The 65,008-nt window shown below is 38.4% G+C and overlaps 2 protein-coding genes across 2 annotated transcripts; both read right to left on the reverse strand.

The window, feature by feature from the left end:
* Window positions 1-19,330: 19,330 nt before the first annotated feature.
* On the reverse strand, window positions 19,331-20,158 carry LOC142182171 (uncharacterized). The gene has a single exon (XM_075256183.1). The coding sequence runs from the start codon at window positions 20,156-20,158 to the stop codon at window positions 19,331-19,333; it is 828 nt and encodes a 275-aa protein (XP_075112284.1).
* A 53-nt stretch (window positions 20,159-20,211) lies between these two features.
* On the reverse strand, window positions 20,212-22,608 carry LOC142182172 (uncharacterized). The gene is made up of 5 exons (XM_075256184.1): window positions 22,336-22,608; window positions 21,940-22,284; window positions 21,450-21,659; window positions 20,790-21,096; window positions 20,212-20,372 (listed from the first exon to the last, which is right to left on the reverse strand). Exons 1-5 carry the CDS (start codon window positions 22,606-22,608, stop codon window positions 20,212-20,214), a joined length of 1,296 nt encoding a protein of 431 aa, XP_075112285.1.
* Between the last annotated feature and the right edge of the window lie 42,400 nt (window positions 22,609-65,008).

Genomic DNA, 65,008 nt, shown 5'->3' on the forward strand with positions numbered 1-65,008 from the left:
TGCGGACCCGCTTAAACTTTGACCGAAATAAGCAATCAGCAACTCATCCTTTCCACCTGCCCCTCTCATCTTACTACAGAAACCTCGTAGATGCGCCATGGGATCACCATGCCCCTCATATAGATCAAACTTTGGCATCTTAAAACCTGCCAGAAATTGAACATCGGGGAAGGGACAGAGATCTTTATAAGACACACTGACTTGGCTTCCTAATCCATGCATATTCCTGAAGGATTGCTCCAGGCTTTTCACTTTACGGAGCACTTCGTCTTGCTCCGGATTCTTAGCTGGCCTCTCAGTTTCTGTTGGGAGTTGAAGGTGAGGGGTGTAACTGTATGGCTCGGGTGCTTTGAAGGTGAGTTTAGGAGGATAGTATTGACTGTCATGAACCTGAAACATTGGTTCGTCGGATGATTTTTGCAATGTGGCGGGTGGAGGTGCCACGAAAACAAGAACAACTGGTGGAGGAGGGTTTTGTTTGGGTGGTGGGTCTTGGGGATTATAGGAAGTTTCCCCTTGATAGTATTGGTCAATGGGGAAGCTCGTTGATGGACCAGTAGAAGGGTGTTCCGGAGTCCGAGCTGGTGAAAGGGTAGGAGTAGGGGGAAGTATTGGTGGTGTTTGTCCCTTAGCCCAGGCTAGGTGCGTCCCAGCTATCTCTTATCTCAACCTGTCTACTTCCTCCTTCATCATTTGCATCTCCGACTTTTCCTCCTCAACACTTTTGTCCGAACCAGACATACTTTCCGAAATGGGCCCTTTTGATCTTGTGTGGTAATGGTAATCTGCCAGAACATTCTAACGAGCTAACTGTTTTGAAATCCCTTTCTCTGGTAATAACAACAAACTTATTAGCGTTAGAGTTTAACACATATTGCAATTTCACATTGGGGAATGCAATGTTCCTTGGCAGTTTAACCGTTTCTAACATGTTTTTGCTTCGACTGCATGCGTCACTCCGGCTTATGTCCTTTCTTTATTCACTTTGCCTTTTCTTTTTATCTTTTAGTGGTGGTCGAATCTTATGTAGATTGCCTACGTATCATGTCCCCGCATGAATCAGACCGGGCGTAGTTCTGCCATAAGTAAAAGTAAAGACGCAATTTTGCATTTTATTACCAAAATATGCTATTACAAGCTATATATAAAAAACAGACTCCACACTATTAACATTGTTTGATATAAAAAGAGAACAGAGGGGTAGATAACAGACTCTTAAAAACAAACAAGTGCAGACTTGAACTAGGGATACATTAAAGCCTTGAATTTTGGTGCCCGCGAGGCATCGTTCGGCCTTTCCGCGGGCTTTGGGGCCAGACCTCTTTGCAAGCTTTTTAATTCTTCCATAATCCGGTGGACATAACCCATGACTGAGGCAAAAAGGGTGTCGCGGGGCATTTTCTCACATGTTAAGCACTTCGTGGTGATATAGTGCCCAATCTCATCGATCCTACCCCTGATTCTATCCCTTTCCATACACAGCTGTTCTATTCGTTGATTCTTTAGTCCCAATACTTGAGTGTTGTCAACGAGCTGATCTTGGAACCTCTTTATTTGTTCTTCCATTCGGTCTATTGAATCATAGTAGCACTCTCTGTCCGTTCTAGCATCTCGGGCTTGTTTAAAGACCCGATCTCTGAGAGTGGAATTTGTTTCTCTCAATATTGCAATGCTCCCCCCATAATCCCTTCTCACTTGCCATAGGTGCTTTTTTCGTGATGCTGTACCTTTTGCCCATCTGGCCCGCATTCTTGCTATGCTACCCTCGGATCTTTTCAAGTCTTTTCGGCTTTCAATGACCAAATTCCTTAACCCTGTTATCAACCTTTTATCGGACTGGCTCCTCCGTTGTTTGTCGGCATCCATTATGACTTGTCGGTTTTGAGCTCTAAGGGAGTCATTCTCTTGGGCTGATTTTTTTCTGTCCCCTTCATTGGCTGCGTTCTAAACTTCTTTTTCAAACTGAAGATCTATGACCTGCTGTTTTAGCTTGCCTATTGTGGCCCTGTATTCTTTTTCCTTTGCCAACCAGTCCCAATTCTCTTGTGAGGACTGGGAAAATTCTTGAAGGTGAGGTCTTTTAGCCGGCCTTCCAGACGACACTTACACTTTGTACCAAGCCTGATATCCGGGTGAAACTTCCCCTCTTGCCTGATTCAGTACACAAGTATTTGCCTCTAAGTATTGACATTGGCTCCAAATCTGGCGGACCCTTGCTTCAGGAAACTGGCCATCGGAACTGATCTCAATCACTTGGGTGCTTAGATCCTCATCTTTCGGCACTATCTGACACCTCCCAAGTTGCCTCAAAACCCGATACGGCGCATAAGGTTGAATGCTCTTAAGTCCCATCAAGAGAAAATGGGGCCTAGCTGCTGGCATGTATATGACTTCGTCGATCGGTAACCATCCCAGTGTCCACTGTATTTGACTGGCGTTGAGGGTCCGGAAATATCAGGTCCATGCCGAGACTCCTTCAGGTAGGCGGACCTCATTAATTCTGGTGTAGAACTCCTCTATGCAGGTTTTCTCAGAAGATCCATGGCTCAGGAACTGGGCTCAGTGACATAGGTGTTCGGTCATCCACATTTGCAATAACAAGTTACACCCTTCAAAAAAGTTCCCTCCGACTTTGCAGGCCGTGAGAGCTCGGAACATATCAGATACAATCATGGGCGCAAGCGTGCTATCATTTTGAGTGAGCAAAGTACTGACGACCCCAGCTATCTTTATGTCAATATTCCCGTCTTTTCTTGGGAACACTAAAAGCCCTAAGAAGGTTATCATGAAAGCAACATGTCTATGATCATCCCACTTTCGACGGTTACTTTTACTGCACAACTTGTTTTCTGGCTTGTCGAATCCTCCTATGTGGCCGTATCTTTGGTATATGAAGCTCAGAGTGCAAAAACCTTTTCCCAAGTCAGGGTTATGGATCGTTCTGACTATCTTTAACGAGTCCAAAAATCGGTGCACCGCTACGGCTCTTGGAGCAACCAGGTATTTATGCCTCAACGGAACCTCAGCACTGCCGATGTACCCTGCTATTTCCTCTAAAGTCGGGGTGAGTTCAAAGTCCGAGAAGTGGAAGACATTGTGCGCAGGGTCCCAGTAAGGGACCAGTGCCCTTATAATATCCCCTCGAGGCCTGATACCCAACAAACTCGTGAGACCTTTCAGATGTTTCTTGACTTCGTCACGCACTTCTTTGCCTAAATCATTCCACCATAGCCGCAACTGGAGGGGGATTTTATTCATGATTGAAAAAGGTTCATTTTGAGTCGTGCTCATTCTTCACATTTATTAATATGATTAAACAAAAGAAAATTTATTTGACTCAAAATGATTTGATTATTTTTCCTAAAAAAACCAAATTTTCTGAACACGACCTTTCAGCACTTCAGGGACGAAGATTTTAAGGTTGTGCGAGTTAATCAATAATAAAAATAAAAAAATGACAGAAGTGGCCGTTTATACAAAGTCAGCCTTTCGGCGTCCCTTTTGGAACATTCGGCTATTTTTGATAAAAAACGGCATCACCCGACTCTATAACGAAAAATTAAAATTTTTGACATTTTTTGGGCTATTTTTTGCAAAATGGGAGGTTGGACCCGACGAGGGTTGCCTACGTATCTCACGCCCTGTGAGAATCAAACCGGCGTAGTTCGCCCCATATAAACTAAACTTTGTAAACAATACTCCTTTCTTTTCCAATAAATCAAACTAAAAAAAATCAAAATTTCGACAGGGTTTTGACACTACTTGGACATTGATTTTATTTTTCTAAAAAAGAAGTAGTTATCTCCCTACACTGCTATATACTTTTTTTTTTCTTTTTTTTCTCAATAATTCCTGATTTCAGAAGCCGGTCAGCACGCAGATTTGAAGCAAATAAATGTGCAAAACAAACAAGATGCAACAGGATGGTCATTTTCATTTCAGGTTGTTTGTCCTAGACGGACCCAACCCCTGTGTTGAGTCCCCTAAGCCAAATGCAACATGATGCAAATAAACGTTCCTACTAGGGATCCGGCATGAAGTCAAGTTATTCTAGAATCAACCTGGGTATATGTTCTAGACAGTGTGCCCGAGCAGACAACTCGAGTTGAGGAAGGAGCTCCTTTCCGGGAACCAAAAGGCCAGCCGGCTTAGAAACTTTCCGAGCCTCTTTTATTTAGGGTATGACACTAACAGAATAGGGAGTCTCAACCAGTAAGCACATCCCCGGAGGTGAGAAAAGAAGGTTTCGGCACAGTTTATATGTACAGTTCAAATAATATCAAAGCGGTAAAAAAACATCATTTTGCACGTTTAGGCCAAAACATGTAATAAGATCAAATAATAAATAAAGCCAAATATAACAATTCATCTAAGCTCGAATTCTGAACCCTAAACCAGAGATTCTGGGTTCGTTCCCCAGTAGAGTCGCCAGAGCTGTCACATCTCCTTTTTCGCTCGCGCCACCCGCAAAAGGGACGCGGAAGGGAGTTTATTCCAATTAAAGGACAACCGAAACGGGATTTATTTCTTTATTTCAGAGTCGCCACTTGGGAGATTTATGGTGTCCCAAGTCACCGGTTGAATCCCGAATCGAGGAAAAGAATGACTCTGTTTAACAGTCTGCGCACCAGAAATTCGGATAAGGAATTCTGTTAACCCGGGAGAAGGTGTTAGGCATTCCTGAGTTCCGCGGTTCTAACACGGTCGCTCAACTGTCATATTCGGCTTGATTATCTGATATAATACATGTTGAACATATGTGCGAATTTTAACTTTTAACCGCTTTTATCATTATTATTTTATTTTTATTTTTATTTTTTATCGAGAATTGCAACCCCGTGAAAATATATCTCGAACCACGTCACAATTAATGTACCCGTGGTAGTCGACACACTTCAACTCCGTTGAGATTTGGATTTGGGTCACATAAATGTGCACCCTAGTATAGGAAATAACATTATTAAATACGCGCCTAAAGATTAACGCGTTGTTATTATTTTGGGTAGGGCCGTGAAATTTGCTAAACGGCCCGTCCCAGAATCTAAGTATTTTAAAATAAATAATTATTGAGGGCCCCGCAATTTTTGTATTTTTTTTTTTGGCGAAGGCCTCCTTTATTTTATGGATATCCTAAAATGACTACATTTCTATTAAATTCGTCTCTAAATAAAAGAGAAAAAAACCTAATTAATTACATGCTTAAAAAACATAACATATTAAATGCTAGGTTAAGACAAATGTTAACGAAAAGGAATATTACTAAAATTGAAATTATAAATACAATACGGAATCGTCAAATAATATTTTCAAAAGAAACTAATTATTCCATAACTAGATTAAACTCGCATTGTTAGATGAATTGAACCGTTGGAATTAATTATTTACAACTATTGGAAATTAGAATCAATCTTAATTACTAATGCGTATTCGAAAATTTATTAAATTTAAACATTAACTCGTCTTGTTTGAACTCAAATCATGTCATAATACCTAATTCGCGAAATTTATTTAAATTCATACTTTAACTAAATTTAGCTACATGTTCACGATTAACTTAATGTTGACAATATTTAAATCTTCATAATTAGTGAACTTAATAAGTTTTGCCAAGCCGATTCACTAAAGACCAACTTATGTTATTTTTCTCTTATTCCAATTATTAAACAGTTTGACAGTAATGATCATGCTTAAATTTATACTACCTAATAATCAAGTTAAAGCAAAGAATTATTTAATACATCACTACAAGATGCCTAGTTATGCAAAGCGACAGGAATTTACAGAATAATAATACATGAAATAGCCTAAATATAATTAGTAAAAGAAACAAAGAAAAAGCCAAATTAGAACTTCAAAGTTCCATTCTTCATATGTATTCATGCTTTCACATTTCAGCTTACAATATGCCAAATTTACAGTTGTGTACCTGGTATTGCCAATACAAGAAGAAGAAGGTCAGCAAAGTAGTATGTAACACAGCAGCAGCAACAATAACCAGCAACAACCAACAAACGGAACACCCAGTGATAGATTTGAAAACCAAAAATAAAAATCCAGCAATAACCAGTGAAGTAGTAGCAAATAACCAACCAAACTCAAGGAACAAACCACATAAAAATCCAGAAACACCAACAATAATCAACGGGCAAAAACAAAGTGAACCCTTTTTTTTATTTGTGAAAGATCAGTTAATGTTTAACCCTTAATTCTCTCTTAATGTTCAGAAAATTATTTCTTTTAAACTCTCTTCAAATTCGAATCCTCAAAAATCTTTCAATATTTCCGAATTCTTCTCCTAATTTTCAGCTAATTCCCCTTTTTCAATTATGTCCAAGTCTGCTCTATTTATGCCTCATAACAGACCCCTTAATCAATTAAACAAATAATAAAACCATCCACTTTCTCTTACCAAACCCACTACCACATAAAAAATGCAATTATTATTTTATTTAATTAACTTTTCTTGAGCCCCGTAATCCTACTATGTCTTGTTTCCCATTATTGATTAAACAAATGCATTATTCCCCACAACCAAATGTCTTGTCCCCCACTATATTATTTTAATACCTTATTTTAATATTATTAGCTTAGTGTACAAAGCACTCAAAATAAATAATTGTTCAGATTTTTAATTCCAAAAATACCCCTATGAAATTACTGAAATTACCATTCTACCTTTGAAAATACTGCAATTTACCATTCTACCCCCATCAGTAATAACCAATTCACCTAATCAATTCTAACCAAAATACAGCAGCTATAACCAGTTCCTAATCAAATTTAATCAACAAATTCAAACTAAATGATGAACAACAAAGAAACAACTGGAATTATTTTGACTGAACAATATTTTTTAACAACAAACCTACTTTCCGATTCAACAACAATAACAAACAAGTATATTCAAATCACTGAGCTCAAATTCAAATTAAACTTAAACAGAACAAATAAACAGATTCAAATTACTAAACTTAATAACCAATTGAACCTCGAATTAAATCCAACAACATTACAACAAAGATGAATGATTCAAACTAAATCAAAAAAAAATTAAAAACCAAAACATAAACTCACATTAAATCACTGGATTAAAAATGAACTTCAAACAAAAAATGAACACGAATTAAATCTAAATTAAACAACAAAGATGAATGATTCAAGTGATTAAACTAACACACTTCTATATTAAAACTAAACAAAAACAAATCGAAGAAATAATCAAGAAATGAAAAACAACGAACAAGAAAAGAATCAAATATATACTGATTTCAAATCTAAGAATATCAAACAAAATACGGACAGAAATGAAACTTAAACCAACTAACCGGAAATGAACAACGATGAACTCGAACGGAAATGGCAAATCTACCCGGAAATTTTTTTTGTATGTTTTCCGGTTGATTTTAGGTGATGAAGTTGGGCGACGAAGACGAACAAGAACTCGACCACGAAGACGGCGATGAAGCAGCGTAAGGCTGGTCGATGCAGCAGCGCTGCTGCTCATTAATGGCGGACCACGACAGTGTGGTCGACGAACTGGTGTGCGTCGTTTAACGATGGTTAACGACGTGAGGCTCAACTGCTGGTCGACGAGCTGTTGGTCGTCATGGTGGTTCATCGACAGATGAAGCAGCAGCAGCCATGGTTGCTTGGTTGCTGATGGACGTCGAAGCAGCAACGTGAGAGAGGGTCGAAGACGATGCAGAAGGGCAGCCATGTGAGGGCAGGTCGTTTATGGTTGCGTCGTGAACTGGTCGAGATGCTGGTCGTTTGGGACGAGGAGAAGGAGCACCAGCAATGAAGAAGCAGCAGGTGAAGCTGCTGGAGCTCGACGATGGTTAATGCTGCTGCTGGTGGACGACCTCGACGATGAACCTGAAGAACGACGAGACAACGGCTATGGTCGTTTGGGACGAGGGGTGAAGGGGATGACGGGGAGGGCAACCATGGGAGGGTAGCCATGGGAGGGCAACCATGGGATCTTGGGGTCGTTGGAGCAGGAGGAGAAAGAAGATGGGGGGGGGGGGCAGTGGTTTTTAGGGTTTTTTTTTAGTTTTGTGGGTTAGGGTTTTTTTAGAAAGATGAAAAAAATGAAAAATGGAAGAAGAAGGGGGGTTTGGGTTAGGGGAGGACCGGGTCGGGTCGACCCGGTAGGAGCTTATTTGGTTTGGGTCTGGTCGATTTAAATTAAAAGGTGGCCCAATCCGATTTTCTTCTTATTTCCCATGCTTCTTTTTTCTTCTTTTATTTTTTTTTTCTTAAACTAAAACTAATTTCTAAAAATCCTAAATTATCCTATAGAACTTAATTAATTTATAAAAGTGCAAATTAATTCTTAATAATAATTAACACACAATTAAATACTAATTACGAAAAAATCACACAATTTGGACATTAAATGTTAAAAATGCAAACATACATTATTTCTTTGTGATTTTTCATTTTTGTAAAACAAACTTAATTGCTCCTAATTGTAGAATTAAATCCTAAATGCAAATGCGATATATTTTTGTATTTTTTTTATTAATTTAACAAATAAACATGCACAGACAAATACAAATAATTATCCAAAAATGCCACGAAATTCTCAAAATTGCACACAAAAGGAAAATTGTTTTATTTTGAATTTTTTGGGAGTAATTCTCATATAGGGCAAAAATCACGTGCTTACAAGTGTCTCGTTTCTTACCAAATCCTTTCTGAACTCGAACTAATCAACTCGATCACATAAAACACGGATAACGAAGCGTAAAGTAGCTGAAATGGGGGAAGCGGAGAGGTAACTCATGAGACGACTGGTCGGGTCGTCACAGTTTCAGGCTTCAAGTTCAAGTTCAAGAATCAAGTGCAAGTTTAAGAACGAAGAACAAATCAAGGGCAAGTTCAAGCAATCAAGCTCAAGCTCAAGAACAAGATCATCGTTCGAGGCAACAAATACATATTCAAGATCAAGCTCAAAGGCCCTTGAATTTATTTACTATTAAAAAGTAGAATTAGAGGATTCATAGAGATTGTACACTCATATTATTTGAAATCAAATACTACGATTGTTGCGATATTTTTCGGTCTTGATTTTATTTTCTCGACATATATATATATATATATATATATATATATATATATATATATATATATATATATATATATATAGAGAGAGAGAGAGAGAGAGAGAGAGAGAGCTTATATACTATATACTATATTATACTATATATATCGAATATACCTTGATGTATAATAAACTATACTATAATAGTATAGTGTATTATATAATACACTTAGTATATATAATATACTTAGTATATATATATACTGTACTATACTATAATAGTATAGTGTATTATATAATACACTTAGTATATATAATATACTTAGTATATATATATTATACTATACTATGCACTAAGTATTAGTGCATTAGCTAATATTATATCGAATATAGCTTATATATATATATATATATATATATATATATATATATATATATATATATATATATATATATATATATATATATACAAAAGTGATTTTTAATTTTGACCATTGTTGACCTGAAAAGAGACCAACTTTGGTCGCTAAATATACATAAATTTAAATTAGCGACCAAAGTTGGTCGCTAAATTTAAATCAGATTTATTTATATTTTATATAATATTTAAAATAATAATATAATTGTTAAACATTAGAACTGGGTCCCAGATTAGCGACCAAAGTTGGTCTCTATTTTTTTAAACGACCAACTTTGGTCGCTAAATTTGAATTATATTTTTTTATATTTTATAGTCTTTTTAAATAAAAATATAATTATTAAAATTTTATAACTGGGTCCCATTTTTGGCGACCAAAGTTGGTCGCTATCTTCTTACCCCTTAATTAGCGACCAACTTTGGTCGCTAATTTTAAATTATATTTATTTATATTTTATAATTTTTTTAAATAATATTATAATTATTATAATTTTATAAGTGGGTCTCCCTCTAGCGACCAACGTTGGTCGCTAATCTCAGTATATCTTTGACCAAGCAAGTCTGACCAGTCCGGTCAATATTTTGACGAAATTTGCGACCAAGTAGCGACCAACCTTGGTCGCTAATCTATATCAAATAATTATTTTATTATTTTTTCCAATTTAGCGACTAACTTTGGTCGCTTTTCTTGACAGACCAACTTTGGTCGCTAAAATTTGGTCGCTTTTTTCCGAAATTCTAGTAGTGTTTTTTAGGTATTTGAAGTAGTAAAGAACCATTGATGGAGGAAGAAAATGAAAACAAGCAGAGGAATTAGAAGCGTATACCAGGGAAGATTCATGGTTTTGCTGTAGCGAGGAATACTGAGATATAATGAAATCAAGATTTGGGTACAATAATATGTTGGAGACAGATATATTAGTATTGGTGATTCTGATTGTGTACGTGTTACAGTTTGGATATCATATAATATCATATTGAGAAGTTTATTCACCACACTAGTTATAGGGGACAATGATAATCGCATTGACAATCATGCAGTAAGAGCAAATAGAGGTGTCTTCATTTGCTTTCTATATAACAAATATTTGTAAAGATTATTAGTTTTCTTGTAATATATAGAAAAATCGAATCTTTTACGTGTAGCATTGGGTGATGAAAATGATAGGGTTCATCTCGTTCAAAAGCCAAAGTAATAAGCATGTGCCTAAATAAAATATTTGGCTTTTGCCTAACTAGTTTGGCAGCCAATATTGTTAAATTATTGACATTGAAGAAAAAGAAAAAAGCTTCACTTAATTAAATGGGATATAATTACTAGAACTAGAGCTTAGGGACCTGGTCTAGGTATCTAAAAGTCCAAGTCAAAAAATCTAGCTCTTCTAACGAGCCTTTCTTGGAGAATTCTCAACAACCCTTCGTCCATTTGGGCAAAAGTACTACTTAGTAGTTACGGAAAGAGTAAAAATACAAAAAGTGGGTCACATACTTGGATTAGTCTCCTAAAAGGTTGGTCCATTTGTAACAAAGGCATCAGGTGGGCAGTACACCAAAACTCTTGCAAATATTTGGGATACTAATTGGATTCCAAATATTACACACCTTAGGAGCAGTGTTATTGGCCCTCTAACAACATCAGAGAGCAATTTAAAAATCAAAGATATTTGTGACAATAACTCTTGGGATTTGGAAAAAATCTCCTTCCAACTCCCTCAACATATTATCAGTAACATTAATGCCTTAACTCCCAACAAGCAAGTTAGATCTCCTAATAACCTCCTATGGAGCATAAATTTTAGTGGTGTATTTTCAACCAATTCTTGCTAGAAGTTAATTGACGAACGAACCATTTCTAACAAAAACTTTGAATGGATATGGGACTTAAAATGTCCAAACAAACTTAAGTTCTTCATGTGGAAATGCTACCACAATATGCTTCCAAGTAGGGCATACCTCAGTAAAATTGGTATGAACATTGACCCTAAATGCCCGATATGCAAGAACACTAATGAAACTATAACACATATCTTCTGGAAATGCCACATTGCGAAATCGTTTTGGGACTTAATGGATTGCAATATTATTCCTCTAACAAGTACACCACATTGGGTCGACAGGATCAAGAATGCTAATATCAATTTAATAAACAAGTACGTCACGTGGGAAGATTTTTTTCCGTTCACATTATGGGCTCTATGGAACAATAGAAACCACAATAACCAAAACAATACCAATAACCATATTAATATTAATAAGGTAATTAACCAAGCGGTTGAATACAAATTATTGACTGCCCAATCTTACCACTAAGAATTTACAAAGGACTATTAGTATCAAATGGCAGGCTCCTCCTAAAGGCTGGTACAAAATAAACATTGATGGTGCTTTTAAGAGCAATAGTCTGCAGGGAGGAATCAGCGGCGCCATTCGAGACAGCAAAGGACAGTGGAAAATAGGGTACCACAATGAAATGTATGCAGTGGCTCCAACTTAAGTAGAATTACAAGCATTGCAGCAGGCACTTAAACTCATAGTCAAGGAAAAAATAATCCCAATTGAAGTGGACACGGACGCCACTGAAATTATAAGATTTATGCATGAATATTATCCCACTTACAATGACTTAATCTATGAATGGAGGTGGTTAATGGAGAAGACAATGGAGATAGGGGAGATCGTGGTGAAGCATAGCTTTAGTGAAGGAAACATTGTCGCACATCTTTTGGAAAAAGAATCTTTTAAGCAGCCTAGTTTAATAAATTGTGTACCTTTGTTTTACTTCCTGAACCTGTGATCGATGCGTATCACAAAGATCAGGAAGGTCATGTTCGTGTTAGGAAAATATCCACTTTTGCGTGTTGTAATTTGGCTGCTTTAGGTAATGACAATACCCTAAGAGGCATATCTAGAGCCCATCAGGGCACTTGTAATGATGGTAGTTCGCTACACCCGTACTCTAGTTTATTATAAATAAATATCTTTATGTTCAAGAAAAAGAGATATTGAAGAAAAAGAAGGAAAAATATGTGCAAATTGTCAAATATAGTAGGCTCAGAGGGTGAGGCTTCAGCTATAAAAGGAGAGCTCCGGTTCTCATTTCTACACACCAACAAAGATCGAAAGAAAGAGTGAGGCATCACAGACAGGGTATAAGAAAATAGTCTGTGAGAAAAATAGAAAGTGAGCAATATTGTAGTGAGTAGGAATATCAAAAAAGGGTTATTTTTTTGGAATACTGTAATGGTCATTGGATTGTTTTATTCGGACCTACAATGTGTAAAATTCCTAGCTATAGTGCTAAGAGTTGCTCGTCTCGAGGCCGTAATTTTTTCTTTTATTCAAAAGGGTTTTTCACATAAAAATCTTGGTATATCAAAAAAGGTTATTTTTTTGGAATACTGTAATGGTCATTGGATTGTTTTATTCGGACCTACAATGTGTAAAATTCCTAGCTATAGTGATATCAGTTGCTCGTCTCGAGGCCGTAATAATTTCTTTTATTCAAAAGGGTTTTTCACATACAAATCTTGGTGTCGTTGTCACACTTTTATTGTTGTTAATTACTGTATCTCTTTGTTATAGTATTTTAGTAGTCGTATATCGTGAATATTATTTCGTTGGGGGTTTATTCCCAACAAGTGGTATCAAAGTGGTTATGCCCATTCACAAAAATATTATTTACGGTAAAATTTACTTTGTGACAAAAACAAATGTGAGGAGTAAAATATGAAGTAACAAGATTCAATGGTAATGACGGTTTCTCCATATGGCAAAGAAGGATGAAAGACCTACTCATCCAACAAGGATTAGATATTGCACTAGATGGAAAAGAGGCAAAGCCCGAAACTATGAAAGCCGAGGATTGGGCAGACATGGATAATAAGGCGGATAGTGCAATCAGACTGCACTTGTCCGATGAAGTACTCAATAATGTCGGGGATGAAAATAGTGCATGTGGTATTTGGAAAAGACTAGAAAGTCTATACATGTCCAAATCCTTGACAAATAAGTTATTTTTGAGAAAGCAACTTTATGCCATTCATATGAGTGAAGGTACAAATTTCTTTTCCCATTTAAATATGTTTAATGGATTAATCACGCAACTAGAAAACTTCAGAGAAACAATCACTGAAGTAGATAAGGCTATCATGCTTCAAAACTCGTTGCATTGTTCATATGATAATTTGGCAACAACCATCCTGCATGGTAGAGATACCATAGATTTAAAGAAGGTCACATCAACCATCCTACTCAATGATAAAATGAGGAAATAGCCCAAAAATCAGAAGCAAGCTTTTACCATGGAAAATAGAGGAAGAAGTTTTTATAGAGCATCGAGTAGCTGTGATAAATACCGAGCTCATGGAAGTCCAGGAACCGATCAAAGAGTAGGAATTGCTATAGTTGTGGTCAACCCGTTCACTTCAAAAGAGAGTTCCCAAAGAAAGGTCGAAGTGAGAGCAGTGGCCAGAAGAATGATGACAACACAACTACTGTAGTGTACAAAGATGATTCAGTGGTTCTCTTCGTTCACGGGGAGGAAAAATGCATGCACTTAGCAAGCCAAGAGTCAAAATGGATGATTGACATAACAGTATCCTACTATGTCACACCGGTAAGAGAATTCTTCTGTAGGTACAAAGTAGGAGACTTTGAGATGGTCAAGATGGAAAATACCATTCACTCAAAGATTGTGGGGATTGGCGACATTTGTATCAAGACAAATTTCGGGTGCACATTTGTTTAAAAAGATGTGCGACACGTACCATATTTTGCGAATGAATTTGATTTTAGGGATCGCTCAAGATCGAGACGGGTACGAGAATCACTTCACCATTAGGAAGTGTAGACTCACCAAGGGATCATTAGTGATCTCTAAAGGAGTTGCTCCCTACACGTTTTACAAGACAACCACCGAGACAAATGAAGGTGGATTACATACGGCTGTAGATGATACGCCTGCAGATTTATGGCACCAGAGACTGGGCCATATGAGTGAGAAGGGACTACAGATCCTAACCAAGAAATCAGTCATTTCATTTGCTAAAGGTACAACTGTGAATTTTTGTGATTATTGTTTATTTAGAAACAACATAGGGTATCATTTCAAGCAACTCATGGAAGAAAATCGAATATACTTGATTTAGTATACTCTGATATTTTTGGTCCAATGGATGTGGAATAAATGGGAGGTAACAAATATTTCACATTTGTTGATGATGCTTCACAGAAATTGTGGGTTTATTTATTGAGAACAAAAGTCCGGGTATTTCAAGTTTTTTTGAAATTCCATGCTCTGGTGGAAAGGGAGACAGGTCAAAAATTAAAGCATCTCAGGACAGACAATGGAGGAGAGTATACTTCAAAGAAGTTTGAAGACTATAACTCAAGCCATGGAATCAGACGTGAGAAAATCGTTCCTGGAACCCCACAACACAATGGTGTAGCTGAAAGGATAAATTGCACCATTATCGAAAAAGTGAGAATTATGCTCAAATTACCTAAGAGTATACTTCAAAGGAGTTTAAAGACTACCTCTCAAGCCATGGAATCAGACATGAGAAAACAGTTCCTCGAACACCATTGTCGAAAAAGTGAGAATTATGCTCAAAATTACCTAAGTCGTTTTGGGTGAAGTAGCTCGCACTACAGGTTACTTGATTAACAGAAGCCTATTAGTTCCATTGGAGTTTGACATTTTAGAGAAAGTCTGGACCAACAAAGAGGTGTCCTACTCCCATCTGAAAGTGTTTAGCTGTAAAGCTTTTGCACATGTGCCGGAGGAGCAGAGAACGAAGCTGATGACAAAGCTATTTCCTGCATCTTTATCGGTTATGGATATGAAAAGTTGAGATATAGATTGTGGTATACAGTAAGGAAAAATATCTTCAAAAGAAGAGATGTGATCTTCAGAAAAGATGTGGTCGGGATTGATGGTGATCAATCAACAGAGACAAAAAATAATAATGGTACAGTCACTAACTTTGTTAGTGCTCCTACTGTACTTGTACGCAATCCTTCCACAGGTGAAAAATTGCACACAGAAGGTGTAGATGAAGAGTTTGTTGAGCAGGGGGAGCACCCTAGTCAACAAGAGGATGAATAAGATAAACAATAACAACAAGAAGGACAATAACCATTGAGAAGATCTGAAAGAGAGAAGGTACAGTCTAAGAGGTATCCTTCTTCAGAATATGTCCTCGTCACTGATGAAGGGGATCCAGAGAACTTCAAGGAAGTGTTGTCTCATCCAGAACAAATCCAATGGATGGAATCCATGTAAGAAGATATGAATTCTCCACAGAAGAATGACACGTATGAACTAGTTGAACTTCCAAAAGGCAAAAGACCACTAAAGTGTAAGTGGGTCTTTAAGCTCAAGAAAGACCGAAAATGGCAAGCTGGTCAGATACAAAGCTCGATTGGTCGTAAAAGGCTTTGAACAGAATAAAGATATTGATTTTGATGAAATTTTTTTCACTTGTTGTCAAAATGACTTCTATTCGAACAATCTTGAGCTTGGAAGCTAGCCTAGATCTTGAAGTGGAGTAGTTGGACGTGAAAAATATATTTTTGCATGGAGATTTGGAAGAAGATATCTATATGGAGAAGCCAGAAGGTTTTGAAGTAAAGACGAAGAAACACATGGTGTGCAAGTTGAAAAAAAATCTTTATGGGCTGAAACAAGCGTCAAGGCAGTGGTACAACAAGTTTGACTCATTCATGAGAAGTCAAACGTACAAAAACCTTTTTCAGATCCACGTGTATACTATAAGAAATTCTCTAACAATAACTTTATCATCTTCTTGTTATATATGGATGACATGCTGTTTGTAGGACAAGATAAGAAGTTGATTGCCAAGTTGAAGGAAGATTTGTCCAAGTCATTTGACATGAAAGACTTGGGTCCAACACAACAAACTCTAGGAATGGAGATTGTCTTAGATAGGACAAATCAAAAGTTGTTGATGTCACAAACGAAGTACATTGAACCTATGCTTAAATGCTTCAATATGATGAGTGCTAAACCAGTTAGCACGCCTATTCCTGGTCATATGAAGTTGAGCAAGAAAATGTTTCTACAACAAAGGATGATAAAGAAAACATGAATAAAGTTCTATATTCCTCTACCGTCGGGAGCTTAATGTATACAATGATATGTACCAGACTTGATATTGCTCATGTTGTTGGTGTCATTAGTAGGTTTCTTGAAAATCCTGGGAAAGAACATTAGGAAGTTGTAAAGTGGACACTCAGGTATCTAAAAGGAACCTCGGATGAATGATTGTGTTTTGGAAGATCTGATCCAATATTGAAGGGCTATACAAATGCTGATATGGCAGGTGACATTGATAATAGAAAATCCACTACTAAATATTTGTTTACTTTTTCAGGGGGAGCTATATCATGGTAGTCGAAGTTGCAGATGAAAGCACAAGAGGGAGGGGGCGAGGGGGGTGAATTGCTTATTTTTAAAAACTTTTATAAGTAGTTGACTAGTTTACCAATTAGTCGACTAGAAATAAGAACAGGATAATAGTAAATGTATAAATAAAATGCAGGGATTAAAGACAGCAGAATTTTTACTCCAGTTCAGACTTAATGCAAGAATTAAAGACACCAAAGGCTTAGGTTCTATGTCTCTTTTCTTTTTTTTATACAATGCCTCACCAGTGTTTATCTCTTTTTCTTCTCTCACTAATTACACAACGGATCTAAAGGAACTACAATGCTTGTTTAGTGTAGAACAAAAAGAGGGTAGATGGTTCATTCAAAGTATTTCCTTTTCACGTCCGGAACATCTGTATATATACTTTCCTTGAGGCCTTTAAGAATCTTGAGAGATTGAAAACCCAAGGGAGTTGATCCTTGAAAGGAATCTTAGATTGATTCTTTCCAAGAATAATGTTAAGTTCCTGTTAATCTTCCTTGATTTATGGTCTTGACGAGCTTTCCATCAGATAGGCATATCTCTGTGGTACTTAAGTTATATCTGTTGGATCCCTTGATTTTCGGCTTCATTGATTTTCAATGATTGCATTTTCCTTTGATTTGGGATCTTCCAGTAATATGTTCCGTCAGTTATTGATTGATTATCCTTGCCAGATCTCCGATGTTTCTTCCTTTTTCATCGCGGATTCCTTTCCTTGTTAGCTTCGGTCAATCACTAATTAATTGTTCTTGCCAGATCTCCGCTACTTCTTCCTTTTACATTGTTGATCACTGATTTATTCCTTTGATCTACTCCTGACTAGTATTGCTTCTTCAATCCCTTTAATGTATTCCTTGAGACCCTACACCAAATGTAATTTATTATTTTTCATCATTGAAAAATTATAATTAGAAATCTCCCCCTTTTTATGATAACAAAAATAATATATAAACAATAGTTGACTTTCATGTTGTTCTTGTAGTCGACTCCCTCTCAATGAGTGCGATCGATTCCCCCTCAATGAGTGCGGATTATTCACTCGACTCCCCCTAAAAAAGTGCTGCATACTTTGGTCTTTCCTTTAGTCGACTCCTACAATGTGCTTCCTATGCCTACAATGTATAATTCTTTCTCCCCCCACTTTTGACATCAGACTTAGTAAAAATATCTGCTAATTGATTAGTAGTGTCAACACATAATAATTCTACATCTCTCTTGAAGACATGATCTATAATGAAATAATGTTTGATGTCTATATGCTTAGCCCTAGAGTGATGCACATGATTCTTTGAAAGACATATAACACTAGAGTTATCACAGAATATTTGAATAGGTTAAAAAAATAGTTCATAGTCACCTAGTTGATGAGACATCCATAATAAATGTGCACAACTTTGTCCAATTGTGATATATTCAGCCTCCGTTGTGGATAGTGCAACTGCTCCTTGTTTCTTACTATTCCATGATATCAGTGATTTTTTAAGTAATTGACATGTCCTGGTGGTGCTTTTTTTGTCTTCCTTATCACCTGCAAGATCAGCATCTGAAAAACCTTTTAGTTTAAAATTGTTAGAGCGTGGATACAATTGTCCGTAAGAAATAGTTCCAATAAGATAACAAATTATTCTCTTTACGGCAATCAGATATGACTCTTTAGGAGCTGATTAAAACCTGGTACATTTACATACACTAAACTTAATATCGGGTCGACTGGCAGTTAGGTAAAGTAAAGAGCCAATCATTCCTCGATATTTGGTTTTATCAAGTTGATTTCCCTTTTCATCTTTGTCAAGATTTGTTGACGGGCTCATTGGTGTGTCAATAGCTTTAGCACTGCTCATACCAAACTTTTGAATTAGCTACTTTGTATATTTCCTCTGGCATATAAAGGTTCCTTCTTTAGATTGCTGGATTTGCATTCCAACGAAAAATGTGAGATCTCCCATTATACTCATTTCAAACTCACTTTGCATAAAATTGGCAAATTCCTTGCACAAAAGAGGGTTAGCACTTCAAAAGATAATCATCAATTTAAACTTGAATAATAAGATTACCTTCTGATGATCTTTTGATGAATATTTTAGTGTCTACTTTACCTCTTATAAAGTCGTGATCAAGTAGAAATGAGCTAAGTCTTTCATACAGGGCTCGTGGAGCTTGTTTAAGTCCATACAATTCCTTGGTCAACTTATACACATGGTAAGGAAACTTTGAGTCTTCAAATCAAGGAGGTTGTTTTACATATACCTCCTCTTCAATGAAGCCATTTAAGAAGGCACTTTTGACATCCATATGGAAAATTCTAAATCTTTTGAAAGATGCATATGCAAGAAGAATTCGTATTGACTCCAGTCGAGCTACTAGAACAAAGGTTTCATCGTAGTCGATTCCTTCCTTTGTGAGTACCCTTGAGCTACTAATCTGGCTTTGTTTCTCATAGCCTTTCCATCCTCATTGTGTTATTTCTGAAAACCCATTTTGTTCCAATTATAGTAGTGTCTGCAGGCTTAGGCAGTAGTTTCCACACTTGGCTTTTAACAAATTGATCCAATTTTTCCTGTATTGCTTGTACGCAACTTGAGTCTTTTATAGCTTCCTCTATCTTCTTTGGTTCAATATGAGAGATCGGTGCTATATTTGCCTTTTTCTTGAGAGCTACCCTGGTTTTTATTCCTTCACTTGGGTCTTCTATGATGAACTTTTGAGGATATTCAGGTTCACTTCTCCATTCATTTGGAGATGTTATGCTCGTATGAGTAGTTGACTCCTTCTGTGATTCTTGTTGACTGTTTCTAATCTCATTAGTTAACTCTGTGGCACCATCTAGCTTGTTAGTCAACTGTTGTGGTTTGCTTGACTGAGGTGTTTCTTGACTTTGATCTTCATCACCTGCAATAATTCCTTTCTCGATCGTACTGTTATTTTCATCAAATATAACATGTACTGATTCTTCTACAGATCGGGTGCATTTTTTGTAGACTCTAAAAGATCTATTGTTTTTGGAATAACCTAGAAAAATACCTTCATCACTTCTTGGATCAAATTTTCCAAGATTGTCCTTACCATTGTTGTGGATGAAACACTTGCTCCCAAATGGATGGAAATAACTTATGTTGGGTCGTTTACCTTTCCATAGTACATATGGAGTTTTCTTCAAGATAGGTCTTATGAGACATCTATTGAGAATATGGCAAGTTGTGCTTACTGATTTTGCCCAAAAGTGATTTGGCAAGGAATATTCTAGTATCATAGTTCTCGCCATATCTTGTAGGGTTCTATTTTTCCACTCAACTACTCCGTTTTGTTGGGGTGATCTTAAAGCTGAGAAGTTATGGGTGTATCCTTGATCATTGCGGAAGTCTTCGAATGCTCTTCTTTAAAATCTCGTCCATGATCGCTATGAATGGTTGTAATAAGATACCTCTTTTCTCTTTCAACTCTTTTACTGATGATCTCAAAGTTTTTCAAAGCTTCATCTTTGTGAGATAGAAAAATCACTCATTTAAAATGTGAGTAGTCATCAATAATAATAAAAACATATTGTATTCCTCCTATACTAGTAGTTCTGGTGGGTCCAAACAAATCCATATGAAGCAATTGTAAAGGCTTTGATGTAGACACAATGTCTTTATTTTTTAAAGAGTTCCTGGTTTGCTTACCAATCTGACATGCATCACATTCATGATTTCTAGAAAATTTTTGTTTAGGGAGACCAATAACTAAATCATGCTTGAAGAGTTTATTTATAAGATGCATGCTTGCATGACCAAGTTTTTTATGCCATAATCATGGATCATCAGATATGGATGTTAAGCAAATGTGACCATCTAGATTTTCAAAACTATCAAGAATATAAACATTTCCTTACCTTTTTCTTGGGAGGATTATTTTACTTGTCTTATCTTCAACAGTACAACATGTTTTCTTGAACTTGACTTCATACCTTGAATCACATAGTTGTCTTAAACTCAGAAGAATGTAGTTGAGTCCATCTATAAGGTAAACTTCAGTAATATCACAGTTGTTATTGAATGGAACTGTGCAAGTGCCGACTATCTTCCTTTTTGAGTCATCTCCAAATTTAACACTTCTTCGATTTATCCTCGTAACTTCTTTGAACAAGTTTTTGTCAACTGTCATGTTCCTAGAACACACACTATTTAAATACCATTTTTCTTTGCGACTCTTCCTGTGGTGTTCCTGCAAAACATAATTATCACTTTCTTGGGTCCTTGTTGGTTAGTATTACTAATATCAGGTTTGTTTTTGGATTTCCAAATCCACCCCGAAACATTAGATTTACGAATTCGACAAAAGGAATACTTACGTCCACTTTTATTACAGTAGTGATACACAGGGGCTGGCCCATTCTTGGATCTTACACTTGTGTTAGTACTAGTGGACTTTGTTCTAGCTGATCCTTTTCTAGTTGACTTGTAAGTTGCCTAGTTTAACTTGACATAACTATGCCTTGTGGATTTGCGTATGCCATTGAGTTGCATTTGCAATTCCTGAAATTCATCTTGAAGTAACTCTTTTTCAATTTCACATACTTCAAGTTTCTTTTCCCTGTTGAGTCTCTTTAGTTCATTCATCATTTTTTGAGATTCTTTTAAAGTAAGGTAAAGAATATCCTGCAATTCATTACATCTTTCACGATTGTAAGATCTTACCTCGCTTGTTTCACCTCGTGCCATGAAACAATTCTCATTATCATCTTTGCATTCGTCGTCTGATGCATCTTCATCTATCCAGCACCTGAACTATTCATGTCATTTTCCAAGAGTGTCATGAAGCATAGATTTGCTATCTCTTCAGGTTCAAAACTGTCTTCATCACTCCAGCTTCCAATGATTTGTTCTTGTTGAATCCTATGGAAACCTTTCTTTTAAGATCTGGGCATTCAGCTTGAACATGGCCACACTCAGAGCATTTTCCATCATTCTTGTCTTATTCATTTTATTGTTTGGTTCGTCTGGGCGGTATTCTACCTCTTATTGTGTTTCTGAATCTTCTTATTAGACCATGCATATTCCTTGATACCATCGCAATTTCTTCTTCAAGAGCTTTAGGGTCATCATCAATATCATTATTTGTTCTTTCAGTTGTAGCCTTGAAAGCGATTGTTTTCTTCTTTTCTTCCTGGTTTGTTTTCTTGAGCTGAGTTTTCTTGAATGCTATAAGATCTCCTCGAGGCTCATCATAAGAGAGTTTATTAAGATATTGTGATTCAAGTGCAACTACTTTTGTCTGCCAAGTGGTAGGTAGACTCCTCATAATTTTTCTAACTTGATAACCACGTGAGTATGGTGTACCAAAAGCTTTTAAATCGCTAATGATTTTGCTAAACCCTGCAAACATTTCTTCAATGGATTCTCCTTCTTTTATCTAGAAAAGTTCGTAGTCATGAACTAACATGTTGATGTGAGTTTCTTTCACTTTGCTAGTTCCTTCATAAGTAACTTCTAGTTTATCCCACATTTCTTTGGCTATATTACAAGTAGAGATTTTTTCATATTCCTCTCCACTTATAGCATTATAGAGTAAGTTTCTTACTTTTGCATTGACTTGAACAACTGTCATCTGCCCGTCTGTGTATTCATCTATATCTTCTGGATCAGCAGGTGGTTGAGCAACTGCTGGTAGTGGATAGTTTTCCTTTTTGATAACTCGCCAAACTTTGATGTCATAGGACTTTGCATATATTTCCATACGCACTTTCCAGTGAGAAAAGTGTTGTCCATTGAAATACAGTGGCCTAACTTGCGATGTTACTTCTTGAAAGATTTCTCTAACAATAACATGATTTTTCATGATCTTTTCTCACAAGCTGTTAAGCATAGAAGTGTGAGACTAGCTCTGTGTAACGACCCGGCCGGTCGTTTTGAGTGTTAGAGCCCCGATCCCCTATTAACTATTTCACCCGTATATTTTTCTGATATTTTGACTTGGCGAGAGGTTTTGTTTTGGTTTTTGAAGTGTTTTGGGACACTTAGTCCCTAAATGGAAACATAACTCTTAGAATTCAGACTGTAGTCAGAACAATGTGAAGATGGTTCCAGAATGGAGTTCCATCACTTCTGTTAGCTTCGTTGGGTAATTTTGGGCTTAGGAGCATGTCCGGATTGTGTTTTAGAGGTCTGTAGATCATTTAGGCTTGAAATGACGATGGTCAATTTTTTAGAGTTTTGGTCCGGTAATGGAATTTTTGACTAGAAGTTGGAGTAGGTCTGTAATGTGAATTATGACTTGTGTGAAAAATTTGGGTAAATCAGACGTGATTTGGTTGGTTTCGGCATCGATTGTCGAATTTGGAAGTTTCTATTTCACTAAGTTTGGACTGGAGGGCGATTTGTGTTTTTAGCATTGTTTGATGTGATTAGAAGGCACGACTAAGTTCGTATGGTGCTTTAGGACTTGTTGATATGTTTAGTTGAGGTCCCGCGGGCCTCAGGCTAGTTATGGGTGCTTAATGGACTAGTTTTTAGACTTGGAAGGTTGCAGAAATTTGTTGGTGTTCAGTTGCTGGTTTTGTTTTATGCGATCGCGTAGGTTTGTTTGAGGTCAGTGGCAATTTTCCTTATGCGTTCACGAGCGAAGGGATGCAATTGCATAGGTTGGTCAGGATGTGCATCGCGAACGCGTAGGCTAGGCCGTGTTCGCGAAGAGGAATTGAAGAAACAATGGAGTTTAAGTGAGTATTCAATGCGGTCGCATGAGGGCAAACGCGATCGCGTAGAGGTGAGTAGTTAGTAGTTCGCAATCACGTGTGTGTTGACGCATTCACATAGTATATTTTTAAACGGGATGAAATTTTGTTCTACGTGATCGCATGAGTTGTTTCGCGATCACGTAGTGTGAGCACCTGGGCAGATATAAACATTTCAAAATCGAGGGTTAGCCATTTTTATCAAAATTTGGGTTTAAGAGCTCGGATTTGGACGAGATTTTGAGGGATTATCATAGATATAAATTGGGTAACGATTCTTAACTTGATTTTGGTCATATTCCACTAATCTATCATTAATTTTATCCATTAATTTCAGATTTGGGATGAAAAATTGGAGAAAGTCGAGAAAAGTTCTTAGGTCGAAATTTGGGGTTTTGGTCGAGGTTTTGGTGTCGGATTTGAGTAAATTTTGTATGGTTAGACTCGTGAGTAAATGGGTGTTCATATTTTGTGACTTTTACCCAATTTTGAGACATGGTCCCTGGGAGGAGTTTTGGGTATTTTTTCTATTTTCTTGCCTTAGCATCCATTTCAGTAGCTAGATTGGTTGCTTGTAGCTATATTTACGTTATATAATTCATTTAGCTAGATCTGGGCCATCCAGAGCTGGATATTCGTGAAAAGAGCTTCGTTTCAAATTAATTGAGCTTGGTTCTGGGGAAGTGGCTTGCCTAACCTTGTGTGGTGGAACTCTCCTTAGGATTTGGTAAAGTTTGATATATGAGCACCGTGCACGTAAGGTGACAAGTACATACACAGGCTATTTGTTGTAAAAATCCATTTTTCACTAAGTCATAACCTGTTTTCTCCTTGTTTGAATTATATTAGCATATGTATTATCCTGTTTAGATTAGAAAAGCATGCCTACATTAGCATATGTATTATTCTATGCAACATGCTTAGTGAAATTACCTGGTTTTCTTGATTTGAGCTTAATCCAAACTGTAGATTTTCTTGCTGTGACTGTTATTTATATTGGTTGAGTTGCATATCTACTTTGGGACTATGGAACGATATTCCGGGAGATCCCCCTGTACTGCATATTTACTTTGGGACTATGGAACGATATTCCAGGAGATATCCCAGCACTGCATATTTACTTTGGGACTACAGAATAGTATTCCGGAAGATCCCCCTGGCACATATACGTTTGGGACTATGGGACGGTATCCTAGGAGATCCCCTGTACCTATTACTATGTTTTGAACTGTTGGCTTTTATTGAATTCTATTCCTGTCAGATTTTCGTATTTATTTTATTGTAATATTTCTTTTTGTATTTTTCTATTTTATTTATACCAGTAGGGACCTGACCTGATCTCGTCACTACTCGATCGAGGTTAGGTTTGGCACTTATTGGGTACCGCTATGGTGTACTCATGGCCTTTCCTGCACATATTTTTCATGTGTAGATGTAGGTACTAGCTATTGGCCTCGAGTCTAGCCGTGTGGCTGTTGCCTCAGGAAACTTTAAGATACATCTTCCCGCATTTGCAGACCTCGTAGTCCCCTTCTATCCCCGTATTTTAACTTCCTCCTTGTTTTCTTCAGTCATTGATGTATAGAGTAGTAGAAACTCTTAAAAGCTTTTGACATTGCGACATTCTGGGTTTTGGGAAAAGTGATTATTGTATATGCTGAGGGCATCATTTATGCTTATTAACTATATTTGTTCGTTGTTATCTTTGTGTTTCCATATCATTTCCGCAATATTAGGCTTACCTATTCGTAGAGACTAGGTGTCGTCACGACAGTTCACGCAGGGAGAACTTGGGTCGTGACACTATGATACCAATTGAAAGTACAAGGAGGGGGTGAATTGCTTATTTTTAAAAACTTTTATAAGTAGTTGACTAGTTTACCAATTAGTCGACTAGAAATAAGAACAGGATAATATTAAATACAGAAATAAAATGCAGGAAATATAGACACCAAAATTTTTATACTGGTTTTGATTCAATGGGAATCCTAGTCTAGTCCCTTTCAGTTGCAAGGGTGTGTTCTTTCAGTGATAGATGTTTCTTGAGTACAGAATGAATGGTGTGGCTTTACACCAATAACATAGTCTCTATGTCTTCTTTTTTTCTTGATACAATGCCTCACTAGTGTTTATCTCTTTTTCTTCTCTCACTAATTACACAACAAGTTACAACGCTTGTTTGGAGTACAACAAAAAGAGGGTAGATGGTTCGTTCAAAGTATTTCCTTTTCACGTCCGGAACATTTGTATATATACTTTCCATGAGGCCTTCAAGAATCTTGATAGATTGCAAACCCAAGGGAGTTGATTCTTGAAATAATTCATAGATTGATTCTTTCCAAGAATATGGTAAGTTCCCATTATTCTTCCTTGATTTATGGTCTTGGCGAGCTTTCCATCGGTTGGCCATATCTCTGTGGTACTTGAGTCATATCTGCTGGATCCCTTGATTTTTGGCTTCATTGATTTTCAGTGATTGTGTTTCCCTTTGATTTGGGATCTTTCAGTAATAGCTTCTATCAGTCGTTAATTGATTATCCTTGCCAGATCTCCGATGTTTCTTCCTTTTTCATCGTGAATTCCTCTCATTGTTAGCTTCCGTCAATCAGTGATTGATTGTTCTTGCCGGATCTCCGCTACTTCTTCCTCTTGTGTTGCTGATCGTTGATTTCTTCCTTTGATCTACTTTTGACTAGTATTGCTTCTTGAATCCCTTTAATTTATTCCTTGAGACCCTACACCAAATGTAATATATTATTTTTCATCACTGAAACTTGTAATTAATAGCAGAAGTGTGTTGCACTCTCTATAACTGAAGCAAAGTATATTGCCGCTACTGAAGCTGGCAAGGAGATGGTTTGGCGGAAACAGTTCCTTCAAGATCTTGGACTACATCAAAACGAGTATGTGGTCTATTGTGACAGTCAAAGTGCAATAGACTTGAGCAAAAATACCATGTATCGTGCAAGGACGAAGCATATCGACGTGAGATATAACTGTATTCGAGAAAAAATAGAGGATGGATTCATACATGTCAAGAAGATCCATACAAGTAATAATCCTTCGGATATGCTGACCAAGGTGATACCAAGAGACAAGTTCGAGCTATGAAAAGAACTTGTCGACATGCACTCAAACTAGAATGCAGTGCTACCTCCTCTAGATGAATGAGACTGTAGCGGGATATTGATGGGGTCTATCTCATTCAAATTCCAAAGTAATAGGCATGTGCCTAAGGAAACTATTTGGCTAAGAATTTCTTTGGTTTGGCAGCCAACATTGTCGGATTGTTGACATTGAAGAAAAAGAAGGAAAAATGTGTGCAAATTGTCAAATATAGCAGGCTCAGAGAGTGAGGCTTCGGCTATAAAAGGAGAGTTTCGGCTCTCATTTCTACACACCAACAAAGAGAGAAATAAAGAGTGAGGCATCACAGATAGGGTATAAGAAAATAGTCTGTGAGAAAAATAAAGAGTGAGCGATATTGTAGTGAGTGGGATATCAAAAGATAGTTATTTCTTTTGAGTATTGTAGTGGTCTTTGGAATGTTTTACTCGGACCTGCAAAGTGTAAAATTTCTTGCTATAGTGATATCAGTTACTCGTCTCATGGTCGTGGTTTTTCACGTAAAACTTTTTGTGTCGCTGTCACTCTTTTATTGTTGTTAATTACTGTATCTCGGTGCTCCGTTATTATTCCGCTTTTATTACCATGAATATTATTTCTGCAGGGGGTTTATTCCCAACAGAAAATTTAGGCATTGCCAGGTAACTCATAGATGGGTTTTCTTATATGACCTTTGGCTTATCTATATTATGTTAAAAGCAGGAAGACCCTTAGCGAAATATCGTTTATTTTTTTACCCTCTTAAAATAGAGTTCACACCGAACAAAATAGTCATTAAATTACTTTTCTAATATTTATGAGTTTGAAATTAAATAAAATTATGATTAATAGATCTTTTCCTATTTGGTTTGTGTAGGAAGTCCGATTATTTGTGACTTTAAAGATCATTAAGTTTTTACCTTATACAATTGTTTATTGGATCTACATAGCATGACTGCAATACCTTTTATGTTAATAATTATTCTAATATTTATATTATACTAATTCTAACATAAATAAAGAGATTGACAGAATGATACTAACCTTTTTTTTTTACCTGATACGGCTATTAAGCAGTCTAATCCAAATTTGAAAAAGAATAGAATGCATCGAACTTCACTTTTAGGATACTTTTACAATTGTTGTCAAATTACAAGTGGTGGAATTTTGAGTTTGAACAAATCCCGCGTGGTTTATTGAATACTCATTTAATTTCCTTTCAAGTATGAATAAAATTTTAGCTATAAGTTCTTTACTTATTTACACTATATAGCAAATTAGCATTTACAAATGTCAGTGTAATGACCCAACTGGTCGTTTTTAGATCTAGCGCGTCGTTCGGCGGTTTGAGGTCATGAGAAGCTTCTCTTTAGGTATTATGACTTGTACGCGTGGTCGAAATTGAATTTCGGGATGTTCGCAGTTGATTTGGAAAGAAAATTCTCATTTCGAAAGCTTTAAGTTGGAAGAATTGACTAAGGTTGGATTTGTTAGCAAAAGACCTCGGAATCGGGATTTAAAGGTTCCAACAGGTTCATATGGTGATTTCGGACATGGGCGTATGTTTGGATCAAGTTTTGGATGACCCGGGAGTGTTTTGGCGCCTATTGTGGAAGTTAGCATTTTGGAAGAATTTCATGAATTTGGGGTGGAGATGTATTTTTATGTTATCGATGTCCGTTTGGGATTCCAAGTTTGGGAATATCTGTGTATGGTGATTCTAAGGGTGTAATATGGGCCGGTCTCTGGCCTAAACGGGCCGTGTAGGCCGGTCCTAAGGGGGCCCGGGCTTCATGGGCCGGTCCTAAGTGGTCCCGGGCTTCATGGGCTCTTGGTAGGAACTAGTATGGGACCGAGACAACGAACTAATGGTCCTGGGCTAAGTGGGTTGGTCCCGGGCCTAAGTGGGCCCAACGGTTAATTTTAATTTTTTTTTAAAAAAAATTGTTATCTATGGCAATTCTTTGTAAAAATTATAATAGAATTGTGAATTCAAATTTAGACACAAAAATATTGTAAAGAGATATTCAAAGTAATGCGTTATAATTTTATTATAGCATTAACAAAACATGACAATATTTTTCTTAGTCTTCCTCCCCCAATGGAATGAGCGCAACAAGGTGCTAATACCACCATTGAGAAGAAAAAGAAACTAATCAAGATGTGCCAAATACAAGTTACATATTAATTTTATATGGTATCTCTTACAAATTTCATAAATCCTTCCAGGTTCGGAGGAATTTCCGTTGATGGTGGCGAAGAAGCTTGTTCATCACCACTTCCGGGCGAAGCTGCATCCTCCGCAAGTTCAGCTTGCATTTCTTCGTTAGCTTCGTCTACCTCTAGTTGTGATTTAGCAAATCCAAAATTTCTTCGTTTCGAATGGATCCAATCTCTGAAAAGTACTGATTTTTCCAAGCTCTCCCTCATAGACGCTCTATAATCACCAAGTTGAAGTCTTGCTTGACTGAAAGCACTCTCTGATGCCACTGTTGAAGCTTGAATGGTCAAAATATCTTGGGCCATCCTTGAAAGAATCGGAAAGTGTTTTTCTTTGTCCTTCCACCATTCCAAAATATTAAAGGAGTTGTCGGGATTCACTTCCTCAATTTCCTTTGACAAATAAATTTTAAGCTCATTTAGTTGTGAACAATAACTAGAACTAGAACCTTGAGAACCCCTGAACCCGGCCCAAGCAGTAAGTGCTCTTACTCCCGCAATTCTTTTAGATGATTGAGAACTAGAAGAAGAAGGATTTGGAACATTTGGTCTAGCATGATCTATTGCAATTTGATAAGAACTATAAATAGTTTGAGCATTTATTTTAATTTGAGGCTTGTGCTTCCGAAAGTGTAGGCAACTCCTCATCTTCCAGTGCTAAACCATTATAAATAGTTTGATACCAAAATTGAAGACCTCCTAATTTCATAGTAGGATTTAACAAGGCAGCAACACCATAAATAGGGGGAATAGAGAAAAAATATTTTTTAAACTTCTTTCTCATAGCACCAACAACTTGTTCATAAATTTCCCCACCCTCTGAAAAGTAAGCAAACAAATTTGCAAGTTCTGCAATATAAACTAAACATTTAGAAATAGTAGGATAATATTGCCCAAAAAATTCATTTGTAGTAATATGAAATTTTTCAAAAAAATCTACAAGCATTTTAACATTAGCCCAATTCGCATTTGTAAGATGCTCATCATCATCACTTACATGAGCATTAAACATTGAGTTTATGGGGTTTCTATATTCATATGCAACAACTAAACTTTCATACATGTAATTCCATCTAGTTGGACAAGGTTTAGGAACATTTCTTTCTTTTAGGCCAAATTCATCGCATCTTTTAAAATATTCTTTAAGTCTACTTTTACGGTTTGAACAAAGAAATTTAACTTTATCTTCAGGGTGTAGCATTATGTGTCTCCTCAAACTTCTCGTTCCCCACCCCCCCTCCCCCCCCGACCTCCAACATATTTAAAAGCGAACTCTTTGCCACAAGTTTTACACTTAGCCCTATTGTTTTCTCTTATTTGAATAAAAATGTGTTAGTTTATATGAGTCCACCAAACTATAGAGTACCTGGTCCTCTATGAGATGATGCTTAGAATGCAGTAAAGACTGAACGTAAAGAAGGCAAGATATTTTCTACGTGGAAAAATCCCACACAAGGGTATCAAAAAATCATGACCTACTCTTGTAGGATTTTAACTCTACTAACTTGCAATCTCCATATTACAAGCCACTTTGCAAAAACCCTATTGCAAAGACTTCAAACTAACTTGTGATGCAACCACCACAAGCCACTCTATAACTATCCTAGTTGCAAAGGCTTTAAACTTATGACTATCCCTAGTGACAACATAAACTCAGAAGTTTACGAACTTTGGTTTGTTCCTAAGACACGCTTCAAAGAAAGCAAACCAAGAATTACAATGACGAACAAATAACAAGATTACAACTCAACTACGGATGTAAATAAACTCATTTAGAAACTGATCCTTAGTGGATTTGTCTTCTTGTTCTTGACACACCAGTGACTTCAATGCTGGATGAATATTTTTGTTTCTTAAGAGAATATCACTAAATGCACAAAGAATGGTTTGCCTTACACCAGGTTGTTTTATCAAAAAAGATAGCACAATGGATAGCGATGTCAACTCTTGGTGTACGCTTCTTCCCAATGAAAAGTGACTGTTGTATTGTCTGCACAGGCACTTCTGGACAGTTGTGTTCCAGCTGGATAGTGGGCTTTGTACTTCTGTCAGGACACACCAACGGAATAGGTCCTAGTTGTGTTCCTCTTCTGTGATAGTTGCTAGATGGTCACTTTCTTCTGCTATGTTTCAGCTGTGTACTTGTCTTGTACTTCTATCAGAGAGCCCTAAGGGAACATGTCCCTGTTGTGTTTCCCTTTATATTGATTGCGTACAGTCACTGACTTGTGCTTGTGTCGGAGAACCCTAAAGGACCAGGTCACTAGGTCTCTGTTGTGTTCCTCCCTATGGTTGTTCATTCATTTGCTGATTTTCAGACTTCAACCAGTTCACAAGAAATGTATATCAAGGTTCTCTAACTGGTTATTCACGACAGGTTTGTTAGATCATCAAAACATAAGAAGCATAATGCCAAGACATTGAAAACCCATCAATTTTCCCTTTTTGATGATGACAAACTTAGGCATGGACAATATTTGTTTAGAGCAAAAATAACCAGATGAGATGCCAGAATTACACGAAGTTCCCCCTTAATCTCAGATCTTCCTCCTTTGTGATTTTCCCTCAGTTATACACAAAGCATATTACCCTATTACCCCTAACATGGTTTCCCCTTTTGGCATCATTAAAAAGAACAGGTAATAAGCATAATGAAGTCTAACACAGCTAGCTCATGCCACATATGTGCACACAACATGACAGAAAAGAGAAGCCGGAGAAAATCAGTAATGTACAGGCAGAGAAAGAGAGTTGTTTTATTAATGTTTACATTGGACTGAGCAAGTCAGGAGCAGTAATGGTTAAGTTCAACATGCCATCAGACAAAAAGCAAACAAAAGTAAAACAACAGCCACAAGATTTTGGAGCAAAAAAAATAGCTGGACACTAAGAGGATCCTAGAGGACTCTAGAGGAAGGAGAATTGGAGGAAGAGACAGCAATGGTTTTGAGAACCAAGTCCAGTCGGGCATTTGCACACAGTTGTTTTTCAAGTAATTGAGCCCAAAGTCTATCATTTTCCTTTGTAAGTCGTGCAACTTCCTCATTGACAGAATCAGGTCCTTTAGCTGCTTGACCGAGCTAAGTTTCCAGTATTGAATTTCGAGCCCTCAGCCTTCTTATTTCCTCAGAGGCTACATTTTGAGCATTGATCAGCTGAGAAATGGTCTAGATGCTTCCACCAACTCTTTCTATACATTCACATTCTTCTAGAGTTGTCCTAGAGAAGTTCTACTTGCGTGTGCCCACTCTAGGATTCTCCAAGGGGACCTTATAGAAACTGAACACCTGAGTGAGGAGAAAGCCATAAGGTAACCCATGATTTCCACCCTTAAAATTTGCCACCTTTTGCATATGATCTATCATGATTGCTGGCAAATTGATTGGGACAAACTCATCAAGCGCTTCCATTAGGACCATATCCGATTTTGTAGCAATAGAGCGCCTCTCAGAGCGGGGTAAGAGTACTTTATTGACCAGTTCAAAGAGAAGCTGGTACTCAGGAAGCAATACCTTCTTATGCACCTATTCCCCCTGTTTAATAGCTTGCTCTTTCATGATAGCTCTCCGAAAGTTTACTCCACAGACACCCTTAACAGAGGACATACCTTCACATGGAATTTTGAGAACCTTTACCAACGTGGAAGCATCGAGTACAATGTCTACTCCATTTACGAGCACACAAATGTGATCCCCCTCAACAGTGAAAAGAGATGCGAAGAAAGTTTGTACTGCATCTTCGTACACCAGAGGCATGCTCCCTTCAAACAAGTGTTCCCATTATTGAAATTGCACAATCTCTAGAATTTGTCTCATGCCTGCCATCTCCAAATTGCTGGATCAAATGTACGACCCCACTATACTTTCTGAGTTCTTAATCTCTGCTACCAAAGACCACCATCACAGGTCATAGACCTTATTGAACCAGGTTCTTTAACAGTTTCCCTTTTTTTGTTTGCTAAGCCTTTCGGCAGACTTTCCTTTCCAGCTTTCCATCCCTACAGTATTGTCCTCAGACATGGCTAGCTCAATTTTACTCAGTTTAGACTTGCTATTGTACTTCACGGATGACCCTTTCTGTTCCTTAACAGTTTCATCAAAGGCCTTTTCTATAAACTTTTAAACTATCATAGATTGTTGTACTAAGGAACCAGGTTCCCCGGACGTATCTTTGTCTATCCGATTTACTGACACACTCTTATTGAAATCCTTTGGATTCATTTTCCTCTTTTTCCTTGTCTTGACACTCCTCTTACTTTTCTGCAATTAGGATTCAAAACTCTCTTGCTGCAGTGACCTGATAATGGGTGATTTGGAGGAAGACTCTAAGAGTTTGGAGTGAACAGGTCGTGTAGGAGTGAGTTTGCATGGAAGAGTATCGGGTTCATCGGAAGGCTTTTCTGAGAATATCTCATGAGCCAGGGACTCGAGGAGTGTTGTGGTTCTTACATCTCCTAGGAATGGAATTTCTCCCCCCTGGTACTCAGATGAGATATATGCTCCTTCATTCATCAGACTCTCAGCAACTATAGCCATGATGTTATGAGTTGCTTCCTTTTCTAGTGACTCCTTGAGAGTCACTATGTCCAACATGGAGGAGTTCTGATACTGGTCAGGATCATCCTCAGGGGCTTCTGACACTTGATGAGTAAAACCTCCTGTGTGTTGTTTGATGAGATCATAGGATTGACTAGACATAGGGTTCTCAAAAATATGGTAAATAGGGTTTATCAGAAATGGAGAAACTATAGGAGTGGAGGAGGAGCCAAGAGTGGGTAAGGTGGTAGAAAGAGTGAAATAGTGACGCTCTTGGGATCATTTCAAGGATAATAATGAAGTGGGAGCGGTGTTAATGGTGGGAGAATGAGATCATTGTTCGATCACCATTAGATGAGTAATTGGTAGACGAGTAGAGAGAGAAAGAGAGAGATGAGAAAAAGATCCTAGCTATACAAAGGAGATGAAGGTTCATGACTTGCCATGAGAGAGAAAGAAAGTTTTATTGGAAAAAGGGCTAATGATGAGTGGAGAGCGAAACAGGTTCTGAATAGTTCTAAATACGGCGGTAGGTTTGTGGGGAAGTGTTACCGTGCAGAGGGGATGAAAGGATTTGAAAGACAAGACATGACACGCAGACGTTGAATAGTCGGATGATGTGGCAGTTGAGTTAATTTTGTTAAAAAAAATTGTTTTGAGAGGGCATGCAGAATTAAGCACATTACTACTAACCTGAGGTACAAGAACCTGAAGCCCAAACATTTCTTTTTGAAAAAGATTTTAGCAGCTCCTCTCTCGCAGTTCATAAATGTACCTTTAACTTCTATGATCGTCATGCGTGTTTACCTACAATGGTATTGATGTGAGTTAGGCTTGGTCATAAAATACTTTAGCTACCTTTACCTGACGGTGTCTTTCCTAGCCAACTGATGGAGGATTAGGTTCTTCATTAGACTCTTGTAAGCCCATCTTCACTTGAGTGATCCAGAATATTCTCTACTCGAGGCTTTGATGCAGATATCTGGAATTTGGTCTTCTGATCTGCAATACTTTCCACAGATCAATCCCTTCTTCATATTGTCCCTCAGAAGATGATCTCATCCTTCAATGTGCTTGATCCTCTTGTTTTTGAAATTCTTCTTCAGTTGTTGATGATGCCAGTGAGTTTTGCTTCCTTGTCTCCCAAGGGATGATGCATGAATCATGACAAGTGAACCGTTCTAAAAGTACTTTCCTTTTCCATAGAAAGACCTACATAGTCAACATCATCATACCCAACAAAGTACTGTCAACTGAGGAGTAACACAAGACCAGGTCCTGAGTTCCTCTAAGCTATTTCAAACGTTTTGTGGGCAACCTTCAGCAACCTTCAGGTAGGATTCCTACAGACTTACTCTTTGGACTCTATTCTGGAGTGGAGATACAGAAGGAAAGAAAAATTACATGTTTATCTTACTCTAGAATAAAAGAGAGTGATTGACTTGTCACACAGATGGGAGCCTTTGGTTTTCCAATTTCAGACAGAAGTTTGATTGAAGAGTGGAGGTTAATTTGATTTCCCCACACTTTGTGTTCTGCTGCTTGTGCAGTGCCATGAGCTACATCTTTACTCTTCCTTCAGCTTCAGTGGTAGTAGGTGACGTACTAGATTCTTTGTGAGACGTGGAGGATGATGATGCATTGTCTTTCGCCAGTCTCCTTCATCTTACTCATTTTATTATCCTCCCTATTTGAAACCTCAGATATTTCCCAGAGATAGGGTTAGTTCATCATACTGATCATCACCATTTCTTTCTTGGAAAGGGAAAATATCTTGTTAAATACCCCATGAGCGCCTTCTACCATTTAGTGTGCCCTTTGTTGGAGACTTTGTGGCCTTGTTTTGTGGATTGTACCCAGAAGGATTTCTTCGCTCATCTTTTTGCATTGAGCTTCTCAAGCTGATCCTTTATGTTGTCTAGAACATGGCATTTTCCTCCATTTGCCAGCTCATGGTGGGTTTTGATTTAGGAGGGACCTGATCCGACACCTATTCTCCACGTAGAAATTAATATTTACTTCTTTTGCCCAGAATTTCTTGGTGATTCCATAGTCGATGAGTATTGTCCATGCATTATTTTCCAGTTTCGTTCTTTCTTTCAGCAATACCATTTTGCTGTGGAGTCTTTGAATGTAGAGAAATTGTGCTTGATCCCTTCTTCCTCCTCCTTATTCATTTTGTGAACTCATGTCCAGGTGACACTTGAGTTTGGCAGACCACGAACCAGGTCCTGATGAGTTAATTTATTCAGAGGTGAGAAGTTTGCATATACCAATCCTTCATGCCATGGTTACGACTTCACTCATCTCATACCACCAGCTTGTGGAGATTTATAATTAGTTGGAGTGGATGTTCTTGTTTCCTTTTTCCACTGAGACCACTTGGCAAGTTATCAGATTGGTGACTGCACTTTTTAGGCCATTCACATAGTGCACGTTCCCACTTGAGTGCTAAAAGAACCTTTCTACCTTTTCATTCACTGAGAATGTACCCTTTACTTCCTTCTTAAGGATACATTCTCTTCCTACAGGGCTTTCAGTGAGAAGAGATTCTTGGTGTTTTCAGCTGCGTGCTTTAAGCATCCACTGTCCATAGTTCATCACAGTCCGTTTCCTCTCACTATTCCCTTCTAATGCAAATCAAGGGTTAGATTTAGGAACCCAAACTAGTTTGGGTCCCTTGTTATGATAAAAAGGATGAATGAGGGATTTCCTAGTCTATGCAGGCAACATCCGCTTTTTGCGATTGATACCTAGTCCTTTGTTCGTAGTCACTCCATCAGTAAACATGTTGTTTTTCTGAGTAGACTGAATCCTGACCTGGCTATTTTCTTTAAAATGTCCATTGTTCCCATAGTGGGTACATAGCCAGTTATCAGGTACAGTGACATACTTGTTGTGCGGGTTGTAGGGAGTTTTATCCCTTTGGAACCCAATGCCCTGCTTGTTCCCACTGTTGTTGAGATACATGGCAGTGACAACATCTGAGGACCAGGTCTACTTCAGAGATTTTTCAAGATTATTTCTTACTTTCTCCAATTCAGCTTGAAGTTGCTGATTCTTCTCGAGTTCACTACAGAGACTGGTTTTCACAACAATTAACTCCTTTTCAAGCATGATGTGCGTCTCACTTTCTACTTCCTTTACTTTCCCAAGACTTACATTCCTATGTTCTCTATTGAGTCTCCCAATGGTTTCCTCTAGATTAGTGCATATTACTAACAGGTCATCCCTTTCTTCTTTAGTAGATGCAACTTTTTCTTCTAAGGCATGTTTCTCATTGTTAAGGCTTTCTATTGTTTCTTTTAGATTAACAAATACTACCATCAGATCGTCTCTTTCATTTTCAACACTAGTTATTCTTTCATTCAAGGCTTCCTTTTTCTTTTTCAAGATTAGCTATGGTCTCATTTAAGTCCACTACACAGACTACTAGATAATCTCTAGATTGCTATGCCTCTCTTACTTCTATAGTTAGGATCTCCTCATCGTTTATAAGGCTATAATAGACTTCAATTAGGACATTAGATAAAGACCTTAGCTTCTTAGAAGAATGGGATTTCAGATTTCTCTGAACATCCCTGAAGTTTACCTCATCGTCTTCATTATCATCATCATCTGACTGAGCCATCAACGCGAATAGTGAATCATACTTTGTTGATTCAGTTTCCACTGCCATCATGGAACAGTTTTCTGCATCTGATTCCCTTTCGGATTCACTCGAGGAATATCCCCGAGCAGCAAGAGCATGTTTAACGATATTGTCTGCAGCACTTTTTCGATTGAATCTTTTATCTGGAACCATGTTCCTTTTTCATGCTTTGTCAGGATTTTGCTTGTATTGTTCCTATTTCGCGAGTGGTCAATCTTTGATGAAATGCCCTGACTTTCCACATCTGTGACAGAGATCGTTGTTCCTTGTTTTACTTGAACTGCCCCACTTTGGTATACCACCATTTCTTCGATCATCTTTTGAATCTCTTAGTAAGATAGGCCGTGTCACTATCTTCATCACCTGAATCACTATTTTTAGCCTTAAGCACTAGGTTCTTTTCCTTCTTGGGCTCTCTTCTTTCACTGTATTTCTTTCTTTTCATCTCTTATGTCTTCAGATTACCAATCAACTCATCCATGGTCAGAGTCTGTAGATCTTTAGCTTCAGTGATGGCATTTACCTTACTTTCCCAAGACCCAGGTAGAACACTGAGGATTTTCCTTACAATCTTGTTTCTGGGAATGACATCTCCAAGTGAGTGAAGCTCATTTATGATGGAGGTGAATCTGATGTGCATATCTTGTATGGACTTATCATCCTTCATCCTAAAGAGCTCATATTTAGTGGTGAGCATGTTGATCTTGGATTGTTTGACCTGAGTAGTTCCTTCGTGTGTGGTTTGTAAAGCTTCCCATATTTCTTTGGCAGTATCACAAGCTCATACTCTATTGTACTCATCAGGTCCTATGCCTCACATCAAGATTTTCTTGGCACGATAGTTCTTTTCTATAGCTTTTCTGTCAATGTCGTTGTACTCTCTTCTTCCTTTGGGCACCAATGGTCCTGTTTCTTCAAGCTTCTTCATGGGAACATGTGGACCATAACAAATGATGTCCTATAGCTTTGAATCTTCTGCCATCGTAAAGTCATGCATATGGGTCTTCCACCAGCCATAGTATTGGCCATTGAATTTGGGATATCTATAGGTTGATTGTGCTTCTTCAAAGTTTGGTGGAACAGTCATTGAGGATCCTTCCTAGGTATTAGCCTGATAGGAGAAAACTGCTCTGATACCAACTGTTAGTTTATATGAGTCCACCAAACTATAGAGTACCTGGTCCTCTATGAGATGATGCTTAGAATGCAGTAAAGACTGAACGTAAAGAAGGCAAGAGATTTTCTATGTTTAAAAATCCCACACAAGGGGATAAAAAAACCACGACCTACTCTTGTAGGCTTTTAACTCTACTAACTTGTAATCTCCCTACTCTTGTAGGTTTGTTCCTAAGACACGCTTCTAAGAAAGCAAACTAGGAATTACTATGACGAACAAATAACAAGATTACAACTCAACTACGGATGTACATAAACTCATTTAGAAACTGATCCTTAGTGGATTTGTCTTATTGTTCTTGACACACCAGTGACTTCAATGCCGGATGAATACTTTTATTTCTTGAGAGAATATCACTGAATGCACAAAGAATGGTGTGCCTTGCACCAGTTCATTTTATCACAAAATATAGCACAATGGATAGTGATGTAAACTCTTGGTGTATGCTTCTTTCCAATGAGAAGTGACTATTGTACTGTCTGCACAGCTACTTTTGGGCAGTTACGTTCCAGCTGGATAGTGGGCTTTGTACTTCTGTCAGGACACACCAACGGACCAGGTCCTAGTTGTGTTCCTCTTCTGTGACAGTTGCTAGATGGTTACTTTCTTCTGCTACGTTCCAGCTGTGTACTTGACTTGCATTTCTGTCAGTGAACCCTAAGGGAACAGGTCCCTATTGTGTTTCTCTTTATATTGATTGCGTACAGTCACTAACTTGTGCTTGTGTCAGAGAACCCTAAGGCACGAGGTCACCAGGTCCCTGTTGTGTTCCTCCATGTGGTCGTTTTTCAGACTTCGACCAGTTCATATGAAATGTATATCCAGGTTCTCTATCTGGTTCTTCATGACACATTTGTTAGATCATCAAAACATAAGAAGCATAAGGCCAAGACATTGAAAACCCATTAAAATAGCCAATTAAAAGATGTTTCGGCCCGTTTAGAATATTGTCTAGAAAAAGTAGGGGTACTAACAGGGAGGTCAGATGGGGCATCATTTGGATTATTATTAGTTGGGTTAACTTCAGCAACAGGACTGGTGGGTGTATCGTCATCCGGCTGCGTTTCATCAAAATCTATTTTCTCCTCATTATTTTCATCAATAGTTGGATTACCATAACGAGAATTCATATATTCATAGTCTAAGTGTTCACTACCTCCAACATTATTCAAATATTGACTCTCAGTAAATTGTTATAAACTATTATCACTATTAAGAATAGGAGCAGGTGGAAGGCGGGTATGGGGTTTGGGTAGGGAGCCCGGGGAATTGGAGGAGGAAGAGATTGGCCACTAGATTCACCACTATTGGATTTTCCATTATTTTTACTAAATATTTTTTTAACGTATAATCCATCTTAATTAATCAAACAATATAAAAGTAAATAAAATAAAACAAAACTATAATATTAAAACTAAAGAGTTGGAACGAGTTTACCGAATTGACGAACAACTTGTTGAAAATTAATTATCGTTGAAGACTTGAAGACTATAATTTACCAACTTCACAATTTTTCACACAAATTGCAACAATAAAGTAACCAATTATAGAAGAAAATTAGAGAGAGATTGATGATTTTGTGAGAAAAATGAAAGAATGAGGGGGTATTTATAGTTGAAAATAGGGAAAAAGTGTAATTATAAAAAGTTTGGGGTTAAATGGATATTTTATAAATAGCCAATGGCAAGAAACGACCGTTTCTTAAAAGCACTAACGGCTAAAAATGACCATTTTGGTAGAAAATATTTTTTTGAAAAAAAGTCGTTGGGCGCGTTAGGCCCACTCAGGACTGTTTAGGACCGGTTGAACCCGCCCACTTACCAACCGTTCCCGGTCCCAAACGGTCCCTGTCTCGCGGACCTATGTAAAGAGACTGGCCCACCTAGAAGCCCACCCCGGTTAGGCCCACTACCCATTTGGGCTCGTGGGCTTGGGCCGGTCCCGGGCCTAACCGACCTACATGCCACTATTAAGTGATTTTAGTATTAGGGGCGCGTCCGGAAGTAGATTTGGAGGTCCCTAGGCCATTTTGGAATCGTTTGGCGAAAGTTAGAAATTTGAAGGTTTTTTGAGAAGTTTGACCGGAAGTGGACTTTTTAATAACAGGGTCGGATTCCGATTCCGAAAGTTGGAGTAGGTCTGTAATGTCGAATGTGACTTGTGTGTAAAATTTTAGGTCATCAGACATGATTTGATAGGTTTCGGCATCGAATGTGGAAGTTAAAGTTCTAAAGTTCATTAAGCTTGAATTGGGGTGTGATTCATGAATTCGACATTGTTTGATGTTATTTGAGGCCTCGATCAAGTTCGTGTTATGTTTTTAAACTTGTGGGGGTGTTTGGTTGGGAGCCCCGAGGGCTTGGGTGAGTTTCGGATGTTTGGGAGGATGAGAAAAACTCCAGTTTTTCTAGTGTTTCTTGGCAGCAGTTGCAGGTCTCACGAATGAGATAATTTGTTCGCATTTGCGAGAAGGGATTCGCAATTGCGATGGAGCCTGACCTTAGGCAGAGTTCACATTTGTGATGTTTTGGTCGTATTTGCGACCTTAGTAGAGTCTGCATTTGCGATTCATTGGTCGCATTTGCGACCTTGGCGGTGGAGGCCCATGTTCATTGCATTTGCAAACCAGGTATCGGAAATGCAACATCTGAGGCCTGTGCACAGCATATTAATTTTGGGACTTAGACCATTTAGCTCATTTCCTTTCATCTCTTGGGCAATATTTGGAGCTTTTGGAAGAGGGTTTTCACCTAGCACTCTGAGGTAAGTCATTTCTACACAACATGAGTTTAATACATAGATTATGGATAGATTAACATATAAAAATTGGTGAAATCAAGGGTTTAGATGATAACCTAGGTTTTGGAAAAAAATGAGATTTGACCACGAAAATGGTATGAAATTTGGTAAAAATTATATATTTGATTTCATACAGTTATGGTAACTTTCTTCAAAAAATTTCAGAAAATAAGGCACGTGGACCCGGGAGTGAATTTATGAATCTTCTATTTAGGGTTGGGTAGTAACCTTAATATTTGAAATATGAATTTTTGAGTGTATATTATTTTGTTTATACATCATTTGAATAATTTTGGATTGTTCGGCACCGATTTGGGAGTTTGAGCTCATTCTTGGAATGGAAAGTAGGCCTTGAGACGAGGTACTTCTCATTTCTAATCTTGTAAGAGTGAATTAACCCCATAGGTGAACTAAATTAATACATGCTTCTATTTGTGGGGGCTATGTACGCACGAGGTGACGAGAGTCCGTGCGTAGCTACTATTATGCTTATGTCCGGGTGGTCTAGGACCCAAATCATATTGTATTCGCAATGCTTGAATCCTACGTGTTAATTTAATTGTCTAAGCCATCTTGGAATTTGATAAAGGAATTTAAAAAGGACATACTTGAGCCGAGGACGGGTCACTTGACCGTTAATGAGAATTTTGATCTTTTGTTGAATTATTAACCCTTAATAAATTCTTGATTTGGTTGTTTTAATGTGCTTATCTTTTATGGAACGGGCAGAACTCCTCGGCATATTAAATAGATGCATCTATGGTTCGCGTCATTCGACTCTCTGGCAGTGCACAGTTAAATATTATGTTGGACTGGGTCGTATGACCTTGACATGATTTGTGCATGAATTGATTGATTGTTTTGGAATTATTGATAATTGATGTGGCCTCATTGGCCAGAGATGTAAATTGTTAAAAGATGAAAATAAATTTGGAAATTTCTTTTAACAAAAGAATTATTTACCTGATTCATGTTATTGAGTTTGCAGTCTTATAAAATCCATGATTTATCAAATTATTGGTATATTATTATTGGCAATAGTAAGTGTCGGAGCTGACCTCTCTTCACTACTTCTTTGAGATTAGACTGGATACTTACTGGGTACACATTATTTTTGTACTCATACTACACTTGCTGTACATTTTATTGTACATGCACATGTATGTCTAGTGTCCTCGTGGGCACAGTGGCATGGTTGATACGGGGACTTAGGTGAGCAGCATCTTACGAGACGATCTACAGCTAGCAGAGTCTCCTTCAGAGCAGTTGTGTTTCTTTTCTGTCCAAATTTGTATTTCGATTAGTTATCGTATTGTATTTCTAATTCCTAGTAAATCCTTATGCACTTGTGACACCGGGTTCTGGGATGATTATGGGATATTTAGTATTGAATTTGGAAAATATTATTATTATTCTTTAAAGTTCATCTTTTACTAGTTAAATTGAAGGAAAATTTATGATTTCAAATATATTAAATTGGGGATTTAATTAACTATTTAGTGTTGGCTTGCCTAATAGTGGTGTCCGCCTCCATCACGAACCTTAATATATTTTGGGTCGTGACAACATGGTATTAGAGCACTAGGTTTGTTTAGGTCTTACGAGTCATGAGCAAGTACAGTAGAGTCTTGTATATTGGTATGGAGACGTATGTACTTATCTTTGAGAGGCTACATGACTGTTAGGATCCCTTCTTGATTCCTCATTATGCAGTTTGATTCCTTTGAGGCTTATGCCTTTGTTTCTTTCCTACTCAATCTTATGCAACATAAAGCTTTTATTATAAATAGGGAATTGAGGAATTATAATTGTACTACAGATGTGGTGCAACTCCTTGCGTATTTGGTTAGGATATTATCGTCGCCTTGCGGAAGGCCTTTCTGTCTTTCAGCTCAGTATCAGTACTACCTAAGGTTTTGAGATTTGGCATTGATTGTTATGACGATTCGTGCGTTGCTATCACATAGTATTGGTGTAATGGTAGGATGCTTGTCTATGAGTTGAAGCAGTGAATGACATGGAGGGATATTTATTCAATACAACATTTAGAGATTAGAATTTTATTTTCGGCAGAGGAAAGACAGTCGGACTATAAATGTTCAAGCTTGGGTTGATGAGGTAATGTGAACTTGGTATTTTCGGGCGTGGTAGAACTTTCATGAGTAATGTGGTGTCATTGCCCTTGATTGAATGTGTTAAGTTCGTCGGTGTTTATGGTTCCCTTTAATTTGCATTTGGGGCAGATTAATGGGTATGGTGCTGGGGAAGCGGTTGTCAAAGTCGCAGTGTGCACTGGTTCAGGATCGAAACGGCATTCCTTGTGTTGACGACTCGAGCAAGAAGATCTTCGGAAAGGTTAAAGTTGGTATCGACTTATTGGTCCAAGTGCTGCAAAGATGGATTTTTAATTCAAAGAAAAAACTGGGCAGCGAAGGATGAGGAAGGACATGTGGGAAGTGTCATGCGGTGGTTAAATTTCTAGAAGGCCAGGTGTAAGAAGAAGAAGTCGAGTAGTTTCTCAAAAAAGAGAGTTTGACCAAAGTGGGAGAGTGGAAGAGTAGAATATGGGTTCAGTGGTAGGATAACTACATGCCTTGAGGAAAGTTTAGAATGATTTGGGATTTATGGTGAACAGTGACTAGATCTATTGGCTTAATTAGGAATATTGGCTACTATACAGAGCAAAATTGGATGTGACAGAAAGGAGTTTGCTTGATATGAAGAGGAATGCAACATGACTTTGGATTGGAATGCATTATCTCACCTTAGTTGATGTCCATGAGGAGTGAATGAACTTGTACAACTGATGAATAAGCTCGGGCTCAGGATGGTCTACTAATTTTGTAGTAATTATACCCAGTGCAGCGATGTTGGAGTATGTTGGCATGTAATTTCCACAGGTAGGTTATCTCCTATGAGCAGGTTAGCGGACGCGTGTTGTTGACGAAGCTTCTACGAAGAATCCTACTAGCTATCCGGTAAGAGATCGAATATGTAAATATGGCTAGTGGTTCGGAGTGTTCATTAAAGGATAATAGAAGGATTTCGATGAATTTGGTGGGTTGATTGTGCAAGATCATGTCGATAAAGAAAGAATCTTGGTGGGTTCCAAGTTTATGAAATAGTAGCTTTAAGCTAAGTGGGAGAGTCCCACCGCTTACGGTTGGATTGTATGGTTATCCACTTGTGAGCTTTCTGGTTATCGTCTTATTGATGGGTTATTATGACTAAGGAAAGAGAACATCAGTGGTAATTTAAGAAAGCGATTTGAGGAATGTGTACTATAGTTGGCTTTATCAATTCATGCTCAGGCTTTGGGAAGACTCAGGAGTTATGCTTCGTGTAGAGGTGATTTACAAGAAAAGTGATTCAGCCGGGCGTTTCTTTAAGAAGGATGTTCATATGATAGCAGAGCCTTGGAGTTTAATCATATTTGGGAACAAGTCAGAGTGGGTGACTCTCAACAACGGTCCTAGTGGATTCAAAAGTTAAGGTGTGATGCTTGAGGATTTCGAGTCCGTAGTATGATTGGGTATCGAGCTTTTGCAGTAGATTATAAAAGGGGATTGGAGTGTTCTATGTTATCTTCGGTTTGTGGTGTAACGTGAGAGGAATGGGAGAAAATGACTTTTGATTCATGGAGGAATTATCAAAATGGGTGTACCAGTTGAAGGTGCGATTATGCACACAAGGAGGCTATGAGATGGTTCGTGGGATTTGGGACAGCGTGGTCTCGTGAAATAAGTTTACTCGGGATGAGTGCGGATTTAGGCTCGTGATGTAATCAATGAAGTTATTATTATTTGTAAGGCAAGTTAAGAATAAATTGGAAAAAGACAGGTCAGCTAGCAATGGTTGAATTAGCATGATGGTGGCAATGATAGTTCCTTCAGCGCGTTGAATTATGCATGTGATGTGTGACGGTACGTGTGAGGTTTGACGTTCGCCGTAAGTGATTGTATTTGGATGCATTCGAGTATTATGGCATGTTATGTGTAGGAGGATCACGGAAGAGTTATAGTGGTTTGGACCACTACTTGAGGATTGTATTTTCTGCGATTATGGGAATTCAGTCACGTGTTGCAATGATTTTCTGAAACGAGTAAAGTGAAAGGTTTCTATACAATGAAGTGTTTAATCTATTAGTGGTTTAGGCGTTATGATGAAATTCAAGTACTCTTGCATATTGGCATGATTAGGTGCAGTGAGTAGCATGAAATTTGAAAGTCAAGGATCAAGGTTGCGGTTCTGTATTGACAAGAATGTCAAGAGCTTGGATGAGCAAGGAAGGATTCTGATGGTTAGAGTAAGCGGGTATCATCTTTAGCGACACCTGAGATCGGTGCCCTGTGTAAGAGGCTTTGCGTACTAATTGTGGATTCTTAATTTGCCTTACAACATCAGTGTGGCCGGTGAGATAGATGTGCTGACTTATTACCTGGTGTGAAAGGTCATGGGAGCATGTCCCACGGGAAGATTGTACAAGTATGGCATGTAGTCACTTGATTGATTGAAGATTTGGAACCAAGTATGGAGATTGTGGTACTATTGTTCATGTGAGAAGTTATGTCTAAAGGGCGGAAGTTTGTTCCAGATTGACGGTTATTCTTGTTTGTCATGGGAAAAAGGGGTATTGTGGATCCTTTAAAGGTTACCAGCCAAGTATAGTACGATCAGAATCGGCTTGAGGTCTGTGGATGGATCTAAATGTGAACGTGGGCTCTATATCATGCTAGATGTATTGGATGTTGTTTCGCTGTCCATTGTTTCATGTAATACTATATTGTGTCGTGTGAGTTGTGAAACGACTTGATAAATTTTGTATGTGTTGAGGTTCCGCGTAGCGATAGTGTTATGTGAGTAGGATAGATCTTGAGATTCAGATCTTATATTGCACCTTAGTTGTTCTTGAGTTATGTAGCGTATGGCGCTATATGTCTCCCCAGGGATGGTATTATGCACTTAGCGTGCTTGTGGCCGATATTCGGGTATTTCGTAGTCATGAGCATTTTAGCTCGACAAAGTATTTCCTATACGGGTATATTGTTTAGATAAGGTTGCACACTGCAATAGTGTGATGTTGAGTACAATCCCCTATATTTGTTATTGTGTGTTTTGTTTCCCATTTTCTAAGGAAGGTTCATAACACCTTTTCGGTTGTCTAATTAGTTGTGTGGGTCAAGTAGTCCTTTCTAGAGTTCGTTTTCCTTATTTATCACATTCGAGTTGGTAGCTTGTTGACACATTGTGGCATCATATGAGACTCTTGGTCGTGTCTGGGGCGGCTTATTGCCTGAACAGCTTATACTAGGTGACATGAAATTATTGGACTTGGGATCAGTGCGATAGGATTTATATAAGCCACATTAAAGAGGGTTAATCGATATTCAGTTCAGAATGAGGTAATGGTTCTGGTCAGGAGAATAAACCTAATGATTTGTTGATTTAGCAGTTGGTTATGAGTTTCTACATACCTCTTTCGTCATGGCAGTATTGCAAGAGTTGGAACATGACTTATATGAGTCATGAGGTGTGTTGTGAGCATCGAATTCATGAGATTTTGGCTATCATCATCAGAGGATTTTATTGTGCTCAGATAAGTTATGCAGTGCATAGTGTAGATTCAGCAAAGGTATGCAATCACGTATTAGTGCATCGCATAGAGATTGATACGGTGTTCGTATGATGGAAACATGCCTTGTAGAGAATTCTAGATGCTAGAATTGGGTTCTAAGGCTTATTTGACTAAGAAAAAGGAAGAATCTTCAGACTGGCTTGAGCTAGTGTGCTCAACTGAGTTGTGGTGGCACGAGTAGGTGCACGAGGTGTTAAGTAGTGATTTCAGACAACCACAGAGCAGTTCTTAGCACGTTCGAGGACGAACATATGTTTAAGTGGGAGAGAATGTAACGACCCAACTGGTCATTTTGGGCTCTATTGCATCGTTCGACAGTTTGAGGCTATGAGCAGCTTCACTTTAGGTATTATGACTTGTACGCATGGGCAGAATTGAATTTTGGGAAGTTCGGAGTTGATTTGGAAAGAAAATTCTCATTTTAAAAGCTTGAAGTTAGAAGAATTGACGAAGGTTGGATTATTTAGTAAAAGACCTTGGAATCCAGATTTGAAGGTTCTAGCAGGTTCGTATGATGATTTTAGACTTCGACGTATGTTCGGATCAGGTTTTGGATGATCCGGGAGCGTTTCGGCGCCTATTGCGGAAGTTAGCATTTTGGAAGAATTTCATGAATTTGGGCGGAGAATTTTTATGTTATCGATGTCCATTTGGGATTCCGAGTTTGGGAATAGCTCTGTATGATGATTCTGGTATTGGGGGCACGTCCCGAAGTGGATTTGGGGGTCCCTAGGTCATTTTGGAGTCATTTGCCGGAAGTTAGAAATTTGAAGGTTTTTGAAAAGTTTGTCCGGAAGTGAACTTTTTGATATCGGGCTCGGATTCCGATTCCGGAAGTTGGAGTAGGTCTATAATGTCGAATGTTACTTGCATGCAAAATTGAGGTCATCCGACGTGATTTGGTAGGTTTCGGCATCGAATGTGGAAATTGAAGTTCTAAAGTTCATTAAGCTTGAACTGGGGTGCGATTCATGAATTCGACGTTGTTTGATGCGATTTGAGGCCTCGAGAAAGTTCGTGTAAAGTTTTTAGACTTGTGGGTATGTTTAGTTTGGAGTCCCAAGGGCTTATGTGAGTTTCGGACGTTCGGGAGGATGAGAAAAACTCCAGTTTTTCTGGTGTTTCTTGGCAGCAGTTGTCTCGCAAATGTGAGAATTTGTTCGCATTTCGAACCTCGCATTTGCGAGAAGGGCTTCGTAATTGTAATGGAGCCTGACTTGAGGCAGAGTTCACATTGCGATGTTTTGGTCGCATTTACAACGTCAGCAAAGTCCGTATTTGCGACTTATTAGTTGCATTTGCGACTTTGGCAGTGGAGGTCCAAGTTCGCATTTGCGATGGTTTTGTTTCATTTGCGACCATCGCATTTGCGAACCAGGTGTCACAAATGTGGCATCTGAGGCCTGTGCACAACTTATTAATTTTGAGACTTAGACCATTTAGCCATTTCCTTTCATCTCCTGGGCGATTTTTTGAGCTTTTGGAAGAGGGTTTTCACCTAGCACTTTGAGGTAAGTAATTTCTACACAACATGAGTTTAATACATAGATTATGGATAGATTAACATGTAAAAACTAGTTAAATAAAGGATTTAGATGAAAACCTAGGTTTTGGATAAAAATTAGATTTGACCATGAAAATGGTTGTGGAATTTTGTAAAAAGTATATATTTAACTTCATAAGGTTATGGGTAAGTACTTCTTCGAAAAATTCCGGAATCAGGGCACGTGGGCCTGGGGTGAATTTTAGGAATCTTGTATTTAGGGTTGGGTAGTAACCTTAATAGTTGGAATATAAATTTTTGAGCGTTATTGATTTGTTTATACACTATTTGAATAGTTTTGGATTGTTCGGCATGGATTTGGGGGTTTGAGTTATGGATCGGAAAGTAGGCCTTGAGACGAGGTAAGTCTACTTTCTAACCTTGTAAGAGGGAATTGTCATGACCCGAAATTTTCACCGTCGGGATCGTGATAGAACCTAACTCTTAGAATGTTAGGCAAGCCAACAGATACAATTCTATCACGTTAATCACTAACCAAAACAGTACTTAACAATAATTTAAACTAAACAAATAAGAAGTGCGGAATTTTTTATAACAGTTTAAAAAAGTAATATATGACTACCCAAGGATCTGGTGTCACAATCCACAAACGTCTAAGAGTTTTTACAAATACTGGTTTAAAAGAAATATATCTTTTCTCGAAATGAAAGAAAATAGGGAAAACTAAGATAGAGGGGAGAGGACTCTAGAGTCTGCGAATGCCGGTAGATCTATCTTGGGACTCCTGATGGATTGAAGGCAGCAACCCAACTCTAATCAATGAGGTCCGGCACCGAAATCTACATAGAAAGTGTAGTGTGCAGTATCAGTACAACCGACCCCATGTACTGGTAAGTGCCGAGCCTAACCTCGGTGAAGTAGTGACGAGGCTAGGACACGACAAATAACATGAACCTGTGTAGTTAAATCATATAGGAGAAAATAAAAATAATGGAAATTTAACAGATAATAACGGGAAGGGGAAATCATGCTGAGGGGAAATATCAAGTTCTGGAAATAATACAGTAAAGAAACAAAGTAAATATCATCCTTTGTACCAACAGAAATAATAACATAGCAATATGTGCACGACATCACCCTTCGTGCTTTTACTCTCGTCCTTATCATAAGAAACAACATAAACGGCACGGCATCACCCTTCATGCATCAACTCTCTCATAACATAGCATGGCATCACCCTTCGTGCATTATCAATATTAGACACAGAATATGGCATGGCATCACCTTTCGTTCTTTAACGCTCACTCACAAAACATTGCATGGCATCACCCTTCGTGCTTTACACTCTTCCTCGCCCAAACAGCAAAAACAATAACAATCCAGCAAGGGAATCATCAATAAAGAACCTCATTTCATCATTTAACTTCACAATGTAAATCGCAACTTGAGTCAATACTCGACCAATATCTAAAACTAGGAAAAACATAATAAGACTTGTTTAACATGAATATTTAACCAGTTTAAGTATGAATAGTACGTTTAAAGAAATACAACAGTCACAAGTGTAAGACTCACTCGCATGCTATGACCCGACGACAACGTATAGGTACTCATCATCTCACCTATACGCCGCACTCAACAACCAAGCACATAGCAAATAAGGCAACAATACCTAATCCCTCAAGCTAAGGTGAGCCACAACACTTACCTTGATTCCACGGCCAACCTCAAGCCTCAAATATCGCTTTTCCTCTGGATTACACCTCCAGTCCACTCATATCTAGTCACAATTAACTCAATATCATCAATTATTACTAAAGGAATCAACTACAATGCATAAATTAAGTTTTCCCAAACTTTCCCCCAAAAAGTCAAAAATTGACCTGGGGCCCGCTTGGTGAAAACTCGAGGTTCAGACCAAAACTCATACACCCATGAGCCCATGAGCCCAAATGTGTAATTAGTTTTGGAATCCGACCCCAAAACGAGGTCTAAATCCCAATTATATAAAAATCCCTATTTCTACCCAAAATCCCCAATTCCACCATAAAAACCCTAGCTTCTAAGATGAAATCTTGTAAAAAGAAGTAAAAGAGTAAAAGAAATGAGTTAAGAATCACTTACTTATGAATTGGTGAAGAAGAAGTGTTTGGAAAATCACCTCTTTTGTTTTAGGGTTTGAAAAATTGAAAAATGAATGAAAAATCCCGTTTATATAGCACCCCTATGATCTATATTACGCGGTCCGCAAAATTTTGGGTGCGGTCGCGAACCCCACCACGGTCCGCGAAATGATGGGTGCAGCCGTGAATTTGAGCCTTACCCTACCGCGGTCACGAAGTCCCCTCCACGGTCCGCGTTCTTCTACCGCGGTCCGCGAATTTTATTCTGGGGCTGCTCTCCTAGGATTTGTGACCTGCAATTTTTTCAACTATCCAACACCAGGTTTTCTAAGTCTAAAACATCCTGTAGCCTACCCGAAACTCACCCGAGCCCTCGGGGCTCCAAACCAAACACGCACACAAGTCTTAACATATCATATGAACTTGCTCAGGCAATCAAATCACCAAAATAACATCTAGAACTACGAATTTAGTACCAAATAGCATGATTTCCTTAAGAACACTTGGAATTCCTATTTTCACAACCGGACATCTGAATCACGTCAAATCAGTCCCGTTTCTCACCAAATTTCATAGACATGACTTAAATATTATATTAAACCTATACCGGGCTCCAGAACTAGAATATGACCCGATACCAACAAGATCAAACATTATTCAATTTCTTTAAATTCTTAGATTTTTAGTTTAACAATTTTTAACAAAAATTCATTACTCGGGCCAGGGATCTCGGAATTCGATTCCGGACATACGCCCAAGTCCCATATTTTACTAAGGACCCTCTGGGACCGTCAAAATACAGGTCCGGATCAGTTTACTCAAAATATTGACCAAAGTCAACTAAATCAACTTTTAAAGGCAAATCGAGGAGAAGTAAGATGAGGTTTTGAAGGCCTCGGAATCCCGAATTGGGTTCTAAACACGAGATGATCTTTTGGGTCATCACATTCTCCACCTCTAAACAACCGTTTGTCCTCTAATGGACATAGAAAAGTACCTGAGCTAGTGAAAAGATGGGGATATTTGATCCGCATATCGGACTCGGACTCCCAGGTAGCTGCCTCAACAGGCTGACCTCTCTACTGCACATGAACCGAAGGATAACTCTTCAATCTCAACTGACGAACTTGCCGGCCAAGAATAGCTATCGGCTCTTCCTCGTATGTCAAATCATTATCCAACTTGACACTGCTGAAGTCTAACACGTGGGATGGATCACTGTGATACTTTAGAAGCATGGACACATGAAACACTTACCGCTGATAAGCCTAGTGAAAACGCAAGTCTATAAGCCACGTCTCTCACTCGATCAATAATCTCAAAAGGCCTGATAAACCTAGGGCTTAACTTTCCCTTCTTCCCAAACCGCATCACACCCTTCATGGGCGACACCCGAAGCAACACTCTCTCCCCGACCATGAATGCCACATTATGAACCTTACGGTTGGCATAACTCTTTTGCATGGACTGGGTTGTACGAAGTCTATCTTGAATGATCTTAACCTTGTCAAAGGCATCCTGCACTAAATCTGTACCAAATAATCGAGCCTCTCCCAGCTCAAACCATCCAACCGACGACCGACACCATCTACCATACAACGCATCAAAGGGAGCCATCTGGATGCTCGACTGATAACTGTTGTTGTAGGCAAACTCTGCTAACGGCAAGAACTAATCCCAAGAACCTCCAAAATCAATAACACAGGCGCGAAACATATCCTCCAAAATTTGAATAGTAAGCTCGGATTGTCCGTCCATTTGGGGATAAAATATTGTGCTCAACTCAACCTGCATACCTCTCACGCTGAACTACCCTCCAAAAATGCGAGGAAAATTGCGTACCTCGATCAGACATGATAGACACGAGCACACCATGAAGACGAACGATCTCACGGATATAGATCTTTGCCAACCACTCCGATGAATAGGAAATTGTCACAGGAATGAAATGTGCTAACTAGTCAGCCTATCCACAATAACCCAGACTGCGTTGAACTTCCTTTGAGCCCATAGGAGTCCAACAACGAAGTCGATAGTGATACGTTCCCATTTCCACACAGGAATCTCAATCTTCTGAAGCAAATCACCAGGTCTCTGATGCTCATACTTTACTTGCTGACAATTCAGACACTGAGATACATATGCAACAATATCCTTCTTCATCCTCCTCCATCAATAATGTTGCCGTAAGTCCTGATACATCTTAGCGGTGCCCGGATGAATAGAATACCGGAAACTGTGGGCCTCCTCTAGAATCAACTCACGAAGTCCATCCATATCAAGCACAAAAATACGGCCATGCATCCTCAAAACTCCATCATCTCCAACTATGACCTGCTTGGCATCTCTTTGTCGCACTTTGTTCCTAAGGACAAGCAAATGAGGATCATCATACTGCCGCTCCCTGATACAATCAAACAAGGAAGACCGAGAAACTGTACAGGCTAGAACATGACTGGGCTCAGAAACATCCAACCTCATGAACTCACTAGCCAAAGCCTGAACATCTAAAGCAAGCGGTCTCTCACTAACTGGAATATACGCAAGGTTGTCCATACTAGCTGACTTCCTACTCAAAGCATCGGCCACCAAACTTCCCGGGGTGATACAAGATGGTGATATCATAGTCTTTCAATAGCTCCAATCACCTCCTCTGCCTTAAATTTAGCTCTTTCTGCTTGAACAAATACTGCAAACTCTTGTGATAAGTGAACATCTCACACGACACGCCATATAGATAGTGCCTCCAAATCTTCAGCACGCGGACAATGGCTGCTAGCTCCAAGTCATGAACTAGATAATTTTTCTCTTGAATCTTCAACTATCGCAAAGCATATGCAATAACCTTGCCATGCTGCATCTATACTGCACCAAGTCTAATACGAGATGCATCACAATATACTGTATAGGGCCCTGAACCCGCGGGCAATACCAACACCGGTCCGTAGTCAAAGCTGTCTTGAGCTTCTGAAAGCTTACCTTACACTCGTTCGACCACCTGAATGGGGCACCCTTCTAAGTTAACCTGGTCATTGGGGCTGCTATAGATGAAAACCGTTCCACAAACCAACAGTAATAACCCACTAATCCCAAGAAACTCCGTATCTCTGTAGCTGATGTGGGCCTAGGCCAGTCCTTGACTGCCTCAATCTTCTTAGGGTCCACCTAAATACCCTCTACTAACACAACGTGACCTCACATTTTGAAAACTTGGCATATAACTAGCTGTCTCTTAGAATCTGAAGAACGATCCGAAGATGCTGCTCGTGCTCCTCTCGGCTACAGGAGTAGATCAAGATATCATTAATGAAAACAATCACAAAGGAATCCAGATAGGGCTTGAACACCCGGTTCATCAAATCCATAAATGTTGCTGGGGCATTTATCAAACCAAATGACATCACTAGAAACTCATAATGCCTGTACCGTGTGCGAAAAGCTGTCTTAGGGACGTTGGATGCCCTAATCCCCAGCTGATGGTAGCCAGACCTCAAATCAATCTTCGAAAATTCCTTGGCACCCTGAAGCTGATCAAATAAGTCATTAATCGTCGGCAATGGATACTTTTTCTTGATGGTGACTTTGTTCAACAGTCGATAGTCTATGTACATCGTCATCGATCCATCATTCTTCTTTACAAACAAAACTTGTCATGACCCAAGTTCTCCCTCCATGAACTGTCATGATGGCACCTAGTCTCTATGACTAGGTAAGCCTAACAATTTGCTAAAAAGGCATTTAAAAGTACAACTAGCCATCTAATAGGTAAATATAGATAAAATGTTTAAAATGTCACTCGACATATACAATAATAACACTCCCAAAACCCGGAATCTCAGGAATCACAAACTAGAGAAAATACATAGTGTTCTAACTCCAGAAGTCTAAACAAAAGTAATTACAAAAGGTCTATAGCTAAAAGGGACTTCTCGGTTTGCGGATGTGGAAGATATACTTCAAAGTCTCTGAAATCACCTTGCTTCACTGATAGTATGGTTTAGTAGAAGAACCTCGATCTGCTCACAAAAAACATGTGCGGGAAAGGGCATGAGTACGCCATAACGGTACCCAGTAAGTGTCAAGCCTAACTTCGATCGAGTAGTGACGAGGAAGGTCAGGGCCCTACTGGTGTTATATATATATATATATATATATATATATATATATATATATATATATATATATATATATATATATATATATAACAAGGTAAAATAACGTAAAGATGAGACAGTATAATTAAAGATGCTAACAGTCAATAAGGATGAAATTGCAGGAAGTAATACTCAATACATAGAGATAACAACAGGGGATTTCCTAGGATAACGTCCCGTAGTCCCAAACGTATATGTGTAGAGGATCTCCCGGGATATCGTCCTGTAGTCCAAATCATAAATGTGTAGGGGGATTTCCTGGAATATTGATCCGTAGTCCCAAACATAAATATCCAGTATAAGGGGATCTCCTAGGATATCTTCACGTAGTCCCAATTATAAATGTGCAGGGGGATCTCCCGGAATACCGATCCATAGTCCCAAAAGTAAACAAATAAGGGGGATCTCTCGGGATACCGTCCTGTAGTCCCAAAGTAAACACATAACAGTCTCAAGAAAGAAATCTACAATTTTATTAAAGTATATGCAGGAATTTCTACTCTAAACATGCTACACAGAATCCAAGTAAGCATTTAAAGCAGATACGGCAGTTAAGTCACATAGTCATGCTTTCCTAAGCTAAACAAGAAACTTCAAGTACACGTACTGCTCAATTAAGAGAAAACACATGTATTTACTTAATAAAAATGAGGTTTTTCAACAATTAGCACGTGTACACAACGTCACCTCAAGTACACGGCATTCATATAACAACAATACCAAAATCTTAAGAGGAGTTCCCCCATACAAGGTTAGGCAAGCCACTTACCTCGAATGAAGATCAAATCAATCCGAAATCACGCTTAGTATTCAACTCCGAGTGGCCCAAATCTAATCAAATCAATTACATAACGTAAATAAAACTACAAATAACTAATTTAACTAATGAATTTAAAGCTATGGCGAGAAATTAGGAAAAATGCCCAAAAATTCTCCCCGAGCCCACATCTCAGAATTGGGTAAAAATTACGGATTATGAACCCCCATTCACTCACGAGTCTAACCATGTCAAAATCACTCCAATCCGATACCAAAATCTTGATCAAAATCCCAAAATTCGGCCTAAGAACTTTTCTCAAATTCTCCTAATTTTCACTCCAAATCCGAAATTAAATGATTAAATTAAGCTTAGATTAATGGAATACAATCAAAAAGGAGTTAGGAATCATTATCCACTGATCCTCTCCAAAATCCCCACAGAATCGCCTTCCCCCGAGCTCCAATTTGATTTTTCAAGTTATGAACTCAAAACCTCGATTTTTATATTTCTGCCCAGCGATTTTCGCTTCTGCAGTCATGGGGCCACATCTGCGGTCACTGGGCCGTATTATCAGTACCGCATATGTGGTTTCCCAGCCGCATCTGCATGCCTGGAGCACCAGGCCAAACCCGCTTTTGCGGTTATTGAGCCGCTTTTGCGGTGCCGCACCTGTGGTCCTACATACGCATGTGTGGTTACAGCAGGTTCAGCAATATCAGCAATTGCCTAAGTCCAAATCCATTTCCGCTAAGCATCCAAAACTCATCCGAGGCCTCGGGGACCTCAACCAAACATGCCAACCAATTCTAAAACATCATACAAATTTAGTCCAACCCTCAAATAACCTCAAACAATGCTAAAACCACAAATCACCCTCCAATCCAAGCCTAAAGAACTTGAAATTTAAAGGATCTTACAACCGATGCCGAAACAAACCAAACCAAGTCCGATTGACCCCAAATTTTGCACACAAGTCACATTCAACACTACGGTTTCCAACTTTTGGAATCGGATTCCGACCCCGATATCAAAATTTCGCTATCGATCCGGAAACTTCAAAAATTCAACTTTCGTCATTTCAAGACTAAATAAGCTACAGATCTTCAAAAAACAATCCGAACACGCCCCTAATCCTGAAATCACCCCAACGGAGCTAACAGAATCAATAGAATTCCATTCCGATGTCATATTCACACTGCTCCGACTACAGTCTAAATTCTAAAGCTTAAGCTCTCAATTAGGGACTAAGTGTCCCAAAACTCTCCGAAACTCGAAAAGAATCTTCTCAGCAAATCACAATAGCAGAAATAAACACGAGGAAAGCAGTTAATAGGGGATCAAGGCGTAAATTCTCAAAACGACCAACCGGGTCATTACAACACTAGTGTACCCCAAGGTGAGACACTGCGTCTAATGAAGCCCTTATCTTGCAAATCTTGCAACTGCTCCTTCAATTCTTTCAACTCTGGCGGGGCCATACGGTATGGCGGAATAAAAATGGGCTGAGTGCCCGAAGCTAGATCAATGCAAAAGTCAATATCTCTGTCGGATGGCATCTGCGGCAGGTCTGCAGGAAACACCTCTAGAAACTTACGAACAACTGGTACGGAATCCATGAGAGGAACCTCCACACTGGAATCACAAACATAAGCCAAAATAAGCCAAACACCCCTTCTCGACCATACGCTGAGCCTTTATATAGGAAATAACCCTACTGGTAGAATGACCAGGAGTCTCTCTCCACTCCAATCGAGGAAACCCCGAAAAGGCTAAGGTCACGGTCTTGGCGTGACAGTCCAATATAACATGATAAGGTGACAACCAATCCATCCCCAAAATGACATCAAAATCAACCATATCAAGAAGTAGGAGATCTACCCTAGTCTCAAGACCTCCAATAATAACCACACACGAGCGTCGACATGATCTACAATAATAGAATCACCCACCGGTGTGGACACGTACACGGGAGCACTCAAAAAATCATGAGTCACAACCAAATATGAAACAAAGTAAGATGATACATACGAATAAGTAGATCTTGAGTCAAATAATACTAAGGAATCCCTACTACAAACTAAAACCGTACCTGTGATAATGACATCGGATGCCTCAGCCTCAAGCCTGGCTAGGAAAGTATAACATCGGGGCTGGGCCCCACCACTCTGAACTGCATCCCTGGGACGACCTCCTGTTGTCTAGCCTCCACCTCTAGCAGTCTGACCCCTACCTCTACCTGACTGAGCAGGCGGTGAAACACCCGATAATGGGACCATGGCACGAGAACCCTGATGCTGAGAACTACTCGATGCTCGAGAGCAATACCTAGCAATGTGCCTCGGATAGCCACAAGTATAACAAGACCTCGGTTGTCGAGACTACTGACCCTGACGGCCTAGGTAACCACCCTAAAAACTCTGGAGCGGAGGTGCACTGATAGGAGCTGGTGGTGCACTGTAGGCTAGCTGATCAGAATACTACATATGAGGGCCACGACCACTTGAAGCACCGTGAGAAGTCTGAAGTGCTGAATAAAATGGCCTAGAAAGATAGCCTCTACCAAAAGAATCCCTTCCTCAAAACGAGGCACCACTGAACCTACCAGAATAACGAGGCCTCTTGTCAGAAACCTGACCACTCCCCTGAGCTAAAACCATCTCAACTCTCCTGGCCACATTGGCCGAATCCTAAAAAGAAATCTCGTTCCCTGTCTCATTAACCATCTGCAATCTAATAAGCTGAGCGAGTCCCTTAATAAACCTCTTCACTCTCTCTATCTCTCTCTCTCTCTCTATGTGTGTGTGTGTAGGGAGTATAAGAAGATCATGACGAGCCAAATAAACAACCCTAGTCTCGTACTGAGTGATAGTCATAGAACCCTACTGAAGATGTTTGAACCGCCTGCGGTAGTCCTCTCTGTGAATGATTGGAAGGAAATTCTCGAGAAATAGATGAGAGAACTGGTCCCAAGTCAATGTAGGTGACCCAGCTGGTCTAGTGAACACAAAATCATTCCACCATCTCTTGTCGGACCCTATCATATGGAATACAACAACGTCGACCCTATTGGTCTCTACTATCCCCATGTTCCGCAACACCTCATAGAAGCTGTCAAGATAATCATGGGAGGTCCTCAGAAGCTGCCCCACTGAAATGAACCGGAAAAAGCTTGGTGAACTTATCCAACCTCAACAAAGCCTCAGAAGACATAGATGATCCACCAGCATCTTGAGCCGCAACAACTGGTTGAGCTACTCTCACTGGCTGAGTTGCTAGAGTCTGAAACTGAGGAGCCATCTGCTCTGGAGTATGGGTAGCGGGAGTCTTTGCTCCTCCCCCAGCCTGAGAGATGGCTGGTGCTACAGGAAATGTGCCAATCTGAGCTACGCTCTCCATAAGGCCCACTAGACGGACCAAAGCATCATGAAGTACCGGGGTAGCGATGAACCCCTCTAGAACCTTAGCTAGACCTGCGAGAATGGTCTGAGCCAGAACCTCATCACGAAACTCCACTCAAGGCTCTGCCACTAGTGCTGTTGCTCGAGCTCTAGGCTGAGCGCTTCCCCTGCCTCAACCTCTAGCATAGCCTCGTCCTCGTCCTTTGCCCCTCGTAGGAGCTACCACTAGGGGCTCGGGCTGCTAATCAGCTGATGAAGCGGTACGTGTTCTTGGCATCTGTGAAAGAACAAAGTAGAAGTTCAAGTAGAATTAAGAAATCAAATCTCACAACAGAGAAGAATAGATGTGAAGTTATTCCTAAACTCTATAGCCACTGGGATAAGCACAAACGTCTCTGTACCGATCCCTCAGACTCTACCTAGCTTGTTCGTGAATTGTGAGACCTAGGCAACCTAGTTCTCTGAAACAAACTTGTCATGACCCGGATTTCTCATCGTCGGGATCGTGATGGCGCCTAACTCTTAGAATTCTAGGCAAGCCAACATATACAATTCTATCATGCTAACCATTAACCAAAACAGTAATTAACAATAATTTAAACTAAACAAATAACAAGTGCAGAATTTTTATAACAGTTTAAAACACTAATACACGACTACCCAAGGATCTGGTGTCACAATCCACAAACGTCTAAGAGTTTCTACAAATACTGGTTTAAAAGAAATACATATGTTCTCGAAATGAAAGAAAACTAGGAAACCTAATATAGAGGGAAGGGGACTCTAAGGTCTACGAACGCCGACAGATCTACCTTGGGTCTCTTAATGGACTGAAGGCAGCAACCCAACTCCAATCAACGAGGTCGGCACCAAAATCTGCACAGAAAGTGCAGAGTGCAGTATCAGTACAACCGACCCCATATACTGGTAAGTGCCGAGCCTAACCTCGGCAAAGTAGTGACGAGTCTAGGACATGACAAATAACATGAACCTGTGTAGTTAAATCATATAGGAGAAAATAAAAATAACGAAAATTTAACAGATAATACGGGAAGGGGGAAATCATGTTGAGGGGAAATATCAAGTTCTGGAAATAATACAGTAAAGAAACAAAGTAAATATCATGCTTTGTACCAACAAAAATAATAACATAGCAACATGTGCGCGGCATCACCCTTCGTGCTTTTACTCTTGTCCTTACCATAAGAAACAATAGAAACGGCACGGTATCACCCTCCGTGCATCAACTCTCTTATAACATGGCACGACATCACCCTTCATGCATTATCAATATCAGAATATGGCACAGCATCACCCTTCGTGCATTATCAATATCAGACACAGAATATGGCACGACATCACCCTTCATGCTTTATCACTCACTCTCAAAATATTGTATGACATTACCCTTCGTGTTTTACACTCTTCCTCGCCTAAACAGCAGAAACAATAACAACCCAGCAAGGGAATCATCAACAAACAACCTCATTTCATCATTTAACTTCACACTGTAAATCTCAACTTGAGTCAATACTCAACAAATATCCAAAACTAAGAAAAACATAATAAGACTTGTTTAACATGAAGATTTAACCAGTTAAAGTATGAATAGTACATTTAAAGAAATACAACAGTCACAAGTATAAGAATCACTCGCATGCTATGACTCGACGACAACGTATAGGTTCTCGTCACTTCACCTATACGCCGCACTCAACAACCAAATACATAGCAAATAAGGCAACAACACCTAATCCCTTAAGCTAAGGTTAGCCACAACACTTACCTCGATTCCACGGCCAAACTCAAGCCTCAAATACCGCTTTTCCTCTAGATTCCACCTCAATACACTCGTATCTAGTCAGAATTAACTCAATATCATCAATTATTACTAAAGGAATCAACTGCAATATATAAATTTAGTTTTCCTAAACTTTCCCCCAAAAAGTCAAAAACCGACCCCGGGCCCGCTTGGTCAAAACTCGAGGTTCGGACCAAAACCCATTCACCCACAAGCTCAAATATGTAATTAGTTTCGGAATCCGACCCCAAATCGAGGTCTAAATCCCAATTATACAACAATCCTAATTCTACCTAATATCCCAATTCCACCATGAAAACCCTAGATTCTAAGATGAAATCTTGTGAAAAGAAGTAAAAGAGTGAAAGAAATGAGTTAAGAATCACTTACTCATGATTTAGGAAAGAAAAAGTGTTTGGAAAATCGCCTCTTATGTTTTAGGGTTTGAAAAATGAATGAAAAATCCCGTTTATATAGCACCCATCTGATCTATGCTACACTGTCCGCGAAATTCTGGGCGCAGTCGCAAACCCCACCGCGGTCCGCGTAATTATGGGTTCGGCCACGAACTTGAGCCTTACCCTACCGCGGTCGCGAAGTCCCCACCGCGGACCGTAAATTTCATTCCCCGGCTGCGCTCCTAGGATCTGAGACCTGCAATTTCTGCAACTATCCAACACTAGGTTTTCTAAGTATAAAACATCCTGTAGCCTACCTGAAACTCACCCGAGCCCTCGGAGCTCCAAACCAAACACGCACACAAGTCTTAACACATCATATGAACTTGCTCGGGCGATCAAATCACCAAAATAAAATCTAGAACTATGAATTTAGTACCAAATTGCATGAGATCCTTAAGAACACTTGAAATTTTTATTTTCACAACCGGACGTCCGAATCACATCAAATCAGTCCCGTTTCTCACCAAATTTCAAAAACATGACTTAAATATTATATTAAACCTGTATCGAGCTCCGGAACTAGAATACGGCCCGATACTCACAAGATCAAACATTATTCAATTTCTTTAAATCCTTACATTTCCAGTTTAACAATTTTTAATAAAAATTTATTACTCGGCCCAGGGACCTCGGAATTCGATTCTGGGCATACTCCCAATCCCATATTTTACTACGGACCCTCCGGGGCCGTCAAATTACGGGTCTGAGTCCATTTACTCAAAATGTTGACCGAAGTCAACTAAATCAATTTTTAAAGGCTAAAATTATTATTTTCTCCAATTTTCACATAAAGGCTTTTCGGAAATGCCCCGGACTGCGCACGCAAATCAAAGAGAAGTAAGATGGGGTTTTGAAGGCCTCGGAACCCAGAATAGGGTTCGAAAATACGAGATGACCTTTTGGGTCATCACAGGAATTAACCCCATAGGTGAACTAAATTAATACATGCTTCTATTTGTGAGAGCTACATATGCATGAGGTGACGAGAGTCTGTGCGTAGCTACTATTATGCTTATGTTCACGTAGTGTAGGACCCAAATCATGTTGTATTTGCGATGCTTTCATCCTACGTGTTAATTTAATTGTCTAAGCCATCTTGGAACTTGATAAAGGAATTTAAAAAGGGTAAACTCTGCCTACTTGAGTCGAGGACGGGTCACTTGACCGTCAATGAGAATTTGATATTTCTTGAAACGTTAACCCTTAATCAATTCTTGATTTGGTTGTTAGAATGTGCTTATCTTTTGTGGAACGGGTCGAACGCCTTGACAAATTATATAGATGCATCTATGGTTCATGTCGTTCGACCCTCCGGCAGTACACAGTTAAATATTATGTTGGATTGGGCTGTACGACCTCGACATAATTTGCGCATGACTTGATTCATTATTTTGGAATTATTGATAACTGATGTGGCCTCATTGGCCGGAGATGTAAATTGCTAAAAGATGAAAATAAATTTGGAAATTTCTATTAACAAAAGAATTATTTACCTGCACCATGTTATTGAGTTTGCAGTCACCTCTTAAAATCCATGATATATCACATTATTGGTATATTATTGTTGGCAATAGTAAGTGTCGAAATCGACCTCTCCTCACTACTTCTTCAAGATCAGACTAGATACTTACTCGGTACGCGTTGTTTTCATACTTATACTACATTTGATGTATATTTTATTGTACAGGCACATGTATGTCTAGTGGCCTCGTGGGCGCAGCTACGTGGTTGATACGGGAACTTAGGTGAGTTGCATCTTACGAGGCGATCCGCAGCCAGCAGGGTCTCCTTCAGAGTACTTGTGTTTTCTTTTCTGTCCAAATCTGTATTCCAGATTGCTATCGTATTGTATTTCTAATTCCTAGTAAATGCTCATGCATTTGTGACACCAGGTTCTGGGATGATTATGGGATATTTAATATTGAAATTGGAAAACATTATTATTATTCTTTAAAGTTCATCTTTTACTAGTTAAATTGAAGAAAAATTTATGATTTCAAAAATATAATTGAAGATTTAATTAACTATTTAGTATTGGCTTGCCTGACAGTGGTGTCCCGCGCCATCACGACCTTTATTAGATTTTGGGTCGTGACAGTCAGATCAATTACGATTTCACCTACACAAATTTTTATTAATAGGACTAAAATACATGAATAATTACTAATAGGCCTAATATACATATATCATATAGTATTTATACTATATTGAAAGCACAAAGGCCCTTAGCAAAGTGTCATTCAATTTTTTTGCCCTTCAAAAATAAATTTCACACTAGATAGAATGGTATTTAATTATTTTTAAAAATTATTTATTAAACTTGTCTTTATTTGAACTATGTAAGAATCCATAATATTTAGAATTTTAAAATTAATTAAAATTTGACCACTTCAATTCGGCTATACACAAAAAAGAATATTAACGTTAGGTATATGAATAAAATTGAACGATGGATAGTCATTAGATAATATTTAATATTTATATAATTAAATAAGAAAGCATATAAAAAGATTATATAGCAAAATATGTAATATAGGAGTCCAAAAATAAAGATACTCTCATTTTGTCATAATAATAAAAGTAATGAACATAATTTAAAGTAATCAAATTAACAATGAAATTTTGACCATTAGACACAGCTAACTATGAAATAGAGTATCCACTTTTGCATGTTTGTTGTCCTATGTATAACACAAGGATTCAAGACATAGGCATTAATTTTTTTAGCCTTTAAAAAGAGAACTCTTAGTTGATAAAATAATATTACAGTTAAATACTAAATATTTGAATCACAGAAGATAATTTTTTTAGTAGGAAGAATAAGGAATTAAATCTTTAAAATACCATATTAGAAAAAGAATCCAATTCTATTATTTTTCAAATTCATCATACAAATAGAATTATTTCAAGTTGACAAAATTCTTAGTACAATATTAAGACTCAGAAACTTAGAAGAAATATGGATGAAATAGTTAAAAAACAAAATATCAATATTAGCTATTTTGATACTTTACCTTATTATTTATTGGTTTTTTTCATGTGTCATATGGCCAACCTCTTCATTTCCAAATCTCTAAAAGATCAAAAGTTTTTTTAATTTGTATTTTGAACAATTCTTTAAAAAGTTATAATAAAAGTATAGCTAACCTTGTTCGGTTCTTCTCGAATGAATTGAAAATATTTTCGAAGAAACTTTAAAATCTTCAAGCCATTTATTTTTGCTGAAACTAAAGAAAAAGCATGATAATTTATTAAATTGAATATATTTCATGATGATTGAGGATTTCTACAAGACATTCCATTTATTGAGTTAGCTACATAAGATAGATATTCTTCAGGAACTTACGCATTTTTATAGCTGGAACACATTTTTAATACAGTTTTTATATGTTTTTTTAACTACTTAGTGAGATGAGGTACACGCGCAACGCGCGTACTCTAAATACGGATCGTGATTAAAAAGGGGAGATACTCTGTCTACTTTAAATCATCTCTTTTATTTTGAACAGAATTGATTTGTCGTTTTAATAATACCGGACCGGTACACCACTCATTTGTCACCTTAAAGAGCTATGGCTGATTAAAGTTTTTCTCATTTAAGGATGTCAAACTGACAATAATGCATAAACTTTCTAACAAATGAAATTATTTTGTGCCTTAAGTTTTTGTAATCCTTACAACCCAAATTTAAGAAGACTGAATTTAATGCTGAAGCTCCATATTATGGAGGATTAACATGGGAAACTCATCCTTTTGGTGAGACAACTGGGCCGGAATAGGAGCTTTAGTACAATTTCTTACACACACAAAGAGAACCAGCTGGGAGACAAATAGTAATAGAATTCTTTGAAGGAAAGGAGTGGAGCACTAAGAAGCTGCAGTAGTTGTTGCCAGAATTTCTTTTGGAACATAACAGTGGTATATATTGAAATTGGAGATGAAGGTAAATATGACTCACCTATCTGATCTCTGCTTGGAAAGCACATAGACAGGAGGCAAATGCATCAGAAACTTTAATTTCAGCTGGATTTGTCGCAAACATGTTCCAATCAAGATGTATCTATTACTGCGTGGAGAAT

This window comes from Nicotiana tabacum, chromosome 6 (genome assembly GCF_000715075.1).
Source record: "Nicotiana tabacum cultivar K326 chromosome 6, ASM71507v2, whole genome shotgun sequence".
Classification (NCBI taxonomy): domain Eukaryota; kingdom Viridiplantae; phylum Streptophyta; class Magnoliopsida; order Solanales; family Solanaceae; genus Nicotiana; species Nicotiana tabacum.

What these genes read in the sequence shown, in the direction of transcription:
- LOC142182171 (XM_075256183.1), bottom strand. Translation starts at nt 20,158, where the DNA reads ATGGCGAGAACTATGATACTAGAATATTCCTTGCCAAATCACTTTTGG.
- LOC142182172 (XM_075256184.1), bottom strand. Translation starts at nt 22,608, where the DNA reads ATGGAAATATATGCAAAGTCCTATGACATCAAAGTTTGGCGAGTTATC. An exon ending in ACAGGGAAAAGAAACTTGAA is followed by an intron (nt 21,097 to 21,449) that starts GTATGTGAAATT and finishes TATGTTTTGCAG; the next exon opens with GAACACCACAGGAAGAGTCG. An exon ending in TACTGTTGAAGATAAGACAA is followed by an intron (nt 20,373 to 20,789) that starts GTAAAATAATCC and finishes TATCTCACAAAG; the next exon opens with ATGAAGCTTTGAAAAACTTT.